Genomic DNA, 63,050 nt, shown 5'->3' on the forward strand with positions numbered 1-63,050 from the left:
TGTGAAAGCAACACAGCCAAAATCCTGGCAACACAGACCAGCAGCTTAGAGATAATCCTCAAGGACCCCATCTTTAAGAAAGGGGTTCATTTTTTCCTCTCAGTTGGTTCCTGCAGGTAGGAAATACGGGGAATTGCATATCAGTGACAGTCAACCATGTTGTAAGTATGAATCACGGCTCAACAGTGCCCAGGACATTTGCTATTTGAACAGGGAAAAGAGCAGGGAACTTCTCAGAACCCAGCTTGGCAGACTTGTTGAGGACCTGTCTCAGTGCAGCTGCCAGGGCCCTTCCTGCACGTTCAGAGCTGCTCCAAACAGAGGAGAGAGCTTCTGCGTGTGGTCCGAGGAAACCTCGGCAAGGAAGGTGCAACAAGTCTTTGAACTTCGTGGGAAAGATATGGACAAAAGCAATGAGGGACTGAGCAATGCCACGGCCATGAACCGAACTGCAGTGTGCAGGGAAGGAAGCAGCCAGCCTAAGCTGGCCATCCCCAGACGTGCTTTCCTACAGTTAACAACCAAACTCCTGCAGTCCTCAGAGGGAGCAGGTTTGGGTGTAATAACGCAGCCAACAGCGTTCAAAGTAAGATTTCAGGTGGGGTTTTTCCCACTGGGCCCAACAATCTAGAGCTGTTTGGGGTCTTTTTGTACGTTTTGGATCTTGCGGTCGGCTCTGCATTGCGAGATTCTGCTCCTGCTCCTGCTGTAATCTGGAGCTTGCCTGCTCTCGGGAGTGAAAATTATGCCCATTGTTCTACTTTTGTGGGTACTTGTGCTGCAGTTCACTGACTTGATCTGCAGCAAACCTGTTTTTAACAGCAGATCTCAAGTGGAAGATTGTTCAAAAGGAAAGGCGTGTCTCTCTGATTAGCTGAGTTGAAGTCACCTGACCCTGAACAAATAGTTCCTGACCTGAATTTTATGTTGACTTTATTTACTTAATATAGAAACGTTAAAACTGGGCTGCAGTGAACCGCGTGTCTTTAACCGTTTCTTTTCTTGGTACTGTTTGTAGGCTGATGGAGGATCGTGGTGCTGTGCCGGGGATGCGGCGATGTTGCTGCTGCATCAGTTTCCCTCCATGAATTCATCAGCTTTGCCAGGTGGAGGGTTTCAAGAAAGCAGGTACATGCAAAGCTGTTGCAACATGTAATGGAAGCCCGATGGGAGGGAGCCGCTTACTCATGGAGCCGTACCATGGGCTGATGATTCAGAAGCCTGCATGCCACCAGCTCTGCACAGCGAGAGGAGGAAGGTGCTGACTCTCCTGGTAGCACTGCTGGCACGAGGCGGTGGTGAAGTCAGGGCTCTATTTGCTCTGTCACGCGATGCAATTAGGAAAGATCTGCTCCTTCTGTGACTGCTGTCTGAACCGGCAAGCGCATATTGGAATGGAAACCGTCTCCGTGTGGGCAGAGATGTTGACAGTGCCACTTGGTTGCCCAGTAGGTTCCTGATTACACATTAAGCTGGTGCACAGGGAAAAGGAACACTGCTTGCTCTAATGAAAAGATACAGTGGGCAAGGAGAAGGAAACCAGATCAATGTTCAGAGTTTCTTTGCTGGATGTGACAGCTGGAGGAGCTTGGCTGCTGCTGCTAGCTCTTGATAGGCATGTATAGACAAATTGCATGTGAGCCATTCTTCCTCCTCGTGTGATCTTAGCTGAGTTTTCTCTCAGCCTCCCTGTACCTATAATACTTGATATAGTCTTTGAGGAAGTCAGCCCATCGCTCCAGTAGTAGCATGGGATTTGCAGCTGTTGCCTGCATTTAGACCACGGTACTGGGGTTTGTCCACATGCCCTCTTGCAGGCTCACCCAGCCCTGCCAGACTTGGCCTGTCCACTTGAGCAGCTCACAATCTCACTTGGTTCTAGAAATCCATATTTTCAGAGCAAAGGTCTGTGTGAAGAGGAAGAGGAGAGATGAGGGAGACAATGCAAACTGGAAGAGCACACAGAAGGGAGAACATTTGTCAGCGCTGCTTGCAGAGGCGCAGCCGTGGCCACCAGGCTCCATTTACCTGCCCAGTTGCTGGGCCTTCCTGAATGTACTAGAGATTAGCAGGGCAGGAAAACACCTGCTTCCACTTAACCGATCTGAGAGGAAACAAAAGGCAAGAAAAGCTATGGCCTGTACAACGCAGGACTGGATGAAAGGTAATATGCAGCTTCAGATTGGCAGTTGGCAGCCATAACCCTCAATTTAAAGCAGCTGAGAGTCCCAGCTCTTTAGATCTGAAATCTTGCTGCTATGAAGATGAAAGACTTTGTTTTCCCTCCTTTTTTTTTTTTTTTTTCCCTCCTCCCTTTTTTTTTCTTCTTCTTTTCATTCAACTGTGGCCAAATGATGAATAGGCAGATGGGAGTCCGGGCAAACCCAGGTGCCAGGCTGCTGCGCTGGATAATAGGCATCAAGGAGGGGCAGGTAACTGCCAGAAGGAAAGACAGAAGCATTCAGATGCTCATACACGAGCATAGGGACCCCTTCCGCTTTCCTCTGGGGGAAGATGAAGTTGGTTGGATGACCACAGAAAAGGCTTCAGCGTAGACACGGGGCTGACATTCTGGTGATAGAAAAGAAGGGAATTGAGTTTGGCGAGGGTTGGTTGCTGCTCAGCGCCTCCGCAAGCAAGGCTTTGAGGAAGGCTTTTAAGGTTTGATTCTCAAAATTCATGTGTTGAACTGACTATTCAGGAGGTGAGCAAACCGGGGCTTAGCATCGTTTGAAGTACACTGTCAGCAGGCTCTTGGTTTTCCTCCGTTTGCTTTGACTGGAGCCAGAAAGCTTCTCCTGGCTGTTAACAAACTGGTTACACCAGGGGTACCCACCACAACACCGCAGTCTGGGCCCCTTGAAATGATTAAAGGAAGAGCCCATGGGGCTCTCTTTGGTGCCAGGGTAAGGTTTTTATGCCTGTGCACAGGGCAGGGCAGGGAGGACGCCTTACCTTTCCCTCTTTCACCAGCTTGTGCCCCGCGGAAGCGTAATTTAAACCCAGGAGATCGGACGGTTGGCCTTAAGTTGGTGTGTTTACAAAGAGGGGGCAAACAGAAGGTAAGGACTGCAAGATTATAAAACTTTCTTTCCGTGTTCAAATAAACTCGTGTTAGCCCGACTCGCCTGCCCACAGCCTGTGTCATCTCTGGAGCAGTAAAGAAACTGTGCAACGTACCTGTGACCTTACGCACCACCACTGGCAAAACGTGTTTTAGCTGCAGCGTTTGGCTGCATGCAAGCTGTCCCTCCAGGTTATTGTACCGCTGCAAAGAGCAATGCACTTCTCCCCTCCTCCTTTGCTTGCTTAACTTGTTAAGACATGGAAGGTTCCTCCTGCTATGACTCCTATTCCTGACCTGACAGGTGGTGCCTTGAGCTGAACTTTGCTCTCGCAAACACGGCTCAGTTTCACATATCAGCCTCCCGAGGAGTGGGCTCGCCCATCTGCCCAGAATTTAGTGATTCCAGCAAGGTGTGCTGCAGCAACCGTCCCCAGTGCTGGGCCGAGCACAGGCACTCACTGCACAAGCAAACGAGGTGCAAGGATTCCGTGTGCTCAATCTCGTGCCTCTAACTCCATAGACTGTGCAACGAGCTGCTGAGCACAGGTACCGAGATGAAAGAGATGGAGGCCATGCAGGAAGTGATACTGCTGTCTACAGCCCTCAGATGAAAAGAGTGAACACCTGTATGGATCTGCCCCGGGGTGACCCCTTCCTGCAGAGCTGCGCGAGGAACAAAGAGCTGTAATATTGGATCAGAAGTCCAGTGTGCTTGGCAGCCTGTTTTCCACAAGTACATAATAGGGACTTATCGAGAAGAAAGAGGAATGGGCTGCTAAGAAGAATGGCTGTGAGATGGTTTGTTGACAGGAGATGTTTCTTCCCAAAGCAAGCAGTGCTCCAAGTTGAACTGTGTGGTGAGGAGCGTTTGCATCCTTTCATTAGCCGGTCCAAAGCCATTCCCCACAGCAGTGGTTTGTGTTTTCATGTGAGCATCTGCTTCCTACCAAACTTTTGGTGTCAGTGACATCCTGTGGTGTAGGGCTGTATGGATCTGGATCTGAGTTTGGGGTGATTTTCGGGGCAGGGTTCCTGTCTGCTTTAGCTTATCTGCATTTATCTGAGGAGGAATTATTCATGTGAGCATTTGGTGTGCTTGCTGCCCAGACAGAGCCCGTTTGTTCCAACAACCACAGAAACAAACGTTTCAGCAGTAGGTGTAACAAGCTGCACATTAATCTTTTTAAAGATGAAAAATATGCAATAAGGTCTTCTCTGCTGTGCTTCATGGAGGTTTATGAAGTGGGGAGCCAACACCTTCAGCAGGAGTACATCATTACAGCATGCCAGGAATCAAATCCCATGTCCTAGGTAGCTTATATTTCTGGAATTGTAATAAATGAATAAATAGATACAGAAGGCAGGCAAGGGTTTGTCCAGCCTGGTGGTGTCACCTCTTGTGTTGCAACTTGACTTTCTGAGGCCATACAGCTGTTGTGAAATCTCACTTCAGCATACATGGGAAACCATTTGTTTACTATTGCTGCATTAGAAAAGAATAGGAGAGGCTCAGCTGGCTGGATCATTATAAGGCACCGGTGGGTATTGAATAGCTTAGTCCTCTCCTTCATGTTCTTATGCTGTAAATCATTTATTGGGAAGTTGGGTACATCTGAGTCCAGCCAGTACATAACTATTTCTGATATAAATGGACTGTTTGGAGTGAAACAACTCCTGAAGAATAGAAGTGAAAACTGTTTTCAGTTTCACAGGCTTATATGGCAGTGTAATCCTCCGGCTGTAAGTATCTGTACTGATGGAAATAGGAAGGTATGAAAAATCAAAGCACTGGGCTGGAACGTAAAATCGCATGGATGTTCTGGTTCTGTATGATGTTAAGCAAGCCACTTCAGCTCTGTTAATCTCTCTGGTTTAATTCCTCCCATAGAGAACAGTGTGCTCATTCTTTACAGACATCTTCAAGCCAGCATCATGACTTTTGTGAGGTGTGCAGCCGATGGGCTGAATAACACCCCAGACACTGAGCTGAGACTCATCCCAAAGACAGATCAGAGGTTCGTGGCATTAACACACATGAGATTGTCAAGGGGGATCTTCAGGGATGTCAAAGAACAAAATCACCATCGGTTTCATTACAGTGCCAGATGAAAGTCTCCCTGGTGTGCAGCTTCTAGTGTGCAAAAGATGAGAGAATCACCAGCCTGAAGCAAGGTACAACAGCCACGCTCGGGTAGGACTGAGATGATAGAGGAGGGTTTAGGATTACCATCAAACAAGTATGTCACATGTAAATATTCTCTGTTTGCAAACAAATGGCTCTTGTGTACTAACCAAGGCCAGGGTGTAGATTGTTGCTGATAATAAGTTTTTTGGTGCTGTTGTTGTTGTGATAACAGAGAGGCTCGTTTGCAGGCGTTTCTGCAGAACGAAATGGTTGATTTATTCTGTCACAAAACTCAGTCTTCTGTGTTACCCCTAGAGGCCAGGTAGAAAGCAATAAATGAACAGAGGGCAGAAAAATGCAATCGTGGGGAAATGGGATTTGGGTGGCAGAGTGGCCAAGCATCCCAGTCTTTTGGGTTGTAACCCTGTGGAGTTTATTGACCGTTACTCAAACCTTGGAATGGCTTTGATAGGACCCTGAAAAAAAGAAAAAAAAGAGAATGGGAGTGTGTGGCAAAAGAGTGCTTTTCCAGGCTTTTAAACAGATAGGATGGAGATGGAAGGGGTGGCTTGTGTTGCACAGAGGGGGGAAAGATGTGAATTTGGCTTGGTTGGCCTGAGGGGGGGTGAGATCCAGGTTTGCATCACACCTGCTAACAGAGCTCAGCCATGCCCCAGGGGCTGCGTCCCACCTCCCAGTCACGGTGCATTTATCCCACTGGGGAACAGTGCTGAGGAGGTTGGTAGTTTCCTATAGATTATAGATGCTATCTATGCTAACTACCCCTGCCAACGAATCGGATGCTGAAATGCTGTATTTGGAAAGCTGTTTATTAACTTCGGCTTTTAAATTCTTCTTAGAGTGCACAAATGCAGGATCAGATACTGCAGGCATAAATTTCTCCTCCAGATGCTGTGGGCTAGATTTGTCCCAGCTGACAACGTGCGTCTGGAAGCTCCAGCTCCAGCAAGGGAGAGAAGAAAAGGAAAAAGGCAGCTCAGAAGCACAGCCAAGAGCATAATCAAACTGCAAACTGCAGAAACCCTTGCAGGATAAATCAGTCTTCTGCAACTAAAGGTTTCCAAGGTTTCTCTCGAGTTAGCCGTGAGGAGAAGTCATTTCTTAGGGGAATTCTTCTGCCAGTTGGGTTAATTAACATGATAATGTGCTGTTTCATTAGCTATATCTTTCATGGGAAATATGAGTGCTTCCTTCATAACAAGGAGAAAACATTTCCCTTGTTTTTCTTTTTTTCACAACAACGCTGCTGAGAATTCATGGAAAACTTCCTTGAAAGGAGCTAAAAATGCTACGTAGAAAGTCACTGTTTGGCTTTGTTGTAAGTGCTGTTAGCAGTCAGTCCTAATGCTCAGCCCTAATCATGTAAACCCTTTCTGCACATCCCACAGCACTTTCAAAACAAGGTTATGTCGTGGAAGAGGCTCCACTTGTCAGCATCCCCTGTGCAGGGAAGGGGAAGTAGGAATTTTTGTCAGCCTTGAGAATGGAATTTCTACCTGACTGATCTGGGAGTGAATACCAGCAGAGCTGATGTGTGCTGAGATCGTTGGGTTTTCAGTCACGGTACCCCTGAAAGGATGTAGGAATTCAAGGATAGGCTGGATGGGGCCCTGGGCAGCCTGAACTGGTGGTTGCATCCTTGGTTGGAGCCCCATGATCTTTAAGGTCCCTTCCAACTGAAGCCATTCTATGATTTTATGAATCCAGCTGTGGGCCTCTGCTATTACTAGCCTGCATAGCAGGGCAGTGGAGTTCTGGGCGGATTCTTTGTTAGTTTCTGGAATTATTCCTTGTGCCAAGACTAGACGATGGTGGGATCCACGCTGCTGTTTTCAAAGATAAAGATACAATCAGCTCTTGTGGATTCACCAGCGAAACCACGGCTGTGTCCTACAGAAAATCCCTGCATCTCTTTGTGCCTTAGGCTGCCCCTGAGTGCACGTCGCATCCTTCCCTCGGGAAAGCGATTGCCAGCCCACCCGATGTGCTGCTGCTGCAGGCGAGGCGACCCAGGTGGGTTTCGGTTAAATAATCAAATTTCTCATTCAACAGGTTGACAAACAGTCCTGCAGTATTTCTCAGCACCGAACCGGTAGCTCCACATCACGCCAACATTCGGGGCGCCGGGGAGGAGCACGAGGTGGAGCAGGAGCACCAGATCGGAGCCCACGCTCGGTAAATAATCGATTCTTTGTTCCAGACAGCAGCGGGGAGGCTGAGTGCCCCCAGAGAGGCCACCTCGGCACAGGGCTGAGGCCCGGCCGGCCGCTCCCCACGGAGGACACACCTGTTGGGGGCCAGCGGCCGCAGATTGGCTGGGCGCAAGGAATGCACCTGCGCAGGGAGGGGTGAAGGACTACATGTAAGACGAGCCCGTAGACACTCGCCGTCTCTTCTCAATTCCAGCTTAAACAAGCAGCAGAGCTCTGGGCTGCGAAGAAAGCCACGCGTGGTTTAATCCTTTTTTGCTTTCCTTTTTTTTTTTTTTTTTTTAAATTTGGTTAGGTTTCGGTAGGCTGATACCATTTTGAGTTGTGTTGGTTTTTTTTTTTGTTTTTTTGTTTTTTCAGGTTTAGTTCTATTTTATTATTACTATTTTTTTCCTCCGTTCGCTGCGAACGCCTCTCGCTTCGAGTTCGTCTCTTCCAGGACACGGGGAAGATCAGAAGATGATGAGAGCCCTGCCCTGCACCCGCGATGCTCACTGCGTCCCTTTGGTTGCCCTCTCGAAGGCTGGTGATCTTGGTTTGGGAAAAGGTGCTGTGCGTTCAGCACCGAAGTTGCATGAATGGTGTGTGTTCATGGTACTGGTAAGCCACGGTGTCCAGGTGCTGTGGTAGCAATGATCTGAGTAGCATGCGGCATGACTTCTGCAGTGCTTTTCGTACCTGTGTTCGTCCTCTCCACTTTTTCGCAGGGCTCTGTCCTCTTTTCTCTTCCTCCTTTTCTCCCCAGGTGGATTAAAGAGGGTTTTGTTGTCGGGATCAGGTTTTGTCTGCTCAGTTCTGGGGGAGGGGGAGCGGCGCATGAATCCAGCGTTCATTTTCCAACCAGCCAAACCAGTCAGGGCAGGCAGAGCAGAACCAAGAAACCAAATAGGAGGGAGCCATGGGGGAAAGCCAGTTTCACCCAGGTGTCCTGGAGAGCTTGGAAAAAAGACTCCATTTGAGAAGGCTTACGGGAACTGAAAAGTGATGGTGTAAAACTAGAGAGGTCCATCCAAGCAGACTCACTGCATTTCAACGAGGACCCAGCTTGGGCAGTGCTAATGGTGACCTTTGAAATGCAGCACGCTCTGGGCTCCTTTTCCTTTTCTTTGTGGCAATTGCCATTTTTCAATTTGATTCTAAACCATCTGCCATCTTAATGTCCTTTATTGCATTTACAAAACGCCCGACCCTCTTGTTTTAGCCGTATGTGTGTTGGTTCTTGGGAGCCAGAATTAATTCCTCAGCTTCTGCGCTGCAAGTGAAGGAAGGAGATTTGGAACTTTGCAGACCACCTCGTTGAGGTGGAAGGAAAGGGAAGGTCTGTCTCTGCCTCACCCATTGGTTTCCGCTCACGGCACGGAGGAGCCATTTTAGGTTCGTTTTGTTTATTCTTTTCTTACCCGAGGCTTTTTCGTGTGTGCGTGCACGACCAAACGAGCACCATTAGGGCTCCTTGCTCTTGCTGCAGAGGGCCTGGTGCCAGCCCAACCAGCCCCTGCTTGCACTGCCTGCTCGGACACCGGGGAGCAGGAGACAAAACAAAGCTCTTGGCTGCCTGGTGAGGCACGAGCTTGCTCGTGGGCTGCTCCCACAGACAGGAAGATGGAGGCACCCAAAAAGCTCCTTTTTGACTCGTCGTTGGGCTGGCAGCTGGCGGGCGACGCTGTTGACGTGGTAGATTTGGATGAGGAGAGAGAGGTGTGTTGTAAGCAAGCAGGCTCCGTGTGCAATGCAGCCGCCCGGTTCAGGAAGAGGCGCTGGGCTGGCTTTGCAGACACTTTGCAGTCAGCAGAAAATGTTTGCTCACGCGGTCCCTCCACCCCTCCAGTCGAACGGCCTTCGAGAAGGTTCTGTGAGGCACCGAGCTGGGCCAGCCAGTGCCAGGGGATGGGGCTTGACCGAGCCAGGGAGCTGAGCCCACTCTGATTGAATGCTGCCAGATTGGATTGGTTTCTAAAAGGTCTTTAATTTCTGAAAAATTTTGTCAAAATTGCAGGAAATGCTGCCTGGTAACTTACCCCTCTGTTTCACTGAGGCTAATTCTTGACTTTTATTTTTTCTTCTTGCCTATATCTTCTCCTTGTAATTGCAAATATTACCTAAATCATATTCCTTTCAAAGAAAAAGTTAGAGGGCTTTGCTTCGTTCTAGGCTGCTCTGACAGAAGATTAGTTTGTGCTTGCTGGAGTCTCAGGGAACAGCATTACGACTGAAAAAAATCATGCCATATTTATGCACAAATACCAAGCCAGATATGAGCTTTTATCCATTTCCTATTTACTTTTCAAATTCAGTACCAGTCTCAGTCCTTTTAATTGGTTTTGATCCCTTTTTTAATTTAGCTGGCACTGTGGCTGTGAGCTCAGCCCCCACGCGGAGATGGAGGTGGTACGTGCAAGCCTTCTGCAAGTACCTTCACTCGTGGGCGTCTTAAGGGCTCTCAAAATTAATTAATTTAATCACTGAATTATTAGAACTCATTACTGAATGAGAATCTGAGCTCTTAAAAGGCACCGTTTGACATATGAGCTACTAAATTGAAGCAACTAAAAGAAAAGCAAAGGAATGCCAGGATTTGGGAAAATATTAGCTATATATGAATTCTGTCACCTCCTCCCATCCTGCCCTACAAGCAGTGAGCCTGGTGAAGGCATAGTAAGTTCTCAGAATAATCATATTACTCGCCATTACGATCATGGCTGTATTAGTACATTTCAGGAATGCTAGCAGTCAGAACATACAAATCTGGCACCTGAGAGCTGGGGCTGGCCAGCAGCAAACTCCATCTGCCAGACAAAGTGATGCCATACAGTATTTCCAAAAGATCAGGGGCTCAGTGCTCCTCCTGCCCTTGTTAACACCAACTGCAATGCTGCTCTGTGCATGGAATGAGAGCTCAGAGGGCTCTGGGTCCCGCAGCTGGCCTGACCTGCTGACACAGATTCACCAACGCAGGCTGGTGTATAAAAATGGAGCTAAGCTTCATTTCAGTATGAAAAGAAAAATCCTCCCCAGAAGAATGCTTTTAATTTAAACAGGCCCAAAGTGAATGAAAGGGCACATTAAAATAAACTTATATGACCACATACCAGCTGATGGTAGCATTTTGAAGTTGCTTCCATGAGACAGCCGTAACACTGTAAGAACTCTCCTAGGCTTTCCCTTTTGTGTGGAGGTTTGCTCACGTAGGAAACAGGGTTTTCTTCCTGTCCTTAATCTGGGGGGAAAAAAAAAAATAATGTAGAAAGTGATAATTTTCTACATTTCTAACAGAATAAAGCATGTAATGGGATTTCAAATTGAAAATACAAAAAAAAAAAAAAGCAAAGTGGACGTAAAATATGAGCGCAATCAGATGTTAATTCGTTAGACGTTTTGTTTGCAAAACGAGTTAATTAGAATGTCCTTACCATATTTCGGGCAGGGGAAAGTGGCCTGAGGAAATCACATTTTACAATCGGGACGTGCAGTTTGCATTCATTAGTTTTTCTTTTAAAACTCTCTGTCGTTCAGAGTCTGATAAGTCAGCATTAGAGGCTTACTTTTGTATTTTAATCTGTGGTGGCGGCGGAAGGAATGGCGACCAATAAGCCAAGTGAGCTCCTGAAACAACTTGGATCGTGCTGATGCGTTTAAGCTCCCAGCTAAGCCTGGCTGTCCTTTCCAGCTCCAGGTACAGCTTTTATCTGATGGAGCTCGAGATATAAAGGCTTAAGTTTCACATGCTTTGTTCTTTTCATCGTCCGTGCCTATTGATTAAGGCTCACCCTGCAGGTTAACCAACAAGTAATTTTTCCCCCCACTGGAGCTGCATTCCTTTCCGGACCTGCAGCTGCTCGGGCAAAGCCGGGCACCTCCGTGTCCCCCCCTGGCATATCTGATACCCGATTAATGGATACCCCATTGTTTTAGGGCTGGGGGAACTTTGAGAAGCAAGTGGGGGAGGCGGTAGGAAGCAGAAAAGGGGAGGAGAAATAGAGGTAATGCAGGTACAAACCTAATTGCTCCTGATGTGTTAAAAAAAAAAAAGGGGGTGGGGTTCTCTTAAGTTTCTTGTTTGCCACTCCTCTTCAGTCATTCTTTCCTTTTTTTCTCAAGGCCTGAACATTGGTAATAGTGGTGATGATTAACTAAATGAAGTCGGTAACCTGGGCGACCATGAGGGTGGTTTTATATTTCATGGGTACCGCATAGCCGGAGGAAGCACTCTACCGAGGGCTCAGGAGAACGCGATGGGGCGTTTGGGGTTTTTTGGTGCTGGTTTGGATTTTTGTTTTGGGTTCCTCTTCGGATTGCGCTGCGTTGCTTTGCGTCTTGCGCCCGCCTGTTTCACAACGGTAAGGTCCAGCCGCCTTCCTCCGCGCTTCCCTTCCGCTCCCACCTTGCTCCTTCCTTCTCTTCACGACCTGTTGCTTCTGAAAGATCCTGCCTACGAGCAAAGCGCTCAGGCCCACCCGGAAAATACCATCCAGGAGAGAAGGAGGGAGGATTTATTTCTCAATAGATCAGATACGCGGTAGATTAATCGCCTTGGAGATAGATTTATTTCTGATGGTGCGTCTCAGACTGGTCCTGCCTCTGCTGTTACGAGTCAGTGCTATTCTCTCGGGACGAAGCATTTAATTTTGTGCTGCCACCACGTTGCCTCGAGTGCACTAAAGGCAGGCGTCGTCTTCTGCAGAACAAGAAGTTCTCCTAACTCTCAGGAATTGCTTGTTGCACCGGCAGTGGTAATGTAAGCAGCAAGCTGCTGTGATGGCTCACACCATTATTTGGTAAATGTAAATAATTTATGTGCTCTATAGGTACTAAGTAAGTTCTTGCTAAAAGCAGACAAGAAAAACGAGCTGAAAGTTATTAGTACCGTGCGGAAGAAGGAGGCTATCAGTTCCTAACAAACTGCTTCTATTTCGTGAACTAGACAGAAAAAAATGCGTGGGATTTTGCATTTTGAGCTGGTCACGAAATCCCTGATTCTTCTGAAATTTGGGCCGTGCCTTTTGGGGGCTCTGGCCCCATAGCTGCTCATTGCGAGCGCCGTGTTGGCTGGAGCAGATGGCTGTGGTGTGCATTCCAACCAGGGCCAACTGCTGGCAGCTCCTGTAGTAAAGAAGAAGAACTGTGAATGTTCTCTCTGTCCTGCAGACAGGTTGGCACATGCTGAAGTGAAGATCCAAATGCGTTTATCAAAATATCACACAAAACTGCACTGAATCATTTCAGCCTGTTTCTATAAAACCATTTTCCTAACTCGTATTTGTTGCTATTAAACTTCTGCAGTAGCAGCTACTCCAGGCGTTAAACCCACGATAAGGTGATAAGTTAATTTTTGGCTCTCAGATTTTTGATGATAAGAACTGTGTAACCTCTTTAGCTGTTTTGAATATCTTATGGATATACATACATTGCCTTGAGTTTGATGCTGATCCTTTGACTGCCACTGCAGCCACAAAATCCCCACATTTTTACAAAGTGTATATTTCCTTTGAACTTGTTCTCTACAATTCACTTTTGAAACTTGTTTTCTACATAAAGTTTCTCTAATGGTTCTAAGGAGGAAAAGAAATGTATGCAGTATTGGGTAGAAGGAAATACAAGGATTGCTTTGCATCCCATTAGTGGCAGCTCTTGGGCAAACCAAGCAGACTACTGTTATTTTAATGGTGGTCTCGGAGATTATTTCACGTTTTTTGTCTTGTACAGCGTTAGATTTTCTTTTTTTCCCCACAGCACCTCCCACCTCCATCACACAGTGCCTATGAGTAGGTCATAAACAATAGAAAGTTTTAACAAGAAAATTCACCAACCGTTGTTGGGTTGATCAATGATTAACACCAGATGAAGGCATGAGGATTGTGTATTAGAACCACATTATGCAGCTAAGAAAACTGTGCCTTTCTAGTAGTCATCCTGGCATTGCCCAGCTTGTTTGTGAACGCTACGCAGGGCAGCAGAATTTCGTCGGCTGGGTTTTTGTCTGTTTAAGCCCAGGTGTGTTGTGCTGGTTGGCTCAATCTGCAGGTGTTTGGCTGTGGTGGAAGTGACTGCTGAGGATGTCAGCGTAGCACGGGGTGATGCGTGGTGACTGCGGTGCCTGCTGCTCCATTGGAAGTGCCACGTTGACAGAGTGTGCCAACAACGCATTCTGTTGATACACTGAGCCCCAACACAGTCTGTGTTTTTAGTAGAAACTGAGCTGGAGGACATTACAAAGAACATACGTAATGCAAGGGCTTTCAGGATCCCAGCCTAAGGCATCACAGGACTTCTGAGAATAGACAATAGATATGAAAGAGGCGTGCAGGAAGGGCTGCATGGCTTCACACGTCTGCTCCAAGTTCTGGCTGCATAATATTGCCCCTTAGTAGTACTGGGAGTCGAATCCTGCTCGGGGCCGACATTCCTGATGTGGAATGAATAAATAGTAGAAGAGCTGGCATGTCAAGAAAAGGATTTTAATTAAAAATATTTTCCCATTCTTAAACGGAGAAGTAGGAAATCAAATAGTGAACTGGGGCCTCCACGGCAATCCAGACTGGTATCGTGTCTTTTACCTTGTGCAAAGGGAATTGGTTGATCCAGTTGTGTTTCTTTAAGGATAGGTAAATCACAGCAGCACTGCCCTCACAGGCTCCTTAACCTTTTGTTTGCAATTGCAAAAAGGAGGGTAAGAAATGAGGGAGCTTTGAATGAAGGGGGAAAGCCAGAGCTCTCCCCAGGTCCTTGGAGAAGTGCCCGAACACCTCACTGCTATCTCTGCTGTGCCATTGCCCGCCTCACACACCTTGCTCCTGTGGCCTTGAACACATCCAATGCACTCACCTTGCTTTACGGAAGAAACTTTGACCTTCTGAGCTGCATTAGTGAAAGGGCAGTTCTAGTGAGAGCTGGAGATAAGCTTAGAGCTAGTTTGGCCTCAAGGAGTTTTTTTTTTCCTTATTGGGAAACGTGTCCAAGTCAGGAGGGTGAAAAAGGCTTTAAAAGAAGTGGCCTTGAAAAAATTCCTCATTTCCTGTCCCCTCTGACTTTCCTCTTTGTTTACACTGTTGTGGAGAGAACCATCCCTCTTCATTCTGGATGTGCTCCATCTCTGGCAAGCAGGAGGGATGTGGGAGCTGACATAATGCCACTCCCCAGGTTCCATCGACACCAGTTTGTACATCTGGCTACTCAAAGAGGTGTCCTGTTGAATCTCTTGGTGAGATTTGGACTTCATACTTTTTGAGGAACTCATTCATGGCATTTATGTGCACATCTTCTGGCTTGAACACGTGTCTCACTCAGCGTAACGTCTCCAAGATTGTTGGAAGGTTTCAGCTGTAAGAAACAGGCTTGGGAGAGATCCACTGAGCCCAGGAGCACTGAGTTGTTAGCTCAGAATTTCTGGTATATCTCTTGTGCAGTTTTGCTGTTGGAATCACAATATGTTACCTCATGGCTGGGCCACAGATGAAAATCTTCTGGATCAGGTTAAAACATCCCTGGAACCTTCAGAAAATGACAGGATTGCACCAATGTCCTTTCCTGCTGGGTTGATTCCCATAAATGAAATGCTGACTGACTTGAGTTGTCCTAATGGCATCTCCAGATGGCATCAGAAATACAAAGCAGGGCTGATAAAGGCCACCGAGGCTGATGCAGAGTGAGAGGGGTGGATTGGGGCCTTTTCCAGCTGAGCGCAGACAATCTGCAAGGATCTCACCATTGTGTGTAAATTGCAATATGTGATTCCATCCTTCCCTCTGAAATGATAAGACACATCACATAACAGTGCATATTTGTGCTCACGAGCTTTGAGTCTGACGATCGATCCCTTTTCTTCTCTGAGCAGTTTATGAAATCAATGTCATTGAGTTTTTTTCCCCCCTAATTACAACCAAGCGTCAGTTCCCTAAACTGTGGTCATTCAAGAAAATTTTTGCTCTAATATCAAACAAGCACAGTTTTGATGCACAGCAACCAGATCTGTTAACACAGCCTAAGGTTTTGTTGTCTGGAAATCCTCCATTCTAACTATGACATCTAGGCTGCTTCAGACAAAGAGCTATTGTTCAGTTCCTCTTGTTGACTTTCTCCATACCGTGTTATTGAAGCAGAAAAGACACTTTCTTTTGTAATGGTTAAGAAGAGCACATCTGTTTGCTGGCTGCCTCAGGGAAGCTTTACCTTTCCTGACACCTAATAGTGCTGCCTTGTTAGAAATAACAGAAAAAAATAGGCACAAAATGAAAAAGCGATCCCAACCTTCCTCCATTCCCCCAAATTCTTCAGCAGCAATTTTTTAGCAATTCCTAGAAAGTCAAAATGGAAGAGGGAACCACAGATGTAATCATATTCAAATGCCAATACAGGGGCACGACCTACAGGACAAGACTCGAGAAGTTGTGCAGGGCAGTCTCAGGTTAAAGCTCTTGTAATGCAACTTGTTTGCATCAGGCTTCGACTTGACTTTCTCTTAAAAACACCCTGAGGAGATGTTAAAGGAGCTACAGTGCAGTGACCCACCTGTAATGTCAGCTGATATACAGAAAGACGTGACAGATGGACACATCTTAAACTGGTGGGATTCCAGTTGCCACAGTGGCTTCCTCGATCATTTCATCATGTTTTGGTCCAGCTGTTTTTCTCTTCATTTTCACCACCTTTCAGTTCTGATGTCCGGTGGTTGCGGTGCTGCTGCGAGGTTGGGAATGGCTCTCACCTTCCCGAGGCTTTGAGATCCCTGGCAGGTTTCAAAACGCAATGGAAAGTGGTTTGTCTTGGCTTTGCAAAGGCATTCCAACGCTGAGCCTCTTTGTGCTGAAGAAGCACGACAGTGGTGATGCATTTGGCTGCTGCAGAGATCTTTCTTGAGAACTCGGTGTGCTTTTTAACACTCGCCTGCGTTGTATTATCGCAATACTGTAAAACTCTACACCTGGAAAGACCTCGTGAGCAGGGAGAGGACGGAAGCTCTCTCAGTGTTTAAAGCAATATGGTTTCCTTGTAATAACTGTGCTCTGTAAGGTCTTTGGATTTCCTAAGAGAAACAAATTAAAACTGATTAAAAGATGACTGAAAGAATCAGCAAACGTTACTTGCGTAATAAAAACGTAGATAAAGCTTGCACAGTTGGAGGTACTGGAAAAAAGGTAAGAGTTACTTATGCCTAAGGTTGTAAGGTTGCGTTGCTTCCTGGATTTTGCTTTTCCCCACGTTTTTAATTTGCTGTAGCAGCGAGGGCTCTAACGGCCCAACCCTCAAATGCCACCTTGTGACAGTTGGCAGCTGATGGGCGCGTGCCATTAGGTGCAAATAGAAGTGAGGACTCTTCTTGGTAAGTGACAGCATTTGATAATTGAGAAGATCCCAAACGAAGGACAGCTGTAGGTTGTACTCTTTTTTTGTTGTTGTTTGCTTGTTTTCCCTTTCTCCTCTTTCTTCTCCAAACAGTGAGGCTTTCTAGCTTGTGCTATATCTGCTGCTTGCAGACCATGATCCTGAGATGCCATTACCATCTTACTGGGCAGCATTGGATGTTCTCTGTTTTTCTAATACTGCCTGGTAATGATGATTATGGTGTTTCGTGTACAACGTGGAAAAGTTCAACAGCGAATTTGGAAGCAGAGGTCAGTGGCCAATAGAGAAACCCAAGTGTGATTTACTGCCCACAGTTGGGGAGATCTGACAAATTTATGATGAAATGCTTCAGGTTATAGAAGAAGGGGTAAAAGCAAGTATAAGAAAGTCATCTTCCTGTAGAATCATGAATCTCAGAGTGAGCCTGGGAACAGAAAATCATGCAGAATACAGAGCATAGCACGTGTTTGATGTTGCAATGATAGAATACATTCACATGAAAATGCTGAGTACTGTAGCATTCGGAGAAGTGCAAGTGCTCTTCTCCAATTGTGTTCTATTTACTTCCAAGCCATGTTAGCTTTCCAGAGAACAAAAGCAAACACTTTATGAAAATTACCATTTGAGTTTTCTAGTTTATAATTTTCCCTCCAAACCAAAACGTTTTTCTAATCTAAATATAAGGCAATTTAAGGAACAGGCAGCTGGAATCAATAGCGGAGTTCAGTTTTTCAGCCTTGCTATTATCATTTGCTCTGTCCTTTTCACATCAGCTCCTCTAGACTTCTCTCCTCCAGTCGAATGCTCCAATAGCAAAACCGTTTGTTTTAAAGCCTTCAGCTTATAAGTAACGTTTTTTTATTTTTATACATTATATATATTTGTACATCATATATTTTTTTAATGCCAATTTCTAACTTCCTGGTGAAAAAGTGGGGCTGTTCTTAAGTACCATTCTCCCTAATTATTTTCATTATTTTGGTGGACTAACTTAACATCCTGTTTTAAGGCAGGGTGGACCTGACTCTTACTCTGCTATTTCTTTCCATAAATCGATGACACTGCTTAAAGTCATTTGGAAAGAACTAGCTCAGACTAAAAGAACTTACTGTGAGAATGCTGTCTTCAGTGGTTCACAGACGCTTTTTGTTTCTTCCTGAGAATTAAGGCAATACAGGAAGCTTTACTCCCCCAGTTATCAGATATTGGAGGCGCAGCATGAAAGCTATCGCCAAGGAAGGACATCACTGCTGATAGGTGCTTTTGTCGGACACGGGGTGCTGTGGGCAGGTGTGTCAGCGTCCCTGGCAGGTAGGAAGCACTCCAGAACACAGCAGCCCCACACACATCCCCAGGCTCCTTACAGCTCCTGGCGTGCTGTGGTGTTTAGTTCCTAGCACAGAAGGCTGCTTGGTTTGTGAACGCCCATCAGAGTGCAAAGCCATCCACAGACACACAGCCCGGGTGAGATGTGCTGTGTGACAGCTCAGATCTATGCAGAGCTTGCATGTACTGTGTGAAATGCTGCTACTGTGTGAAACGCTGTGCTAGGGCCACAAAGGCTTGCAGGTAGCTCAGGGCTATGATAAATATGCATGCAGCAGAGCAGCACGGCTCAAAGCAAAGCACTCCCTGCTAATGAACCACAGTGCCTGAGAGGTATAGCCAGCTCCAAGGGGACAGGGAAGGAGCAAACCCTGCTGCCCCTCCTGCATGGGGAGAGGGTCAGCAACAGCCAGAAACCCAGCATCCCTACCATGACACAGAGCTCTTAGGTGAGGGAACGCCTCATGGCTCAGAGCTGGGCCAGATTTCTGCTACAGCAAACTTCTGGAAGCAATAACATGAAGCAAAGCAGGCAGCTACCCTTCATCTTCATCATTAGCATTCATTGTGCTTAATTACACCACCAACAATTGCAAACCTAAGACTCCTGTCACTTTGATTTAAGATTCAAATTTGTCTGCATCCCTTCAAGTCACGCCGTACAATAAAGGATCATCAATGAACTGCATTGAACACTGGCCCATCTCTGACACGTTTTTGTGCCCTTCTTAGTGCTGATTTGTTTGTACACCAGATTTCAGTTTGTCATTTTAACTGATTGGAATGACTTGGAGTGCTGGTATTTCTGTGAATCAAAAGGGAGAAGGGAATGAGGAAACTGAGAAACCAAAGGAAGGAAATCTGCCTGCTCTTACACTGTAATGAAACAGGACCTAATCTTGTGTTTCTATTTTAGATTTTTAGTACATCAACTTTCTGCACCATCTTTGTCTCCTGAAATCCACCACGAACTTCAAATTATCTTTTAGTACCAAACATCTTCCTTCTGCCCATCTCCTACCTGGTAAATTATTGACAAGCCAGGTGATGTAAGGCAATCTTTCTCAAGCCACTTTCATTAGTTTTTACGGACCACTGACATCCTGAAGAATGTGGAATCATTAAAATAGATGCTCCATTTCTCCAGCTGCTGGACAGACAATGGTCCTCTGTGGGCATCTTACTAGACAGTGCTGGATTTCTTGGATCTATTCTAACACTGTCTGGTAACGATGTTTAAAGGGTGAACCAAACAACACCATGCATCAGGAGGAGTTCTCAAAGAAAGACACTGTGCCCCAATTTAGGTCAAATTGGAACATTTGGCCAAGAGGGTAAGGATGTTGGCTATCGTATTAATGAGTATTTTTAGACTTCTGAAATGGTTATGATCATAAATGCTTATGACAAAGAAGCTGCTGCAAACCACCCTGCTGGGTGCTCCTACTGCAGTAAAGGAGGTGAGAAGCACGCCAGCTCTAGCATCCAAATGCACACCTCCTCAGAGGCCCAGCACTGCACAATCCCTCCAAACAGTGGGGTTAGGGCTATAGGGTATTTGCACGGCCCAGCTCTTGTCCAGGGGACTGACGGATTTGCTAGTAGCCAGCCGTGCTTGGCTGTGAGAGGTGCTCAGGGCAGGACGCTGGTGGTAAAGGTCGTTCTTCCCAATTACAGTTCAATTACTTCCACGGCTGAATAGCCTGTGAACTTTCAACCTTCTAACCTGCCCCCATACAGGCAGCGCTGGCAGCATATGGAGCAGGTGGGTTAATCACTCTAATCATCCCATTAAGAAACAAAGCAATTTAACCCAGGCAAGGAACTGAATGCTTACCCTGCTCTACCTAACCAAGCAGAGGGACATGAACACATGTCACAGCAAATGTGAGTTAATGGCACTGCAAGAACACGTGCTGATGTGCAGCCTCGTATCTCTGCTTGGGTCCTGCCTTGACACCCTTAGTTGTACCAGTATGACTGGGGACACTCAAAAATGAAATTCAGTCTGCACTCAACACAGAGAGAAGGTGAGTCTAAAGTCTGGAGCTGCCCAGACTTCAGGATCATATCCCATATGATCCTTCCACATTTAAAGCACTGATTTCCTTTGGAAGAGGATTATCTAGAGCAATAGAGTTAACAAACCAGTAACTTTGATATAATTCAAATCTGGATGAAAATTGGAGCATGGTCGACCTTCAGAGAATAAGAATTCACATCGGGCCTCATTAACAGGGCACTCTGTGAGCCGACACTCACCTTTTCACAAGGATGGTTGGTGCCTCTCAAATGCTGGGGTTCCTGGGGACCTGCTCTGCTGTGGGACAGTGCACAGACCTCATGCTGGTTTTTCAGAATTGCACCCACTGGTTTTCAGCTCCCTCCTGTAAGAAACATAGGGCAACATCACACACAAGCTTGGACCGTGCTTCTCCCCCCAGTGCTTTACCTAGGCTCACAGGACTGCTCTATGCTGGAATCACAGCACTGAAACCTTTTCCTCATCCTCAGCTTAGTGCTAATCTCCTCCCTCCCTCCTGGATAAAACAGGTACAGCAGCCCAGAGGCACGCAAGTGAAAAACTCCCCAACCTTTCCTTTCCGTGCCTTTCCAACCCTGTCCAGTGCAATGCCATACAAAAACTGCCATGTAATACAGGAACAGCAGAAAAACAAACCAAAGGCAGCTCCCACAGAGCTGCTCTTGCCTTTGCACGTTGCAGTTCTCAGGAAAACGAGAGCAGGAGGGAGCAGAGGAGCATTCTTTGGTGATTAGCCTCTGTGTGACTTATTAACTGGCTCACAAGGGATTGAGGAAATGGTGTGAAATTTGAGTGGTTCTGCAAATTAGCTTTTAACAAGCATTTAAATAAGATGAATTGGAACACGCACCCAACTCCCATCCATCTTCTCTTCTTAAAACTCAATATGGATGCTAACCTTGGATGGATTAAAAAAAAAAGATTATAACAATAATTGGGCATCCCTGGCATGCACAGGGATGTCACCTTAAGTTAATAAAAAAGGAATGGAACCAAGGAAATTCCCTTGCCCTCCCCCAGGCTGATTTATGCTTAGGAAAGCGTCCGCTCAGCCTTATCTAGGCAAGAACAGTGAGTCATGGGAGTCAGGAGCAACCCAGCGAAATCCCCTCGGCCTCAATATCTTCCCCTCCCTCCCCATCTCCCACCAACATTCAGTTTGCTTAGCTCAGTTCCACAGCAGGGCGATTCCATGGGCAGCACTGATGCTCACTGTAGTGGAAGAGCTAAGACCCGGCCTGCATTAGGCTGAACTCCGTCTGGGGGTTTAATATCGATGAGAGCACAGCTGTGGGGTGCAGCTGAACCACATCTGCATCCCTGCTGGGTGACAGAGCTGCAGGACACGGGGATGGTGAGCGCCTCACAGCAACTGGATGCGGAGGATGCAGCCGGCGGTAAGTTCAGCAAGTACTGTACAGTATTTTTTAGTTCTCATGCCAGAGAACTGCAAACAGTTGTGTTCTCACGATTGTACTGCCTGTACTTCAAGTTAAATATTTACTGGTTACTGATGTGTCTACGGGAGAGGCCCTCAGCCTTTCCCCGCCCCATCACTTTAGCCCTGGAGCTGGAAGAAGTGCTCTCACGTTGGTTTCCTTTAGCTTGAGCGCCTGCTGATTGCTGTCTTACCAGGCAAAGTTAGATCTAGCTATTTCTGTCTAATACTGTCTGGTAATGCCGTCAATCGCATCGGCAAAAGTCTTCGCCTTGAGAGAAACACGGAGAGAAAAGCTTGCTTTGGTCAGAAGAACCAAGGAGGTTTGGTGCCTGGGCTGGAGGCTCACCCACACGCACTGCTTCTGCTCACAGCCGAGGTGAGCTGTAACAACGTGCAGGGAGAGGAGGAAAGTCAAAGAGCATGCAGTCAGCACGCAGGCAGGGCGGGCAGGCAGGCAGGGCAGGCTCCTGTACAGCTAACTGTACGTTGGTGACTTTTGGACCCGTTATCAGGTCTCTCTGAAAGGCGATGGGCAGAGCTGCACCAACCCTGGAGCACTGAGAAAAGCCGTTCTCCAGGAAGGACAACCTGTGAGAGCATTGCTTGAGGACACAGTGAGCACAGCTGGGCTGAGCGCTCCCAGACTCAGCACAGAAAACACCAGGAGGTGCTTCAGACATTTCTCTGGGTGACTTCAGGCCGTTTTGCCATTTGACTTCACTCTCTGTTTAAGCGGCTGCTTCTGTTAGGAAATCATTTGTTAAATGAGCAAAACTCCATGACAGATCAGTCCATCGTGCTACTTCAGATAAGGGTTACTTAATTTTTATGCCGATAGAAAAGTGCTTCCTAAAAGTGCCGTTAAAAAAGGGGTCTGCAAAGCCCTCAGTTCAGCACATCTTCTGTTTGGGATGCAGTTAAGCTATAAGGTGAGCTTCCTGAAGGGTGCTCTGGTTCTCCTCCAGCCAAAATTCGCTCTGCCCCCAGTGAGAGCAGCCATAAGCCATGCCAGCAGCAGCATTTCAGAGCAGCACAGCAGGATGCACTCCCAGCCTCACCTGAGCAGCACTCTGAGGCACGACAACGAGGATGGCACAGCTCTCTCAGTCAGCCCAGTCTCACTCAATGGTCAGGAATTTGCCATTAGGAAATCTCCTTACCCCAAACTGCTCAGACAGTGCAGATGGTATCTCTGTCCTGCTTACCGTGACTCATGCTGGCAAGTCTCATTTTGCAGGGTACGAGTGATAGCCCTCTCCACAGCACAGCTCTTTCACAGGAACTTGTTGCTTCCTTTGATATATCGCAGCGTCTCCTCAAGACAATTTTATACACTTGCAGTGCTATTCCTGATCTGCAGCTGCTGGACTCTTTGTTTTCCTTTCCTCTGCGTGCACTCCTCATCCAACACCTCTACATTTCAGAGGAGTTGGAGTTTCTTATCGAGGATCCCATTTCTGTTTCTCTCTGGTGCTCAAGCATCCTTTTGGAGTTCAGGCATTTTCCTTGAAATGAAACAAGCCCAATTTCAGCAGCACTGCCCTTGGCTGGGTATCTTTAAAAGAACTGAAAACAAGAACTACCTCCCTCTTCACAAAATGGGTTCTTGGTAAGTTGGCAATAACAAAAACCAAACAACACAATGTCCTGGTTAGGTGGTTTCAAAGGGTGACTATGGACAACACGTTCTCAAAGAGAACGAAGACACAGCTACAGTCCTTAATGCTCTGTTCACATAGTTATGTTACTAATTACTGTAACCACAATGATGAGTTTTTTATCATTAGAATCCACACGTGTGGATAAACACTCCAAGATTTTCTGCACAGAAGTAGGAATAAAAGTTTCACTGGCTGCTATCACATAAATGCAGGCGCATATCCTACGTGCTACTGAACTTGCTCTTTCAATGCCTTAGAAGTTACGTTGTGTTTTTAAACTCTACGTTTAATAAAAGGCTTATTTGGAAACAATACTGAATTGTGCTTCCCTCCCACCAATGCATATGCATTGGTGATGCTTCCTCGTGCTGCTCATCACCGTGAAGAAGGGCTCAAGAGCAGGCTGTGCTTGCTGTCACAAGGCCATACAGAATGCCCTTCATCTCACCAGGCCAACACACTGCACACATTGCAATCAAACTGCCGAGTATTACCTGCATGCTACATCGGGAAAACTCAGACACACACAGCAAATAACTTGTTCAGACAACGGCAGGAGGAAAGAACCAAGAGACTTTGTTGTAGACTCCAAGTATTCAGGCGTCTCATTTGGCTTTAACTTACCAACATTAATGTTTAACGTACTGCCATGGCAATGCGTGTGCTTAAAAGAAAGTTCTGCATCTCCTTTCCCCTCCTTGTAATTAAGGATTTTAAAAGCAAGTGAAAGTAAAACAGGGATTTCTAAAAGGCAGCTGAGAAAAGGCAAAGAAAAAGCGTTAATTACCCCAACATTTTGCGTGAATCAAAACATTTAACTGGAAAAACAGCTTGAACTCTGCTAAATACTCGGTGACTCATCATGGAGCAATAAAAAAAAAGTTCAGTTCGTTAAAAACAGCTCCTAGCAACCATCAGCACGGGGAAAGCCCAACCAACACCAAGCACTGCTCTCGGTAGGGCACACGGGCATTTCAGAAGCCAGGAGCAGCCCCAGGCTCCCTGCAGGATGCTGTTTGGATGCCCGGTGCCATTAATGCTCCATGCCCCCTTCAGGAGCTCTGCTGGGAGAAGCACTTTTCTTTTCCCTTTGTCAGTTTATTTCAGGTGGGTGGGGTGAGCTGCCAGGGCTGTAAATTTAACGAGCACCTCTTGGCACAACGGCTGCAATCCAAACTGATTCGGGAGCAAAGTTCAGGACTTTTACACTACAGAAACTCCAAGTGCATGATATGATTGTTTCGCTCAACTCAAGTAGATTCAAGCACAAGTTCCTTAAGAAATAACGCACTTCTACCAAACTGTTTGCCTTTTTCAAGACAACGGTGTTTTTTTTCCCCAAACCAGGTAGCACACAGGATCAAAACTACTCCTAAATTCAGGTTACTGTGCCCCCGGGGCCAGCAGGGCACACAGGGTGGGTCTGGAGGGACCAAAGGGTCTGATATGGAGAAAGGTTCCCCTTTAATCTCGGTGTCTGAAGGCAAATCACTTAATGGGCTGTGTTAAACCATTACCTGGATCCCTGCAATTGGAAGCCAACACTGGGGAGAGGCTGAGCAAACACTCTGGGGAGAGAAGCAGCCTCATTTGGATTGCTAATTTTATTTGCATACCAAACACCACTTTAAACAAACCCGTTTGGATTTCTGTGTGCGAGCCTAACTCATTATTCACTATCTGCTATTTGATGACTGTGAGTCTACCCTTTCAATAAACACTTGCAGCATGCGAGAAAAAGCTCTGGCTATAGGGAGCCATGAACAAAAGTGGGACACAAAGTTAAAAACACAGCACTCAGCTCGCTGCCTCCTCCTTGGCCTTTATCTCCTTAAAGCAGGGCTTGGAATCAGGGCTCTAGAACTGCTGGAAACAAAGGCACTGCCTGTAAATACAGACAACAGGCAGAAGACAAGAGGAAGCTTGAGCTGACTGCAGTAGAACGCTCAACAAAAGGAGCCAGCACGTGTTTAACTCTTACCTAACAGCAACCGAGAAGTTGGGAGCTCCTGGGTTGGTGGAAATAGATGCTGAAAGTCATTTTTCTCCCAGCTCAGAGGTGAACAGCTACTCATGAAACCCACAGCCATTCCACATGGAGGCTATCAGCTCCCTTTGGCCTTTTATTGCTGTTTAGTGACCAGTTGAGCCCACCGTGCCCATCAACATGTCCATGAGCTGATGGGGGCTAACTGAGCATCTTATTAAGATGCATAACAAGGGGATCTTCCTCATCTGAAGCTGCAAGAGGCAGGGTGAGCAGTTCCAAATGACCAGCTAAGCCGAATAAATGCTCTCCGTGGTAAGAAAATATAAATCGCTCTCAGCACGGCCCGTGGGATGGTCCTTGTGGTTTGTGCAAGTGGTGATTGACAACATGCATGAAAATTTGGCCCTGTCTGATGGTGTGAAGCAACTACTTTTGTAGCCCGCTTTGCAAGGAACTCACAGCAACAGATGGGGCCCTGTCAGGGCTTGAAGAGCTCACAAGGCAGAGAGAGAAATAACCAGGCTGACACGGAGCCAACAGCAATCAGGTTGCCCCAACACTCCGCTTTAAGGGCTTTTTTTCCATCTTGAAATGCTGTCCATCTTGAATTCTGTAGGAATTCTGGAAGTCATCTCTCCTGGCAGGAAACCAGCACTGTGCTCCTGTGATGGGTTCCTCCAGCTCCCACTGGTTTCTGTGAGTTACTGCCTGCTGCTGTTTCCTGGTTTTTCTTCTGGCACAATGTAAGGCAGGCAGGGTGAACAGGTGGCAGGTAAAAGGCTGATGGATACTGGGCTTTGTTGTGTGGCACAGAACAAAGGCTGTGCTCACAAAGGCTCCTATCCCTGGCACATAGCAGTGTCACCGAGCCTCAGGCTTTCAGTGGTTCTGTGGCCTTTCTGGGAGGTAGGAAGAAGTGCTGGAGGCTGGCCCTGGAACGAGGTCAACGCTGTGTTTCTGTATCACTGGGATAAAACGTTGGTTCGAGGCAGCAACACTGTCAGCAGTGGTGCAGAGCAGAAAGTAGGTGTGTTAGCAGAGTGCAGCGGGCAGAAAAGCGAAGAGCTGTTCCTCCTGCCTGCACCACTCCTGCTTTTGTTCAAGCAGAACATTCACAGGGCTTACATGCAGCCTGGTGTCACTTTTGCCCCATGGCCACCAAACGCAGAGGGTCTGCAGCGTTACCAGCTGGTTCCACTGAGCTGCAGAGCGAACATCCTGCCCTCAGCAAAGCACACTTCTCCTTCATTGCAAGCAGCCCTCTGCTTTGTTCTTCACAAAGCCATCTGCTACACAGAGAGAGCTCCAACACAAGTGGATTTTGTGTGCCACTTGCAGCCAAGCACCTGCAGCAGCAAAGAGCATCCACAGCACGGCCAACTGGAAAAAAAAATGCAGTGGGCTCCCTGCGGTCTTCCCACAAAGGATCTGGCAGGTCTTCTGCAAGCCTGGGGACCAGGGTAGGTTGCAGGACCTACCTCGGATGCTGTGCTCAGAAAAGGTCATGCCAGTAAATGGGAAAAGCCAGGGAAACAGGAAAGGAATTCGTGTTTATCTGGGTGGGAGCTGGAGGGAAATGGCTGGAAGGTGCTCAGGTGGAACCCTCAGTCTATTTGTGGAAAAGGTGAGCAGACTGTGCGCTGTCTTCCTTGACGCCTACCAGCAAGTAATTGGCCAAAGTCACACACAAGAGCTGTTTGCTTTCCTTCTTTCCCACCTTTCTTTCTGCCGCTGCCACACCTCAGGGGCTGGATTTGGCTGGAGCCACCTGTCCCTTCTTAAATCACAGCTCTGAGTCAGAACAAGAGCACGATGTCAGGAATGGGTCAGCACAAACACAAAGCAATAGCAATAAAGCAGAAGAGAAAGGTACATTTCCTAGGAAGTATTCCCAGTTTTCTCAGAACACCAACACAAAGCCAGCTGAAACCCAGGGAAGGTTCCCTAGGCTTTGAGCCAACCTCCTTTCCCCACAGTTGTAGAATCTGTCCCCTTCTGAACCACTGAGCTCGCGCCTTTGCTGCTGCTCTCAAGCAAGACTGCAGGTGCCCAGCAGTCATGGAATCATAGATGTTGGAAAATGTTGGAAAAAAACACTAAGGTCATCCAACTCTCAGTTCCGAAAGGTAGCCCTGCTATGGAACTATAGAACCATTTAGACTGGAAAAAAAAAACAAACCTTAAGGTTATTAATTCCAACCATCAACCTAATGCTGTGATAAATCTGGAAGCGCTGTGCAGAGAATTCACCTACACAAAATGAGTTCTCATTCAGCACGAGAGCTTGGATTGTCTTCTTCTACCTCCACAGCTCTGCTAAGAATTCAGTCTGGGGTTAATCATTAATTCCCCCAAGTCTGCAGCCCACATGCCTGCTGTGCTGGGAGCTGGGAGCAAGGCAGGGCAGAGCCTCACCTGTGCTTTGGTTTGGGGTGGGTGGCACAAGGATGCATTATTTAATAAACACGTCACAGTAGTTCACAATTATTCATTATTGTGAAAGTCTGCAATACAGAAATACCTTTTCATCATACAGGTGAGAAGACCAAAGCTTGGAAGAGTTGTATGCATTTCTTACACCTCACGTTGGCTTCTCCTTTCCTGATGGTTCTGTAGCTCCATGGCAAAGCACCGCTACTGCTTGAAAATAGCAGTGAAACATTAGGAGGAAAAAAAAAAACCCAACAATAAAAACCATACAGATCAACCACATCTTGGCTCTATGGATACTCTGGGAATTGTTTTGTGTGCAAGAGCTTGGGGGGGCAGCAGCCTCCCAAACGTTGTTTGCTATTCTGACCATCAGCATGCAGTGGAAAAGGACGCTCAGTGCACACAGCAGTGCAAGAGTCACTCCGCAGGCAGCTCCAAAGGCAGGAGATCGCCCCAATGGAGCCTGATCCCACGGCTCAGCACCTTCCCAGCAAGACAGCATCAGGCCTGCACACCACAACCAGGAGCCAGGGGTGCTCCAAGCCTTCCCTCCTCAACTAGCTGTAGCTTTCTGCCCTCAGGTTGCATCCATTTATAGCAAGAAAAGCCCACAGCAGAGGGTTGGAACTGAATGATCTGCAAGATCCCTTCCAATCCATGCCAATCTATGGGTCTATGACAAGTGTGATGTTACTGTAGTAATACTCACTGCCAAGTTTGTGCATCGTGCACTCCAGCAGATGCAGCCATTGGGTGGTAACAGAGGAAGATGCAAAACCTCCAAGCTCTGCACTTGCCAGGATCGGTTCCCTGTCCTTCATGTGGTGCCCATGGGGTTTCCAGAAACCTGATTCCCAAAACTGAGGACTCAAATGCTGTTTATGTAGCAAATCACAGCAGAGAAACTCCTTTGGCAGAAGAACTGCCTTGAATTGAACATGTGCAGTCTTAGCATAGCTATAACCGTACCTGTGCCAGCGACACACGTTCTTTTCTATTGCACATTAATTTTTGAGAGTGGTTTTCCACCATCACAGAGGATTATGCAGTCACTTTGGCTGTCATTTCTGGCGTTTAAACCGATTGGGCAAGTTGTGCAAAACTCAGCAGATTTTGGAGGCATTGCATTCCTGCAGGCTGAGCGACAGCAGGGCTGAATGCCTCCAGCTTGCCCAAAGCAGCAGCCACAACTCCCCCTGCACTATGGTTAGCACTCTGGTCCAAACAGCAAAGAGCAGGAAAACAGGCCTCCAAAGTGCATTTAAAATCATCTGCGTTAGTCTCACGAAATACAGAGCATAAATACAGAGCATAAATAAATCCTCCAGGTTCCTCTGGTTATAACCTCTCAGTTCAGCGCCTCCTTCATTGCAGCCTCTCCCTTCCAACAGTGAGGCAACATTTCCTAGAGGGTGTAACGATGGTTGGAAGCATTGCAACACGTCCACCCTCCTGCTGCACATTGCTCCCTGGGTGACTGAGCTGGGTTGGATGCCAGAAGGAATACAGGAAGGTGGAAGAGACAGCCAGGACAGGACCCTGCCCTGCTCTGCGGGAGCTCCAGAGGCATTGTGTGCATGAGCAGGAAAATACAGAGAACGTTCCCGAAGGTCGCAGTGACACCAGGACGAGTGCCAGTGCATTCACACTGCCTGGAGAGGGGCTGACACTGAGCCAAACCCCACCTGCCACCCTTTTTATTCACCCCTTTCTTACAAGGAGGCAAGGAGAGGTATCCTTACATGGAAATACTTTTTTTTTCCTTGCCTCTCTCTTGGTTTTTTGCTTTTTGTGGCACTGCTGTTCCATGGGAGCCCAAGAGCAGAGCTGTTGTCTGCATTCAGTGCAGACCTCGCGTGGTTCTCTCTGCTGGTGCCAACCCTACTCTAGCTGAGGTCACAACAAGCAGTCATTCTTTGCTCCTACATCTGAAGGACAGAGAGGAGTTCAAGGCTACTTAAATTGGCCTTTCTGTCTTGATGCTGTTAGCTGGGGCTCTGAGAGTGCCAAATGCTGTTATTATTGCTGGTTTGGTGGCACACAGCAGCTGCCCCCCCCAAAAAAAATAATCAAGGGCCCCATTGTGTCAGCCACTTTTCACTGCACTCAGACAATTCACAATTTAATAAAAACAAAAACGTAAGGGAGGAGACACTCCTGTGCTAACAGGGATTTGCCAAAGTCACAAAAACAGGTCATTTCACCATAAAACTGGCAACTGTGTTTGGTTAGGACTCGGAGAAGAAGCCAAAACCACGGAATGGTTGCTTTTCTTTACTTATCCCAGCATTCCCAGACTCCTCGAAGAGTTTTGGGATGATGTGGGACTTCAGGACTCCTCTCTTCCTGCCTTTCTCTCCTCCTCCTTCCCTTTGCATCCCATTAATCCCCACTTACTGGAGGCTGCAGCTGGGTGACAGAGTACAACTTCCACAGGGAATCAGTGACCAATTCTTGGCAGTCCCTGGGGAGAAATGTCAGCTCTTTAGAAGTTTGCTCTTTAGAAGTTTGCAGAAGGATTTGCCTCCGTTCGCTACGGAAGCGAAAGGCCTTAGGAGGATTTAGAGCACTGATTTTGCCCTGCTGGCAGCTTTGATAATTTGATTTAAGTCCTGACAAATTAAACAGCACATGCTGCTCCGCGTATTTGTAGAACCCTCCAGGCATTCCAGCAGCAGAACCCCTCACCAGGCAGCTGTTGCTAGGAGCTGGGCTGTGTTTGTAGCACCGAAGGCTGCGGGATGGCGGAGCAGCGTGGGTGTCTGAGCTGCCCATGGGGCCCCACCACCCCTCCATCAATGCCAACAGGCCACCTGCGCTCCACTCCAGAACCTGTTCCATCCCAGGACTCTTTTGTGCTTCCCAAGCTGCTTACGACCTGTCCAGAAGTCAAGTGCACGTCCTCCAAGCTGAAGAAAGGACAGGGAGCAATTAAAGCTCTCCTAAAATACTTAGAAACCGCTGAGCGCAGGTTAGAATTTCCATTATTTTTGGTAGCACAGGGTGTGGGTTTGGCCCCTGTGGGAAGGGGCTGAAAGGCAGCAAGGTGGGGCTGTGCAGAATGGCTCCCTGATCCCCGTGCAGCACTTTTTACACCTGTCCTTGTGTCAAACAGTTGCCAACCCTGCATCCAACAGCTTTCCTGGGTTGTGGCTTCTGTCTCCACAAGGAACAACTCGTTTGCTGCTTTCACATCAATTGCAAAGACCAAAAAATGGGTTTTCAAGCTTCAAAGCTTCCTGTCATTTATCCCAAAGCTGAACACTGAGCCCTAGAGCTGCAAGTTGCACCCGCAGCCTGAACCTGCAGCTCAAAGCCACCCAAAAGCTGTAGGCAGAAGCTGGAGACATTCCCAATTAACATCAATAACAAAATAAGGGGAAAAAAAATCTGCCACACATGGGGAGATGGATCAACAGAGCAAAGACAAGGACCCCTCACACACTTCCCAAGTGCAGACCAGGATCTTTCCTCTTGCAGCCCGCGCTCTGCAATGGCCTCTGTGCCACCCAAGAGGAAGAGGAAGACCAGAGCCACGCGACAGGGCCGTCACCAACAGCAGGCATCATCCTTATCCGCCGACAGAGGTAAATCTTGTGCCCTCATTTTTAACCATTAGGTGTTCTAAGTCTTATAGGTCTGAGTTGATACCGTGATCAAGAAGGTTATGTTTTCTATACCTGACCAAAGTGCTGGCCACCAACTTACAGCATTCTGGCACGCAGTTTATACCTTTTTCAGGTAAACCCCTTGAAAATATTTCTCCTACCTCTGAAGTGAAGCTTGACAAAGCCAGGCCTCATGAGAACAGAACGAGTGGTAAGGCAAACCCTCAAGAAAAGCAGCCAGAAGAACTGATACGACAAGTTCCAATGGCATCAGGACCATATTTTTATGTCAGTGGATCTAATGGAGCAGGACTGTAAGTAGGTCCTCAGCAATATATGACCATACATGAAATTGCACTGCATCATCCATCAGCATAGAAACATTTCCTTTTGACTTCATGTATTGTCAGAATGACACATTCCAAGAATAGTTTAAGAACAATTCCAATGGAAAGTGCTTAATGGAAGACCAACTATAGTAAAGTAGCTAACTGTTACCTTTAAGCAAGAAACTGAACACTCCTACTTATTTAATGGGAGTTCTCCAGGTTCCACGTAGCAAATCTGCCAGCATCATCGCAAGCTCTAGGCATCACTGCAGTCGATCAACCGTTCGTTGCCCTAAATGCACTACCAGCAAAAATAAGAAGACATTTATGCCCAAGAAAAATAGTCAGATCAGCAGTTCCATCTTTCACTTCCCAACTTCTTTCCAGTATATTGACATTCTTCTCTAGATGTTGCCACCAGCAAGCACCACAGAATCTCTGTTGTTAGCAGCACATTCCTTGCTACTTTTCCAAGCTTTGCCCACAAGCTTTTCCTATTGCTATCTGTCATCTCTTCCTGCACTCAGCAGAGAGGCTCCTTAATGACACTGGACCATAATGCACAACATTCCTATTCTGCGGGTACCATTTGCATCCTAACTGAAACAACCCTGCTGAGAAGGTACAAGTTCTCATTAGCACTGCAGAATTACAGCATCCTGAGCACCCTCGGTCGTGAGTTCAGAGCAGCAGGTCCACTTGCAGCCACTCTAATTAATGTTTCCCCCCTTATTCCCCACCCAGGGGTTCTCGGGGGCGTTAGGTCAAACTCCCAGGGAAAGTGTTGGGAGTTCAGGGGATGTGATCTAACTTCATTGCTGGAAAGGAGGCTATTTTGCTATTTTGTTTTCCATACGCAGTGTGAGCATCTATTGCCAGAGCAGAGGCTGGCAGCGTATCTATGACAACAGAAGACAGGATTACGCACTGAAATGGTGTGAGATCAAGTGCCGAGAGACCTATTACCATTTCAAAGAAGGTAGAGGTGCCAGTGGGCCTCGAGTGGGAGAGGGCAGTGGGAAAAAGGAGAGAATGCTGGACTTGTGGCTCCCAGGGCAGAGGTCACCTGCGGGGTAGGAGAAACAGGTAACCTCAACTTCTTGGCAGACCTCAGTGGGGATATTGGAGCTGGATTGCCATGGTGATTAAAGAAAGGGTTTTAGACAAGAGAATGGCCTGGGGAGAAAAGATACCATTGAAATGAACTGCGCACAAAGCATCCTAATCACTTTTGAAATGCAGCCCTCCCTCTGTGGGTTGGAGCTCGCAGGCAGCAATAGGGCTGACACTGTTCTGCTGCACAGCAGCAGCTGGCACCTCACCGGCCTGGTCAGGATTTTGCATACATACAGAGAGTGCCCCACGTACACAGGCACCCCCTGCTACTGCCTTCAAGTAAATTGGTGAGAGTCAGCAGCGCCCAGATCAGCATCATCCTCCAGGTTCTGCTGCGTGAGACAACGAGGGCAAGCTTTCTTTTCTCCTCGTACAGGCGAGCAGCTGCTCTACCAGATTCCCAACAACAGTGTCCTCACCAGCAAGACTGGGCTTTTGTCCTGCCTGCGAGAGCAAGAGCGAGTGATGAAGAAGATCAACAGGAGCTCTAATCCCAAGTAAGAACTCTCACCTCATTGCACCTTGAGCAGAAGCACATGCCAAGCAAAAGAGAGAGCGCTTAAAAAAAGAGGGCACAAAGGATAGGGGATTTTTCCTTATTGTCTAGAAAAATCATTTCCCCAGAGGAATGAATGTGCCAGACAGGGTTTTCAGCCTGTATCTGATTCTTTTGTAGGTTACTGAAGATGGAAGAATTCTTTCCAGAATCTTTTCGCCTGGACTTAAAAGAAGAGAGAAATGCCTTTTTTGAGCTTTGCAAAGGTGAGTTGACTTAATCAAGGTAGCAACCAGCTTAAATAGCTGTCTGTCCCTCGAGTCCATGAATATATACGGAGTGATACTCCTTGATACGAGCTGTGTCTATCGATGATGTACACACAAAGCCCACTGACTGGAGCGTTTCACACCCCACGCCTCGCTGTAACAGACTCATTCTCTCTGCAGAAGAGGAGATTTGGATCTGCAAACCGAGTTGCTCTAACCAAGGGCGAGGAATTTTCCTGCTGAAGAATCCCGGTGCTGTCACCACCCTGCAAGCCAAGCTCTGCAGCTCTGAGAGAGACCTCCCCAGTAAGAGGGTGCCCTGTGGGGCTCCCCAGACAAGAATAGTGCAAAGGTAGACATTGAAGCCTGGCAAATGGATGAGTAGCGTGCTTAATTAAGCCATTAAGCCTCCGTTTATTATATTGTTCCATCGGTATTTCATGTGTTTACACCACATCATCAACCTATAAGATTTTGTTTAGTGGGAGACCTACTTCTCTGGTTAGTCTGTCTTGTATCCACACTTCAGTCATTTCAGGGTGGATCTTTGCCATCGGAAAGATTTGTTTACCTTTGTCTGGAAATTTAAGGGTGACTTCAAAAGGCCAGGTGCTACTGTTCCGTGCATGACAAAAGCCTCGTGCAAAGTTATTTAAACTAGGTACTATCCCACCTTCTTAGACAAAGCAGGCATTTTACAAACCGTGCAGCTGTTCAATCCATTCCGCACAATTTAATCAAACCTCTCAAAGATCTTCCAAAATCTGCCCCATTGCTATGGAAGCCTCGACCTCCATCAGTGGCTAGCAGTCAATAGAACCCTGGGTTTGGATTGTTTGCTTTTGCGTTCCTTGAAGGAATGAAAGAACCATCCAGGTTCTTCTTTGTAGAGCATGACATCGCTGTGGCCGTAAAAGCAGCAGTGCCACGTGAAGGGCTCTTTGTGCTCTGACATAAACTATGTTTACTCCCCAGCAAATATTAGTAAACCTTTACTTACCTTCCACTCCAAAGACTCAGCACTGTGCCTCTAGTCCATTCCCAGATGTTCTGGCTGCTCCTCTGGGCTCCATCTGCACCTGAAAGAAGGACAAACAGCTTTGTTCTACGGTGCAAAACCAACTGGCTGCAGGGTTTTGTGTGAGCTTTGAGCTGCTATGTCTTACAGTTACGTGTTGGTGACATGTCTCGACACCCTCACAGGTACATTGGCCAACCTCTGCTCCTGGAAGGGAAGAAGTTTGACGTCCGTTCCTACCTCCTCATTGCCTGCACAGCACCGTATGTGTTGTTTTTTGCCCAGGGCTACGTCCGGCTGACCTGTAGCAATTACGACGCCACATCTGATGATCTGACTGTTCATCTCACCAACCAGGTAAACTCAGTGCATTTAGTTCAGAAGAAGAGCGGAGGAGTTGACAAGGAAGGGATGCAAAAGAGACTTTTGAAAGGCTGAAAATGTGCTTCGTGTAGGCAAAATCCACGCACCCAAGAAATGGAGGTGGGCTTACAGTCAGGCATGGCACCATGGCAACTCCCTACTGGAGGGGGTTCACTCTCTGCAATGGACCAATTCTTTCTTTATGCTGACCATTTCTGTCCCTGGACCATTTTTCCTCCAATATTCTCTCATAGACTATGAGTCCCTTAGGAGAAGCCTTTGCCTGTGGCCTACCTAGAACAAACCAACCGTAGTCTTGGCTGAAGATTTGGATGTTCCTCTTGTGCTAAATGTGATAATAATCATAATGTTGTAAGGTGCAGATGCATTCTTCAGGAGCCATCGTTCTTAAATCTCTGCCTTGGCTTCCCTTCCTTCTCAGATGAGGTCTATGCAACAAAACTGTTCTGGCTTATATTCCCATCCTACTTCTTAGGAAGCCTTTCTTATTTAAATCTACCTGAGTTTTTTGCCTTCCTGTGAGGCTCTCCAGTATTTAGAGAATCAGACAGAAAAATGGTTTGCTCTTAAAGCCCCTCTCCCACTATAATGCTGTGTTTGGGAACTGGCAAAATACATCTAAGGGCAAGATATGCTTCAGACAAGCCCACTTCAATTCTTGTTGGAGTTTTATGGTTCCTGTACAAGTACAGTTCAGCACGGCAGATTATAGTTGCTTCCTGCAATATATGCTATTATCAGTATGCTGCTTGTTTTCCTGGAATAGTTTGTTTGCTCAGGTAGAGAGCTATCCACATGGGAATTCAGGTGCTCGGGTAGGATCCCATGGCACAAGCCCTATTAAACAAAGGACAGGTGTTTATCAGCAGAACATGAATTATCTGGGAGGAGGGAAACAAAATCTACAGGAGCAGTTGGTAAAAGGCCAGGCTTCAAGTCACAGTTGATTCTGCCCCCATTCCCTTCCTAACCCAGCAGTGATAAGTTCCATCTGACCTGGGGGTTAATGAGACAGAGGAACAGGCACCTGCTCAGGGTTAGGTCTGCTGCTGCTTCCCTCCACGTCAGTAACGTGATCCTGGCTCTCCCCAGCTCCATCCCTGGAACAAGGCAGGGTAGAGGGACGTCTGCCATCCATGTTTCCTGTTACTCTTTAATCCTCCCCTCGCTCTGTTCCCCACCTTGCAGTACGTGCAGAAGAAGAACTCCCTCTATGGCCAGCTGAAGGATGAGACAGTTTGGCAGATGGAGCATTTCAACAGCTACGTTAATGAGAAGTTTGGGAAAACCAATGGCCTCCCACAGGACTGGGTTTTCACTGTGTTTACTGTGAGTGCAAGCAAGTTCGTGGTGTGCTAGTCTGCCTAGCCTAATTAGGGTGATGGGAATAGGGACAAAAACCTCCAGTTCAAGGGAGTCCCCAAGGAAACGTATGTACCAAGTGAGAAGGCATCGATGGTCCCATGGTAACTATTTGCCTGCAGATGATAAACAGAAGTCAAGACAGAGTTTAATTTCAATGGTTAACAAAATGGGTAAAGTGCTGATAAAGGGAGGGGGCTTCCTTCAACTCAAAGTGGATAGACATACAGTTTCCAAAATACAGCCTCCATCCAAGTCTAGAGAGGAAGAAACAGTGTCCCTAAGCCAAGAGGAGACGAATGACTTGCAGTGACTCCTGTGCCCTTGGCATTGGCAATGATTAGTTATCCCTGATCCCTATCTTTCAGAAAAGGATGCAGCAAATCATGTTGCAGTGCTTCCTGGCAGCCAAGCACAAACTGGATCGTAAACTGGGCTACTTTGATCTCATTGGCTGTGACTTTTTGATTGATGAAAACTTTAAGGTATGAATAAAATATTGCCAAATACTAAGTATGATATTGGCCAGATGTCTAATGCCAGCAATGTAGGATGGTTGACATTGACTCTGGCACTAGAAATTAAACAGAGCATTCACTCAGCCGGCCATGAAGGGCGGGATTCATTTCTTTCTCCAGTTGCATTGTCCAACATCCAGATATGGCACCTATGCAGCCTGTACATGTATTGCACAAAGAAACCCTGGCATTAGCAGCTCAAGAGGGGAAGAAAAATCTTTAACTGCAGCAGAAATTGCTCTGTGCAGAATTTTCACAGGAAAATGGAGCAGTGAGAAATACAGGAATCTTAATATCTACTCAGTTCACAGAGAAAGTAAGGGAATTTTAATGCCATTCAATATTTTTCACTCTTAGAAACCAAACATGACAGATAATCAGCCAGCATAAATCAGTTTGTAATGCCTGTAACGCCACACGAAGAATGCTGATTTACACAAGCTGAGGATCCAAGAATGAATTTGCCATCACCACCCTGCAGAATCAGTCATTATCGATTCAGGTGTCAGCATCAGCACCTCCACATTCACTGCAGGTTTACCATTTAGCAGTAGGTTAGCCCGTCAAGGCTATAAAACCTGCTACGGAATTACAGCTCACACTCGTGAAGAGTGAACGAAACGCAGAGAAGGAAAGCCAGAAGAAAGGGAAATGTTCAGTGCAGTGATTGGACTGCTCTCAGTGCAGGCAGTCCTTCACAAGCACCTGGTCTAAACATAACAGAAAGCCATCTGGCAGATTTTGCTGTTGCTAAAGCAGAAAAGAACTCAAACTTATTCCAGCAAAGTGCAGTGGGAACAGCAAACCCAATGAAAGAATGGAATTAATGTATGCAGCACTGGGCAAGGCACGCAGACAATGGCCTCCTTTGTATGGGGAAGTCAATGGCAATGGGGAGCAAATGGGAAAGACACAGAAACTGGTGCTTCTCAAATTTCAGAAGCAATTGTCTTTTGCAATGTTGGCATGCAAAGCACTGGCTGTGCAAACTTGAAGCAGAACGGAAGATCCAATATCACTCTATTGTGGCAATCCCTACCTGCCCAGTTAAAAACTTCAGTAATTAAAGACCATTACATCCCCATGCATTTTACATATGGAGAGAAAAACAAAATGTGTCTCTCGACAAGTATTTTGTAAAAACATGATGAGGATTTCAGGACACCTAGTGGTGATGTGGTCAGTTGGGACTGCCATCCTATTTGATGACACGTGTAGAATTTGCTTTGCATTGATTTTGCACGGCCTTGTGTTTGGTTCTATGCCTCATCATGCTATTCCCTCTTCTTTACTTTCCTGAGATAAAAGTGCCCCCTAGTATCACTCCTGATAATTTCTGCAGGCCCTGCAGCATTGCAATCTAGTTCTTGAAGGTGTTTTCCTGCCTCTCAGTTCTTAGGAGCATGGACCACGAAAGCAGAGCCTGCAGAGAAACCACAGCTTACAGCAGAGCTTTGCAAACTTCATGTGCAGGATGAGAAGAGGAGGAAAGAGAACATGAATGATGGATGTGGTTTTACTGTTACTTTTTTTTAACACCCCCCCTTTCTGGTTTCTGGGGCTTTCCTGTGCTGTACTGTAAATGCCAAAGTTAATGCACAGCTTAGGACGCAGCCATTTAAGTGCCCAAGGAACCTGCCTTCAGAAAGCATTGCGTCAGCTGTGCCAAAGGGCTCTGCAAAGGAATGCTGGGAAGATAGATGCCTAAATTTTTTATCAGCCATAAAGGGATTCGGCTATCTATCACCAGACTGAACACAGATAAGCCATTGGCCAATTTGTGACAGGTGCCTATAAAATAAGAGTTGTTAAAGTAGGGATGGTCCCTTTGATTGGAATGACGCAGCTTTTCCCTCGCCCCAGCACTATCAGACACCACATGGATGCTGCAGAGCTGGGAGTGCCTCTGCAGGTCATCAGCATGAGAAATCTGACAAAAAACAGAGAAAACAGAACCCCATTGGCTACCAATGGCTTACCAGATGCAGGGAGGAGGCTCAGGTGCTCAAATTCTACATGAAATCCCCATGAATGACACGATATGCTGGATCTTGACTTTATTCTCTGTGTTCTTCCTGAAACAGAACAAAAGAGGTTAAGAGCATTTAAACAACTGTGACACACTGTGGTACAATAATAGGGAGTGTAGGAGACAGACAGCATAATAGATGTGAACACCTCCTCCTGTTTGTTTTGAAGGAGAAGAAACCAAAACCTAGTCAAGACAATTACAAAGGTTCACTGAGTTTGTCTGTCAGCAGAAAACCTCCGCACTTTTAATAGGAAAAAGGAAATTTGCTCAGAAATAAGGGAGTTTGCCAAGAAAAATAAATGTGACTTAGGTGCCCTCTGTTGGCATCTGCAGAGCAGGTTATTTCTCAGCAGTTTCTCTCTGGAAAGAAAAAAGGAAAACCCACAGACATTTCAGCACCCTCACTCACAAACCTTCTCTGAAATACGGTGCTGAAACAAATGTGAAAATTCTTGTTGCATTTTATTCTCAGCAAAATGAAGTGCAAAAGTGAAAGCTGTCCTGTTGCCAAAACCTACCACCCACATTTCTCAGTTACTTGCAGGCAAACTCCCTGCTGCTTCAGGAAAAGAAAAACAACAAAAAAAGCACGACCGCAGTGTATGTGTTTTTAAACATCAATTAAAAGGGAGTAAAATTCGCTTGGGGCTGTTGAATGATTAAACATCCTTCCTGAAATAAACATCAAATAGTTCCTATACGTCGTCTTTGCAAGATGCAGCACCATATGGCAAAGGCAGGAAGCAAACAGATGAGTTTCATGGCAGGAAAAAGAAATAGTAAACAGAATTGCATTGAATTCAACCGTTTGCTTTCACACAGACCTGCAACTGGGCCATCACGTGCCACAGCTCAGAGCTGCAGACTTCAGCGTGTCAAAGTAGAGCTGAAATGGGTGTTGGTGTGCAAATATCTTGTATGGCTTCTACCTAAAACCAAAGCTTACCCAGGAAATCAAGGCCAGGGGTTAATTGAGAGCTTGGTGCTGTGTTTGCTTGGTCTTGACCCCATGTCCACCCCGAATCAAAGACATGACTACTAGATTCCTTGTAACTTCCTTTCATGCTATTCAAAAAACTTGAAACCGCTATAGAAATTGGCACGATAAGAGACAGAGCAGTGCCTTAACACACCCACAGAGCAGGAGCCTAACCTGAAACATAAAATAATATGTGGCGTTACTCTAAAGTAATGAAATGTAATGATTCCTCCAGTCCTTGTGAAAATGCTGCCTCACCTGCACTCCATGCTAGAGGATCGTGTTGGGATTTATAAGTACTCCTGCACTTCCAGCTGCTCACTAAGTCAATAAAACGGCATCACTGCAGCTCTGAGGAGATCCAGCCTGATTTCCTGGTTGCCATTCGCCTTTTCTAGGTCTGGCTTCTGGAGATGAATGCAAACCCTGCATTGCACACCAACTGCAAAGTCTTGAGAGACATCATCCCCAGCATCATCCACGAGAGTCTCGGTAAGCAAAGAAGTCACAGAGCGGTCAGTAATGAGCAATCACATCACAACACTGCTTGGCACAGGAAAGGCTCCTGTTGATACCATTTGTAGCTCCAGAATACAGAATAAAGAGATCTTGCTGCCAAGTTTGTTGCTGATAGAAAAGGCAGTGAAAATTCTACCCAACGCAGACACTATGCTGTGGTCTCATTAGAGATAAGTGGCTCCTTCTTTAAAAAAATATTATTTTTAGGAATAGTAAGGTGAGTTTGGGTGCATGTTGCCATCAGTCCACTTTGTAACTGCAGGTCTCTTCCAGATCTGGTTCTCGAGATCTTCACCAAGTGCCTCAAGGGACAGAAGGTGCTGCCTTTGAAGACACTCTGCCACTTTGTGCTTCTCTACAATGAGGATGCTGCAGACCTGGGCCAGAAGCAACCTCGGAAGCTCAGCACCAGGTCGTTCACAGGAAGGTACCTGAGGCCACACACAGACAGCACCAGGCACTTCAGGTACAGCCCTGCCAAAACTGCAGGCCTGTCCCCAGCAGCTCAGCTGCTTCAGAAGAAAGAGTGCCTTGCTGCCTACAAAGGGCTGTCGGCGAGCTGTCCTAACCATGCTGCACGTGCAACAGTTTGGTCTCCACAGATAACCACACTGAGTCACTGAGCAAGAGGGTTTTCACAACTTCAGAGAGACAGGAAGAAAATAAAAGTTAAGCTCTATGTGCTATGCATGTTACGCTCTATGTGCTGTGCTGTTATGCTCTATGTGCTATGCATGTTATGCTCTATGTGCTATGCTGTTATGCTCTATGTGCTATGCATGCTATGCTCTTTTTCACCTGGTAGAAACAGACTGGTATCAACCTCAGCTAAGAAAACCAGTAACTGTGAGTGCCAATAGTTCTGTAGAAAGCAACGCTTCCATCAGTCAGCCAACAGAGAAGTTACAGAAAACGAGACACGCCAAACCCCATCCTTCCAAAAGCAATGCTGATCTGACACTGCAACCCAGAACACTCAATCAAGTCCTTTTATAAAGAGGCAAGGAGAGCTGCTGAAAGACCAAATCCAAGGCTTAGCGCAGAACCCCCTCAGCTGGTCCTGCAGCTGCCCATAGCTCGTCTCCAGCTGCACAGCCAGCTCCTCCCTCACCAGATGTTCCTCGCACATTTAACCTCATTTCACTAAGAACTCTTTCGGTTTTCGTTTGGCTGAGCTGACAGCTACACAGCAGCACACGCTTATCGCATCAGGCCATCAGCTCTGAAGGAAGCAGCGGCGCCTGGGGGACCTAGGAGACAAGAAGGGGGGAGAGAGCTTTAAAAGCCACAGGAAACGCTTTCACATCCCGGGTGCTGCCACTTCTAAGCTAAGAAGATGTAAATGAACAGCAAGGTGCATGCGTGCTTCCTTCCTGTGCTCACCCTGCCTGCCATTCATGCCATCCCTGCGCTGCAGCAGCGCTCTGAAGACAGCGCCGGAGGACGAGGCGGCTGCTGAGCCAGCATGGGATGCTGCAGCCTGAGAGCCAGGCATGCTGGTTCTGCAGGAGAAAGCCAGGATGAGGTGGAGCTGTTGAAGACAGGCAGGACCAGGTAGGGAGCAGTGCTTCGAGGGGCGAGAAACACTGACGGTCTTTGTGCAAACAGAAGGGCATCTATTGCTGGCAACTGTGACCCAGTGGCTGTTTTTGCTTGCTAAATATGACTCGCTTGAGAGCTTTCTCTTCTTCCCCTTTTCTAGCCAGAATTTACAGTAAAGCTAAATGTCAGATACTTCTTCTCAACAGAGCCTGCTTCCTTCTCCTTAACAGGCCCCGTTAGGTGACACAGCCTCATCTCCTCCTGCCATGGAGGCAACCCTTCTATTGGGGCAATCACCACCACCCCCAGAGCTCGTGCTCTGTTGGAAGCAGATGGTTTGGGGCCCCATCACACAGCAGGGTCAGCCTGCAGGCCTGGCAGGAGGCTCAGAGCCATCGGCAGCCTCAGCCCTTCCCACATCTTGCTTGGCAGATGCCCTCAACCTCCAGTCACAAAGGTTCAGCAACATCCCAAATAAGCCACGGTTTCTCCCCCTTAGCTAGCCCCCAATGCAGATGAGGCCGTTGTCTGTACCTCCTTACCTACCACAAAGAGAAATAAAACACATTTCCCCTCCTCTTTCTTGTGGTCTCTTATATCTACGCTGAGCTGCATTTTGTTCCATAATTTCACCAGGAACTGCTATTAAGGCAGGTGCACAGAGTGCCCTCAGCATCTCTGCAAGCCCTTCCCACACAATGCCAGGGGAAAACCGGGAGTCTAAATGCTCTGATGAATTTTAGGCCATGATTCTTGCTTAAAGTAAAGGGACCTTTGACAGTATTTTCATTATAACTTCAGCTTTGCTATCCTTGACATGCCTGTTTTCCGATTCTGCATCTGCTGCATTTTTTTCCCCCTAGATTTCACTGAGCTGCACCCAGCCAGCATTCCAGCTTAAAATAGAATACTCTATAATACACAAAATTCACGCCAGAAATCCAGAAGTGTGTCTGCTGACTGAGCATGAATTATTCTCTCTCTTTCAAACCACACACGTAAATGCTTTCCTATGCCTTTCCACAATCTCTTCCATTACAGAAAATGGTCCATTTCAGACGGCCAGAGTGAGGGACCCCTCCAACCTAAGGACCTTGCAATTCCCACAAAGACAGAAGGGGTGAGTACGATACACAGGCAAAGATTCATATGTAGTACACCAGGGAAGAAATCAGTTTGTCTCAGTTTTTGCTCAACAAATCCACGTGCAAGAAAGTCCATCACCATATTTCCTAGGACCGTGCTTTATCCCACTGCTGAGAGCATGCACTGAGAGAGGAAATGTTCTATAAAGGCACATATATATGTCAACATCCAAACCTCCTGTGGTCTGGACTGCAAAATTACCCGTTCTCTCTTTTACCTTATTTATATATCAGCATCGCTTGACTCTAGATTCCATTTTTTCTCTTCTGATTATCTCTACAGCATGATTCCCAGCACGATTTCAGGAAGAAATACTCACTATTTTGTCTTTCTTTTTTTTCCAGGCAGAAGCACTGTGGGGAAAAACACAGGAAGAACTGCTGGACTTGCTGATCGCTCAGCCCATCGCTGGCTGGGAAGGCAGGAAAATCCTTTCTCCTGGGGAGATTGTTTGGTCCTCCTGGGTTTTTCTGAGAAGTTATCACATGGAGGTAATCATCATCACAATATGACCATGGTAATATGCAGGGGATTTTTCACTTGGGAGACAAAACATGAGCTACATTTGAATTTCAAGTATCCTATCCAAATTACTGTCAAACCAGTGCTTGACCAAAGCCACAATTTGCCCTGACTTCCCCCTGCTCCCCCCAAGAGTTAACGCTATTACATTCAACTTTCATTCCACCAGTGCCAGCAAGAGCTGAAAGGATCTCATAGCCACTTGCCTGAGCAGCACGACTTTTTGTTCATTCACTCTGATAAAAATGTCCTTTTTGTCAGAAGGCTTTTTTTATTCTTTTCCCCTACGAGACAACATTGTGATGGTTGCAAATTTGTACGTGTGACGCTCAAGCCCCCTCCACAGGAACTGGAGCTGAGTGGTGACAGCACTGAGGTGTGACAGCCATTACAGTGGTGTTGAAACCAGAAGAGGGAACTGAGACCTGTCCTGACTTTGCCATGGACTCACGCCTCTTTTAAGCACATGCTCATTTATCTGGGAAGACAAAATAAAATTACAAAGAAGAGTCATAGAATCATTTGAGCTGGAAGGGACCTTTGAAGGTCATGTGGTCCCACTCCCCTGCAGTGAACAGGGAAACCCACAGCTAACTCGGGTGCTCCGAGCCTGGTCCAGCTCAATCTTAAATGCTTTCAGCCAAGCTGTGATGTAGTAGTGCAGGCCAACCCAGCAGTTTGACACTGCAGAGCTCCCCATCAACCTGCAGACAGCTGTCAATCAATCAGCACTGCATGTGGTGATGTACCAATATTGCATGAGGAGAGAGGAAGGGAAAGTGGAGAGCTTTGAAGAAATGCAATTTCCTTTTCCTTTAAAAAAAAAAAATTGAAATGTTATGGAGGAAAGATGTGACTGGTCTTATTCCAACAGGAGATGTCTGAACGCTACCTTGTGCTGACCTCCTTCCACTTGCTGATTCTTTCTGTGGATCACACAAAGAAGGCATTTGTTTATGAGGTAAAGCACAAGAATCCTTCTGTGTCTTGCAGTCACGCTCACTGTCAAGATTTCCCAAATATCTCTTTGCTCACAGCTCTAGCATATGCATGGCAAAAGGAAAGCTTCCTTCTCGGTGCTGTGCCAAGAGCAAGGCTCAGGATGGAGCTCACATGTCCTGGCCCCATCAACTAAGGCAGGCACTTCACTGGTTTCAGTGGAGTTTTGGCATATTTTCTAGGACAGTAGCTCAAAATCCTCTTTTTCAGCTTATTTTGAATAGTGAAGAGCGTCTGCTCCAGAGATTGAAGAGGAAGTGCCAGTTTCTATTTATATTATATTCTGTAATTTTAGCTGGCCTCTTATCACATCCATTTTGCTTCCCCAAGGAGAGGGAGTGCAGCTCCCTACCAGAGAGCTAAGCATCAACCAGAAGGCGTCAAGAGAAGGTGATAAGAACAGGAGGCGACAGGAGAAGGAGAGTTAGGAAAGGTACAGGAGTGGGCAGGCACAGGGTAGCAAAGAGATGCATCCAGGAGAGCAGCCCTCAGCACTGCAGTGCCTCCCAATGGCGTTGGTACATGTCTGTGGATCCTAAATGTGAGGGAAAAAGACAAATTAAGAGACTTCCAGCTGCAGGAACTGAGCTGTATAACACTGGAGATGATAAAGTTCCACGTCCAGCTGAGTGGAGCAAGAGAATGGCACAGAAAAGTGATCATGTAATGAAATAAAAGACAAAATGAGGACAAGGTTGCTTTGTCCTTAATATGAACATCTTCTTTTCTGGCATGGCTGGGGAGCATGGGGGAGGAATTAAAGAGGCCGCAAGGCAGATGAAATCGGATGTATTTCACACACAGTGCTTTCCTACATCATTCTTGGTTATCCTTACCAATTGACTTTTAACACCTTTCCCATCACTCCAGGGTCTCGTTCCTCTTGCTGGGATGCACCTGAGGGAGGTTGTGACTGCCATCAGCTGCACGTTTGAAATTTCTGGTAAGCCTGCTGGACAGCTTCTGTAAGGGCTGCAACAGTCACAGAATTCACCCACTGGGTTCAAATGCCATCCTTCTTCAGAGGCAGGGCACGTTGTGTCTTTGCACAGGGCCCATGATGGAGTCCCGGCTCATTTGCTGCCAAAACTCAGCCGACTTTGACAAATGGATTCAACACCTCCAGAACCAAATCAAGATGGCAAATGCCAACTACTCAGCCAGTCCCACCAATAATATCTCTTTCCTGGTAAGTCGGTGGGGAGTAGATGTAAAGAGAAGGGGATGAAAACAGGAAACGGTGGCAGCTCTGGAAATGGATTTTCAGAGATCTTTAGAATACGGGCTGAAACTGAACAGTAACTTTATTCAAGAATGCTGTAGATTCTATCTGGGCTAAAATAAACTTGCTACCCACAACGCTTTTTCACCAAACACTTGCAAATGCTGCTCTAAGTTCAGGAGAGGTTTTTGACACGCTGCTGATTGTTTTTCTTCATGAGATGTAGCTGCTACACTGCTAATATACATATATATAAATGTTCCTCTTAGTTACAGCCAAAAAACACAAAAAAAAACAAAGACACTCTTCAATACATGCTGTCACACAGACATAAATACATACAAAACACACTGCAACATCCACAAGAGTCACAAGATGGCAGGATTACGCTGCTAGCACCGCGTGGATGCAGCTAAGGGTGTTCAATGCCCTCCCCAAAGCTTTCCTCGACGTCGTTCTAAGCTCAGGTTCCTAAAGTGAACGAATTAATTGGAAAGCCAACTTGCCTTTCTCCCTCTTCCTCGTGCTATGTATTAACAGTGCAATTGAGGTTTCCCTCTTTAAATATCTGCTCAGCTGCCCTTGATGTCTAGCATGGCACGGTCTATGGGGCAGCACTGTACTTCAGCCATACCTATCTTCTGTTTTGGATAACCTAAATATTTTTACCGCCCTGTAATCCCGATAAACATCATACTTTGTCTTTTATCACCCTTTGCTTCATCTTTAAAAAAAATCATAATAATAATTGATGAAGGTGCCGTGTGATGAGCAGTGGAAGAAAAGAGCGCTGATGAGACATCTCTTGTGCAACACCATTCTGAAATGGGAAGGAAAACCAATTCAACACCTGGGAAGGATTCAGCATCTGACCATGGTGCAGATGGCTACTGGCTGCACAGAGGTAACATTGTGCTCTGATATTGGGTGGCTTTGGCCAGGTTCAAACCACTTGAGGTTTCACTAAGGGTTCACGTGGGACTGGTGCAAATAAATAAAAGCTATAAAGCGTAGTTCCCCAAAAAATGTTTTGCAGCATTATGACTGTTGTTCCTGGTGTTGCTATGCCTTTGGCAGGCTACAGAAAAGGTAGCATAAGGTTAATTATGCTGAAAGTCCCGCGGCATTAAACAGACAAAAGGAAATGCAGAAGGGTGTTTTTCGGAGAGCCACTTCTGAGAACTCTGTCCAGGCAGTTGCACTCAACTTCCAAAGAAACTGGGAGGGGGAGTCCATCCCCTTCCCATTACACAGGAAGGACAGAGTTTTCCAAACATTCTATTATGGGAATGTATTTCTGAAAAATATAAACAACACAGCTCATCCTGTGAGATCTTACCCAAGCTGACTGATACAAAGAACAGTGTCTGGCTGGCACAGTAGCTAAGGTGCTGCAGGCAGCTCCACATTTTGAAGTGTTGTCATGATGTCTCTAGTCACCCCTTTTCCACAGGATCCTAAGGAAAGGCTGCTGATCCTGTTCCCAGAAGACCTGCTTTTTCTCTCTGTGGATGAGGAGAGAACTACAGTCACGTATGAGGTAACAGGCAACAGTAGAAATGGTCAAATAAGTACAGAACTGAGATCTGGTGAGCAGCTCTGGGTGATGAAAATAAACAGCAGGGGAAAAAAAAGGAAGAAAGCATAGAAAAGCAGTGTTTTCTTTTCATTTCTGAAGGGAAAACTCCCCTTGATGGGAATCCAGGGAAAGGAGAAATCCACTGTGCTGGGGAGGTTACAGCTTGAAATTACAGGTAAGTCCAGTAGCATTTTCTGGAAGGAAAGACTGCTTTTATAAGAAACAAAAAGCCTTCCAGTGCCCACAGATTCAGCACAGAATCCTCCTCACAGATGTGACATTTGGATCTACCACAGGAGACAGTATCCAGTCAAAGTCAGATTCCGCTTCTAGCTGCAACCAGACAGATGCTCTTTACGGGCTTCTTAGGTTTCTGGCTGCTAAGCTGTAATAGCTCTCCACATTTCCCTCCAAGACCTCCATCTTTTCTATCATGGGGAATCTCAGCCTTCTTGTGGTTAAAAGCCAAATCGACTTGGCAGTAGGATGCTGGCTGTAGGGAGGGGATCTAACCTTGTGTGGGAACAGCCCTTGTGACTTCCCTTGCCATAGGCGTTTGCATCCAGCTCCTAACTGCTCCCTGCTGATGTCTTGCAGGAAGCCTGACAGAACCAATCCTTATCAATTGTTCCACAGCAGAAGATTATGAAAAATTACTCTTCCACCTACAGAAGGTATTTTTTTCAGACCAGTTTGTGTCTCTCTAGTGTACAAATATTTGGCAGATAACAGTCACGTTACAAACAGTATATTCACATGACCAAAACATGTTCTGGCTATCTGTTCCAGCCAGAGAAAAACCTTGATACTGTGACACTTCAGCCACCACCAATCATCCCTAAGAAATCCTGGCATCATCATCAGGACGTCGGCATGCAGTGACAGGAAGAAGGTACCTGAATACAATCCCAATAGAAAGTGAAGAAGCTGCAGAATGAATAGGAGGCGATTAGAAATTGGAAACCAAGCTTCTTTCAGACTGAGAGGTGAATAAGGACCTGCAGATGAATGATTCTTCACTGGCTGCTGCTTTGAATGAGCCACTGCAATTGATGCCTTGTGATTCTGACCTCAGCTGTACATATGCCTCAATGAGAAACCCTTCTCAATTTGCTTGCTATATTTATTGCCTGATCCTTTTCAGGAAAAAAAAAAAAGAACATTGTAAAATACTCTGTAAGTAATACAAATAAAACCATTAACCTGTGCTTAAACCATGCATAGAAAGCAGCATTCACACTTAACAACTTTCCAGCCTCATTCAAGTAGGCATTGCTTTGAAAAACCATGGCTTTTCTTCGGATGGCAGCACAGAGCAGTACTCTGTGGTGAATAATCTCTTGCCAATTGCTTTTCTTGCTTGCCCTAACCAAGGACATGTCCCCACATTCTCCTTATTGCCTTCTGCCCTCCAAGACAAACAACCCAAACACTTCAAGTGGGGCCAGGTCAAATTGCATCTATTCATTTTAATCCTTTCACAGAACTTCATTCAGATTTTGAACACCTTCAGAATCATCTTTACACTCTGCATCATTTTCCTGGCAAGGAAAATGAAGCATTGCTGCAAACCAGAATAATTAAGCATTTCATTTCATACACGTGTTCTCAGTTAGCTGCAGGCTGATCACCCAGGGGATGTCTGCAAAGTCACCTGAAAAAGATTTGCATGGTCCCATGGTCCCTCTTTTATCCCAGCTTTCCATCTATGCAGCCTACGCTGGCCTCTTGTAAATCAAGAAAATGGAAAGCTGGCTATACTGTAAAACCAGATGCATCGACAGATGTGGGAAAAACAAAGAAAAGTATGTCCACAAGCAAAATAAATTATGCCTCTTTCTCATAAGCTCTCCCAACTTCTGCCATGTTGGACTGAACCCTGGGGAAAAAAGAAAATCAAAAGTTATTCAGAAAAACAGGTGTAATTTCCCTTTCTTTGAGAAGAAAACAAAAAGAAAGAAAGAAAAAGAGGAAGGAAGCCCTGTGAAAATACTTTCTTTTACCTTCTCCAGTTTCAAAATCCTAATAATTTGCAGAAAACACGAGCAGACAAGTCAGCATAACAAAACACTGCATGCACAAATCTTTAGTGACTTTCTGTTTGAGCAAAACCTGTGCTATGAGAATACATTTCTGTACCTCAGGCAATTCTCTTATCCTGTTACTCTTTCACTCTTGTTTTTTTTATTGCAGCTAAAATATTTAGAAATCCCCAGGGCTCAGTGGGGCCCCAACCACCTCTGATCATCTCTTATCATCAAATCTTTTTGAGCCTGTATGTGTAATGCACACAGCAGTTTGAGATTAAGCAAATGACTGCAGTAAGGGGTATTACCTTGTTCTCCCAACTGCCACCCTGCGTCTCCTAAAACTGTGTGGGAAGGTCTTCAAGCCACTTCTAAGTATCAAACTTCGTCATAGTCAAAGTTTAAAAGCTTTTTGTTTTAACAGGGTGAAGTTTGTTACACATTTACACTCCTTCAGGGCTTTCTCTGAGTAGATTCAAGCAAAAAATCTAGCTGTAGACATTCTGTGGATGCGAATGATTTGAGGGAAAAGCATCTCTTCAGCAAAGCCCACGTCAGTGATCAAGCTGAAGCTCAACTGAGAGCTTGAGAAACTATAAACACTGGGATTGAGCTGAAAATTAGGCTACAGTTCAACCCAAATGTTACCAAAATGCTACAAGTGAGCACTGATAAAATGAACCTATGGCTCTTTCTGAATGGAAACTGAAACAGTGATTTCTCACAAGCTCACTCTTCTGAACTGATAGCTTTCATTTTCTTTGATGCAAAGTACAGCTCCTTTACTGGAATGCTCCAAGGCTTAAATGATTCACGCTTTGGGTTTTTCCCTTTTAATTTGAGCTCTAAGAAGTCAGGAAATCGGTTGCTTTTTCCATCAATTACCAGCCATGAAGGCAGGTGGTTAGGTAAGTATGAAGTAGAACTGCTCTTCAAGGTAGGCATATAGAAATCAGAGAGGCCACTGTGCAAATTTCCCATGTATATTATGGCTCTGTTCATCATGTTTCAGTATTAACTGGCAGTAATTGTTGGCTGTTCAACACCCACAGCCCAGGAAGTCTTCCACTCCTCACCAGAATTTGCCCAATATGTTGCCATAGGCAGGGACTTCATCTAGATGCTTGAGTCTTTCTTCCTCCAGACAGTATCTTCTGTCATTTGTTTAGCCCATAATGTTGCTGTTTCTCTGCCACTGTCAGCAACAGAAAAAGTGGCCAGCAGAGTTTCCTGTTACTTTGGTTGCTGGTAGCTGAAATTCCGGCTTAGCCACCAGTCAGGAAATGTTATTGATAAAAAGGAGAAAACTCACAAGTTCAACCATCAGAAATATGACAGAGGAGTTTGGGGGCACGCTACTGCAATAGCCAAAGTTCTGCAAGACAGAAGTGAGATGGCAAAGTAAAACTGTATTGCTCTCAGGAACTATGAAATGACCTAAAGATGAAAATCTTTTCTTTCCAGTTTGCTTAATTATATCAAATACACATTTAATTCAATTGTTGAGTTTATTTTACCTTCACAAAGGGTCATCACCCAAAATCTGATTGAAAAACATGCTATATTAAAAAATGAAGGGTCCATACAGAGCAGAGAGTAAACATGGCCAGCACAGAAACAGTAAGAAGAGCCTTGACCAGGAGTTCAGACTTCAGAAGTATATTAAATCCCATGGAGCACCTGCCTAAAAGGCAGAGCCAATCTTATGCTTCAAACTAAGTGTAAAACTCACACATCAAACTAAGTCCTGTCTCATCCAGTCCAATGCTTGGCACCTTTCATGAATCTCCAGTTCACCTCAGTTAAAAATCTGCATATTTCTCAATGCAATGGAAGAAAACACTTTTGAAATGAATTTTACATGGCAATACCTACAGGAAAAATTATCAGCAATGCACAAATTAACAGCAGAAGGATCAAAGAAGGCAAAAATACACTGAAAGTACTAATTAAGTTTCACAATATGCTTTTAAGAACTATCACTCTTCCCATTTTATATGATAGGAAAGGTAAGGTAAAAGGACATCAGCTGTCCTACATGGAATAACAGGGAAGACAGAAGATTAAAACTGGAGCTATGAAGGAATGCATTTCCCCCTACAACTTCATTTCCCCCTACAACTATTTCACCCAGTTGTAAGATTTCATAGTGCACAAGGACAAAAAGTAACAGCAACAAGATAACTCCTCTTGATACAATCGCTGAGGAAATGTTCAGCAACAAAAGAATGTCCATAAATCATGAAATCAATCCTTTAGGTCTATTCAAGCTTGCCAAGAAGCTCGTCCTTTGAAGAAGGCTTCAAGAAAGACCAAATGGAAATAAACAGCCTTGGAGCAGATTACATGATTACATGATTAGGTCAGGAAGGAAATATTCCACTGTTCAGGACCCTCTTTTCAAGAGATCATGCAACCCTCACCATGGAGACAATACCTTGTAAGGGCTGCAATGTGAGATATTTATAAACTTTTACTTGAAGGTGATTCAGACTCTCCTTTTTGTCCAGAATTGGTTTAGCCACCAGCCTACTCCAAGCAGCTTTCTCCAGAGTACATTAAGTCTTGTCTTTCTCTAAACAGCATGATTCTCAATGGAGTCTACCAGAAGCCTCTTTTATTTAATTCATTATTCCAGGTACCAAAGGTTGGCTGAGCTACAGGGGAGAACAGGGATAAAATTTACTTCTGTTGCAACTGGAGAGTGGTCCATGGATTAAAATTAATGGTCCTTTGCTGCCTAACAAGGAGGGGCCTATGGGTGATACTATATTTCCTGTAGCCCTGGAGGGACTGATGGTGGAACATCGGTCTTTTATGAACCTGTCAGTTCGTGGGAGCACCACACAAGAGTGTGCAGAAGATGCAAAGTGGAATAATAATGACAATGACCTGGTCATTTAATGATGATGTATAATTTAATAATTTAAATAATGACCTGGTCCCAAGCAACATTAAAAAGAGCATCAACAACAACAACACCAAAATTAAAAACAAACAAACAACAAAACCCACAGCTCAGATAAACTTTGCAAAGCAATGCAGCTGAACAGAATGTCAGCCTGACTTAGCAGGTTCTTTGCTTCTAAATGCTAGGTTTGTTAAGGAGAATCAAAGCAAAACATGGTCCCACACCACATCCTTATCTCTAAATTGGAGAGAGACAGATGTGAAGGGTAGACTATACACTGGATAAGGAATTGGTTGGATGGTCACAGCCAGAAGGTTGTGGTCAGTGGCTTCATGTCCAAGTGAAGGCTGGCAATGAGTGGTGTCCCCCAGGGGTCTATCCTGGGACCAGTGATCTTCAGCATCTTCATCAGCGGGATCGAGCTCACTCTCATCAAGTTTGAAGACAACACCAAGCTGAGTGGTGCAGTTGATACGGCAGAAGGAAAGAATGCCATCCAGAGGGACCTGGACAGGTTTGACAAGTGAGCCCATGAGAACTTAATGAGGTTCAACAAGGCCAAGTGCAAAGTGTTGGACTTGGGTCGGGGCAATCCCAGCTACGTGTACAGACTGAGAGAAGAACTCAATGAGAACAGTCCTCTGCAGAGAAGGACTTGAGGGGTCTAGTGGGTGAAAAGCTGGATATGAATCAGCAGTGTGTGCTTGCAGCATGGAAGGCCCCATCCCTAGAAGTGTTCCAGGCTAGGCTGGATGGGGCTTTGGGCAGCCTGACCCACTGCCTGATTTAGTGGTTGGCAACCCTGCCCACTGTAGGGGAGCTGGACTAGATGATCTCTCGGGTCCCTTCCAACCCAAGCCATTCTAGGATCCTTTGAAAACTTACCCCAAACCCATTCCTTATTTCTATGTACATAATGATGCTTATGCACCCAGTCCCTCCCTCCTGTTTGGTTTATAGCTGAGCTCAGCTCCTCATTCTCACAGCACGTTGCAGTTTGTCTGTTCTCAGTGGAGACTTGGAGGTTGGAAGTAGTAAGGTTTCTCTTCCAGTATTTTGTCTCCATGTTCTTCTTCTGGAAACTGGCAGCTGTAAGTCTCTTCTCTGTGGTGGGATGGTTGTGAAGCCAACGGCAGCCTAGAGATGTTACGTTCCACATCTGCAGTGAGAATAAGCAAAAACACTGCACATGCAAGAGGCCTTCATACAGCTCATTCGCCCCATTACCTTTTCCACCACAGACCCACTCTGAGGAGGGGGGCAAAGATACAGCTGAGGCACTGCATCATAGCGAAACCAAGCAACTAGTCCAAAAATCATACAGCAAATCAGAATCTACTCTATTTATTCAACTTACTCTCTTCTAAATCTGGAGCACGCACTGTTCTCCAGTGAAAAACCACAAGGAGGCCCACAAAGCACACTTACTGTCAGCTGTGGGGTGTTTTTCTTTCTTCAGCGACCAGATGCAGAGATGCAAGAAGAAGGTCAGCAAGATGAGAACAAATAGACCCACTGCTGTCAGGATGGCCAGCATAGTGGTGTACCGAGAATCATTTGTAACATTGTCTGCAATTCAATATACAACACAGAATAAGAAAACGCGTGCCCAGACAAATGCCAAAGGAAAGGCTGTGCTTCCAAGGAAATTTCATCATTAACTTCCTCTTTCTGTGGAAATTTATTTGCCTGGGGTAAAAGCAGTGCAGTTGTTTGCAATAGAACTCAGGTGCTCCCAGGCAAAGGTGCAGTGGATCGCTATCTGTGGTAAAAGGCATTCATGAAAAAAGCAGCACTGTCACTTGCTCTATCTACTCTGTTTTGATTTTTGCTCTTTAGGGGGATTCACCTTCAATGTTTTCTTGAAAAGCAGTACAGTAAGCCAAATTTTCACACTTCTGACAGCCTCACAGAAATTAAAAGTAGCACCTTTCAGCAGTTTCTCTCAGCAGCACTAATAGCTTCTCTAAATGAAGGGCCCAGGGATCTGAAAGGTACCTCTAGGGATAAGGGAAAGGTAGAGACAGAAGCTTTCTCTGATATTCAGTACCTGCAAAGCTTGCAAACAGTCATTCCTGGGCAGTTTGATCCACGAAGAGACACACAGTTTCAGTTCTGAGTGTTGTGGACTGAACAAATACTTGTAAAGGAAGTGAATGACCCACTCAACTATTGTCTTCTGAGAAAAATCTAGCTAAGCAGCAGAGTTTCAGTGGAAAACTGAAAGTTTCCTAGCTGTGCTCTCAGGACAATTGCTGGTTGCCTGGGTCAACAACTCTAACCTGTGTTATACTGGCATAAACACAACTGTCATTTTCAAAGCAAGCTAGCATGATAGCAAGCTCTGGGTAGCACTTATGCAGGAGGGCAGCAACTGCAGACACAGAAAGAAAGAGGAGGCTCAAAGAAACAAAGCATTGTGAGCTGATACCTCGGTCCAAATATTTAACCAGGTAGCCACATAATGAATTGTGTGTGCTGTTGCCTTGCTTGATTGTTAGGAGGCCAGAACTTTCACAACTAGAAGAAGAAAGAGTCATATTTAGAATGCTGCTGCCCTTTCTTTCATTCCTCCCCAGCCTTTTTCCTTGGCTTCTTATCTTCCTTCCCAGTGCTCTTTCCATAGCTCATTTCCTTTGTTTCTTTTTCATAGCATTGCAGGTAAAATTAAAGCTGCCCCATAAGAAGATAATACCAGATCAAAATTGTCTCCATGCATATTTATTTCAATTTTTGGTGCAATTGATGCCCATATTTGGCATAATTTTGCATCAGTTTGTGCTGGACTTAAAAGCAGGCTTAATACATAGCAGCTTACTTTAAGGTTTGCTTTGAGATTGGCTAAAAAGGCAGAAGATAAATTTGTACTGGTGAATTTAAAAAGCCCAATCATTTAATCTCACTGGTGATCTCGTCTCCGATTCAATTTCCCCATCTGACATATTTGTCATGCATGTCATCATGGAACAAAAATATCAATACTTACTCAGTCCAGCTTTGGCACCAGCTGTTCTTACCATTAGAATAGGTTCCTGTCTCACATGGTTTACATGAATACGTATAGTGAATGATACCTAGGAGAAAAGAGAGCATGAACTGTTAGTGGTCAGTGCCTTTAACGAAAGACACCGAGGTACAACAGCTTAGAGCTCTTTCTGCTTTATGAATCACACTCCTGGAGAGATGTGCAAGCAGCTGTTGCCAGTTTTGCATCTTTGGACACATAGGGGTTTTAGTCACTGAAGCCATGATATAGACACCATGTCTCTCCTCTATTATCACAAGTATTCCCAAAAGTGGATTGAAATAAGTGAATGGAACTGTGGCTCAGCAAGCTACTTATATTAAGCTTTGCCTTTTAGAGACATTTGTGTTTCTTTAGTTACCCAGCCTAATCAGCTCCTTGCCCTCTGGACATTCAGTTTTCGTGCAGGAGGAACAGGACCTATCAGTACAACTGAATCCCTGAGGACACTTGCAGTCTGCATCCTTTGCTTCTTCACATGGGCTGTTGTCCCCTGCGATGAAGAAAGAGAGAATTTAGAGTTGCCTTTTAACTGAAATGCATTTCACCATTAATCTGACTGGCTGATACACACGAAACACATTAATAACCCATCCAGTCAGCTCTCAGAATGCTGCCAGAGCTCTTCTCAGCCAAGCTCAACATCATCAAAGCAGAGATGCTCAAAAGACCATTGGCCAATGAAGACCAAGTTCCCTTTCCATGCCTTTCCCAACAGCAGCTGTGACTTCCTACACTCTGCTGGAAGAAGGGAGTCTAAATCTGAGCCATAAAACCAACATGCTTCCTATTCTCTGTTTCCAGAGGAATTCTACTGTGAACTTTGCTTGCTCCCCACAGATGTCATCTCTAATTGTGAGGCTCCTGGGTTCACGAAAGCAAAGGAGTAATTGCATCTACTTGATCCCATCAGCAAACAGTTCTATCAAGCAGTTCTTTCAACAGTGGGAGACCAGTTCAAGGAAAATACTATTCAACTCAAAGGTTTTGTGACCCTAAAGAAAAAAATAAATAAATGAGGGAAACGTTTGAAAACCCACAGCAAGTTGTGAAGATTATTTCCTGAGATTGGTGATGGAATGTACGGGTCTACCAGGAACTGCCCACAGTTTCCTCTGCTCACCTCTGGCCTCCTCTTATTGGTTTTGGTAACGTAACGAAGGCAGATAAAAAAAGAAATAGCTTCAGGATGCTTCTCTCTGTGTATTACTAGTGGGGGATTCTGGAGCAGATCCAACCAAGCAATGACTCTCCTACTGCACCCTATATCACTTGCTGTCAATTGGAGTAGAAACACCCTGGGGTCCTGATAGCACCTCTGGCAAGTGCTGTGTGAGAGGGAACAGCCTTTCTGTCCACATGGAACAAGAATTCTCCAGCTACTGAGCAGAGGCAGCCCATAAAGCAGAAGGGATCCTCTCCTTCACTACATTCACACTAATTTTCTCCATCCCTTTGCTGACCTGAAGGAGCCTCAGTAAGGAACTGAATGACATTGTTTCTAAAAGCTCATTCAGCCACTATCTCCTGCATGGTCACCACCAGGTCCAGTGTCCTCCTTGCCACTGTGACAATGAACACACTGCCTCCTCCAGTCCCTTTCCTACTACAGAGCAAGAAGCACAGGCACATAAACCTTCAACACACGTCCACTCTGCAGCTAAAGGACACTTTGAATTTAGTGGGGCAGAAAGGAAATCCTCGCGGTTTTGTTTTGAATACACAATTACTCAAAGCACACACACACACCTGAAAGAAGACAAACGTATTCCCTTACCTGTGCTGGAGAGGCATTTGGGGCAGCATTTCTTTACATCCTTAGCAATGGCTCTCAGCTCACCATCAGGGCACGATATTGCCAGAGTCTGTTGTGCCCAGTGCCACAGGTACATTGCCAGCAGCAAGCGAGCTCGAGTATTGAGGAGACAGACTTCTCTTCTCCGTCCAGTCATGTCTCAAGCTCTACAGCCCCAAAGCAAGCAAGGGTGGGCTTCTATCAGGACTTCCCCTGCTAAAATTCTCCTCCACCTGAGACTATGGGAAGGTACTGCGCTTTTTGTAGTGGTGCCTGTGGTTGCTCTTCCTGGTTCTTTGAGGGGCGGGGAAACGCTTCTGCTTTGCACCATCAGATGCTTAGAGGGCTAAGCAATCTTGTGCCAGTGACTTGAATGAGGAGAGGAGTAAGATGCAGAAAGACATAATTCGATTTTCAGTGGGTTTTGCGAGTTGATATACAATTGATAATTAATGCAAATTAAAGCACAGCATGAACTTCAGACTATTTAATTCTGGCTTATAGCTCCTAGAGAATTCAGAAACACTCAAGGATTTAGCTATGGGATATGCAATGTACATTAAGGCCATACATCCATATATTTTCTTGATTCTGTTCACTGTTTTCAAGTCCTTCACACTGGTTCAGCAGACTCTTATTTTCATAGCTGATGTAACTCCATACAGACACCACGAAACCAAGAGGAAATAATACTGCTCCAAGATCAGCCCTGATGCCATAATTGAGAGTAGTTGCAGGGACTCGTGCAGATCCTCTGTCCTCACTTTCCTGGGATGCAAGTAGCAGAAAACAGCTCCTCAACAAAATTATACTGAAATTACACATAGGTACAGACATATCACCTGTAATCATGTCTTGCTGCTGGATTTAAATTTCACGCAGTCTTGTTTTACACAAACACAGACACACGCTTCCAACACTGCTTTATGTTTAGATAGCTTGCTTTTTTGTGGTTACATTTATGTGCATAGCAAAGACAAGCTTTAAAATCCAATCTTGTTCTCAACTGAACTGGTGAATTCAGACACAAAGAGCTTGGAATGGATTCTTTTCCACACTGCATATGATGACACATAGGTCAAGGCAAAGGAGAATGAGACTTGAGAAATGAGTTCCAGTGGAAAATACCATACCTTGGCATTTGACTTGCTCTTCATAGGGCTTGCTATATTGTTTCTTTAGTTTAATACAAGCCAGTGATGCCTAAATAAGTTTCCCACACAGATCCTATCGTTGTTCCTTTGCTGTGCTCTGTGCTTTCTTCCTGAATATTCATCCATATTGCTCACAGAGTGGTCAAGCAGCAGGTGCTTCACTTGGTCCTTGATCTATTCATCTATCTACCTGTGCTCCTGTCACGAGCTGGAAGCAATCAGATAAATTTGGCATGCAATAGATCCTTCTAGGTGGAACCTTTCTGCCAAAAGCCTGCATCCCATCTAGCTGCTGCCAGGCTAAAGGTCAAGAACCAGTGGTTTGATTTGGCTTTTTTTTTTTTTCCCCAGAAAACCCCCTCAGAAGGCCAACTGTTGTTCTTCTGAAACTGCAAGCCTGCTAGTTTGTATGCCAGCCACGCAGGAGATCCCCTCCTCTTCCCTCACTGCCCTGCTCCTCATAATACTGACAGCCTGTGCCACTCATGCTACACAGAAACCCAGAGACACTCAGCCTGCTGCTGCCCAGCTGGCTACCAAGTGCTGGTACCCTGTGTTAGGGTTCCTGCCACCAGTGCATTCAAACAGAATCATGAGTGTTGGGCAACGCACGGAAATTACAGGTAGTGACCAGAGGGCTTCTCTTGGCTAGAAAACAAGGTGCAGTCAGCAGCACACAGACCTCTACCTCATCCTCTGAAGACAGTGAGGGACACAGGAGTCTACAGTCTTACAGTCAAGTCAAATTATTAGGCAACAGCACTGAGTGCTGCAACATGTTCTACAGGCTTATCAATTATGACCACTTCTGAAATGCACACCAGCCCTGACCACCTCTGCAGATATTTACATTATCCTTAGCTTGTGTCAGAACAGGATGGGAATACAGAGAATTTCTTTATGGTTAAAGAATTTCTTCATGGTCAAATTCCTGACCACGGTTACGTTAAGATTCGTCCCAGGCCATTCTAACAGCAATACTGCTGGTCTGTATCACAATAGGAATCAATTGCTTGTTTTCCTCCAATTTTTGGAATATGGGTGCTTTATGAATTGGTCTTCACATGTCCTCACTCTTGCTGAACTACTACAGTTGGGTGCAAGCACTGGCAGATGATGGAACATTACAGTCAGAAAACTGACAAACACAGCAAGACTAAACCACTAGTGTCAGCAGTGACCTTTTAGAGGCAGCTCAATTGTCTGTCTTCAGAATCTTCGGGGTTTTTCTGAAGCTAATCTTACCTGTCTCTGAGGTACTGACATTTCATCTGCTGACTCCTTTCTTGCTCAGTCCCATGTGTGACACACGTTGATGCTGCCAGGCCTCATGCTGGTACCTGAGCCAGATCTGCACCTGTTGACAGAACAAATGACCACGTCACTAATCAAATCAGCACTAGTTCCTTATCTCCTCACCTTCAGTTTGGTGGTTTTATTAAGAAGCTAGAGGATTAACTGGACAACATTTGACTAAAACTAGACATTTTGGCTACCAGTAATCCTCACAGTCTGCAGTTTCCTAGGCAAGCAGAGGCCTGCAGTTTCTGTCAACCTATATGACCTGTGTTCAAAATTACAAGGTCATAAGAAGCAACGTGGTCTTCACGGTTGCCTGAGCACATTTCATGCCATGCTTTCTCTTTTGCATGAAGTAAAAAGGCATAGCTGGCACAAAACTGTCAAGAACAGGTAAAGAGATGAATCTGTCAGCTGAGATGCTCAGAAATACCTTGGGGTTCAGAGTTTGCTGCTGCCATGGTCCCTTCAAAGAGACACTCTGCAAGGAACCATACTGGAATTCAAGCTGAATGGTCTCTAATGCTCTGATTCCTCAGCCTTGAATGAAGGGGTCAGCATTTTAGGACTGTCTTCAATAAAAGAGCCTTGATTCTGAGCATGGAGCCACAATGCATTAAGAGTCCTGGGAAAGATGGATTTCTTCTTTGGAGCCAATGGATCTACCAATCTGCTGGTGGGGGGTTGGGAGGAACAACAAAAAAACAAAGTAACCACTTCTCAAATGTAATTATTTCTTGAAAGTTCAGTAGCTCTACTGATGCTGCTTTTACCAGTGTTATCAATGATAAGACAGGTTTCCTGACATTGACCAAAACAGCAATTTATGTAATTCTTCAAGTAAGAGGTTATCCACATGAAATCTATGTAATTTCTTGAATGACTAACGATAGATCAAGGTAGATGTTGCCTTGCTAGCTCTCTCTTATCAGCTCCTTTTATCCCATGGTAGATAACTCCATCATAAGCTAGAGGATTCACACTTTTGTTACAGAATTTGGCTATAACTATCTGCCAGTCTTTATTATAGAGCCCTCTACTATACCATGACAGCTACAGGAGGGTTATCTCACATGTGGTTGCGTGACTTGCTGTGCCAGGGAGCCCGAGCAGAGCAGCAGCTCTGGAGGGCTGCAGGACACGTGAAGAAGCAGATGGGGCACATGGTAAGCCCAGTGTCACAAGGACATTCATCTGTTGAGTCCCTTCTTGCTCAGCAGGATATCATATGACATAGAACAACATCCACAGACCAGGGAAGAAAAAGCTTACAGAACAGTAACTCAGCTGCAGATGGAAACTAGAAGACAAAACCTCACATGCTCCTTTCAGTTCTGCTGGACTAACTTCAACCCAGACTCAAGACTTTGGACTAAGCAGAGCTTGCACTACTGGCAGCTCCCAGAGCCTGGGATACTTGCAGTGTGCCTGTTCAGTGCCCGCCCTCTTTTGGCCCATGGGGAGCATTACCGTCCTGCAGACCTGCTACAATAAGGCTGGGGCTGTGGCAATGCAAATGGCTCACATGGAGCCACGTGTGGGTTTCTAGGCAAGTTGAATTCTCCTCACCTGGAAAAAGTTATCCAGACTCCTGGATCCTACCTTTGAGCAGCGCTAAGGAGCCTGGTGCACACACAGCAGAGCCCTGCTTTAGCCTACGAAATGAGTCACCTCTCTGGGTTGCCTGCAGCCTGGCCACCAAAAGCAGCGACTCCTGGAAAAGGTAGGAGCAGAGGCTGTAATCTAACAGTGACATTTCATAGATGGAAACTTTATGAAACCAGACAGAGGCAGAAAACTCACACTCCTTGAGGTTACCAAGCTGTGCCTTTGATCCCCAACTCATCACTGGGCACGGTACGTTATCAGAAAATGTGATCTTTCTGAAGTCTCTCATGGAAAACTTGAGTCATTTTGATACGCTTCCAGGTCAAAGGTAATGTGATAACAACAAGAAAGTGCATGATAGAAGAGATCAGCAGTAGCCACAACAGTGGGCAGTTGTCATATATTTTAGGAGGAAAAGATAGAGCAGACAAAAACCCAAGATTCTTTTCCTCCTGTTTTCTGCAGCAGTCTCATGACTGAATTTCTATCTCTGCAGGGGAGGAATTTCAAACAAAAAAATGTAATATGCTGGCCCCAAGGCCTGTAAATCATGGTTAGTGCAGCCAAATAGTGTGCAGTTGAATTATTAGTGGAAAAACTAGCTTTATCTTCACTTCAAAATACAAAATTATAGGCATTTTAGTCTGTCTTGTAGGTGGTTCTTAGGACAATCAACTGGGGAAATTTTAGTGACAATATTCATGCAGAAAGTTTTGCAGGTGCTTAAATGTCTTCTCAAATCAGGGCTCTGTTCCAACTAAAATGCATTTACCTTACAAATCCAGTAACTTTACCAACTGCTCTGCCAAACAGTTCACATTAAAAGCGTGGTTTGCAGAATTGAAGAAGCTAACTGGCATCCTAGCAATTAGAAAGAGAGGTCTGTAGGAAAGAACTGCGTTATATTGGGGAAAAAAAGTAGTATAGCCTTATTATCAGCATAGAGGAGTAGCACAACTCCACCTGTATTTCTGAAAAAAGGGGAAGTCTGACAGTTGAAAAACAGGAACTCACTTTGTGACAGCAGGCTCCTATCTTTGAGAAGGGAAAGTTCCACTTCTGGCACGTAAGGTGACACAAATGTGGGCAGAAAGCAGCACCAAGGTGTTCAGGATTCAATACATATATATTAACTGGGGGTTTTACAGTTTGCTTGTTCCACAGTTTTCATTGTGGAATGAGAAACCCATTCAGAATTTTGACAAAGAGCAACAAGACCTAACGTGCTATTTTACAAATATTATTATGCTGGATACAGAAGTCCTACAGCAGTACAGCCAGAACAGGTGGGCTCATATAGTATTAGCATAAAAGCCTTCAGACACCTGGCATGCTGGATTTCCTCTTCAGTTTTCCTCACTGATGAGCAACTGCAGGTTGTGCTCAGCTGCCCTAGCTTGGCTGTGCACTTCCAGGGCCATCAGAATCACACAGAATGGCCAGGGTTGGAAGGGACTTCAAGGATGATGAATCTCCAGCCCCCTGCCACACGCAGGGCCACCAACCTCCACATTTCACAGCAGCCCAGGCTGCCCAGGGCCCCATCCAACCCGGCCTTGAACACCTCCAGGGATGGACGGGGCATCACAGCCTCTCTGGGCAGCTGTTCCAGCACCTCACCACTCTCATAGCAAAGAACTTCCCCTGACATCCAACCTCAATCTTCCCACCCTCAACTTAAAACCATTTCTCCTTGTCCTGATGTCATCTACGCTTTCAAAGAGTTGACTCCCCTCCTGTTTACAGGCTCCCTTTAGGTACTGAAAGGCTGCAAGCCCTTCTCCAGACAAAACAATTCACCTATGCCCTGGTTTCCAAGAAATCTGATCAAGGGTTTACAGGAGGGCACAAGAAACTAGTGCACTTGAGCACGTTCCCATGCAGCTCAGCCAGAGGGCAGAAAATAAGTAAAATTCACCAAACCAGCTGCAAAT

At 45.8% G+C, this 63,050-nt stretch overlaps 3 protein-coding genes and 1 long non-coding RNA gene across 5 annotated transcripts; 2 read left to right on the forward strand and 2 right to left on the reverse strand.

Moving 5' to 3' along the window:
* Positions 1-13,952: 13,952 nt before the first annotated feature.
* Positions 13,953-20,471, reverse strand: LOC122186534. The gene is made up of 3 exons (XR_006181145.1): positions 20,351-20,471; positions 15,929-16,442; positions 13,953-15,165 (listed from the first exon to the last, which is right to left on the reverse strand). It is a non-coding gene; the product is annotated as an uncharacterized LOC122186534 (long non-coding RNA).
* Positions 20,472-20,831: 360 nt separating this feature from the next.
* On the forward strand, positions 20,832-40,855 carry TTLL10 (tubulin tyrosine ligase like 10). The gene is given in 14 exon segments (XM_042883296.1): positions 20,832-21,508; positions 25,565-25,586; positions 31,138-31,244; positions 31,399-31,579; positions 32,455-32,573; positions 33,087-33,207; positions 33,387-33,472; positions 33,656-33,827; positions 34,679-34,850; positions 36,066-36,206; positions 36,608-36,724; positions 40,167-40,260; positions 40,561-40,779; positions 40,782-40,855. Coding segments are annotated over 14 exon segments (1,923 nt in total). The 5' UTR covers positions 20,832-21,210.
* An 828-nt stretch (positions 40,856-41,683) lies between these two features.
* LOC122186533 (probable pleckstrin homology domain-containing family N member 1) lies at positions 41,684-48,497 on the forward strand. Its single transcript, XM_042883297.1, has 11 exons — positions 41,684-41,841; positions 42,871-42,949; positions 43,320-43,466; positions 44,372-44,458; positions 45,367-45,439; positions 45,549-45,685; positions 46,476-46,622; positions 47,172-47,258; positions 47,397-47,472; positions 47,895-47,971; positions 48,087-48,497. The coding sequence occupies exons 1-11, from the start codon at positions 41,753-41,755 to the stop codon at positions 48,177-48,179; spliced, it is 1,092 nt and encodes a 363-aa protein (XP_042739231.1). The 5' UTR covers positions 41,684-41,752; the 3' UTR covers positions 48,180-48,497.
* Positions 48,498-52,308: 3,811 nt separating this feature from the next.
* On the reverse strand, positions 52,309-57,462 carry TNFRSF18 (TNF receptor superfamily member 18). 2 transcript variants are annotated; one of them, XR_006181144.1, is made up of 7 exons: positions 57,038-57,462; positions 55,622-55,753; positions 55,222-55,309; positions 54,667-54,755; positions 53,664-53,804; positions 53,167-53,394; positions 52,309-52,741 (listed from the first exon to the last, which is right to left on the reverse strand). XR_006181144.1 is itself a non-coding variant. In XM_042883287.1 (6 exons), exons 1-6 carry the CDS (start codon positions 57,210-57,212, stop codon positions 53,243-53,245), a joined length of 777 nt encoding a protein of 258 aa, XP_042739221.1. In that variant the 5' UTR covers positions 57,213-57,462; the 3' UTR covers positions 53,094-53,242. The 2 variants fall into 2 exon arrangements, 1 of the variants encoding a protein (XP_042739221.1); XM_042883287.1 differs by lacking the exon at positions 52,309-52,741 and having other exon boundaries at positions 53,094-53,394.
* Between the last annotated feature and the right edge of the window lie 5,588 nt (positions 57,463-63,050).

The sequence above is a fragment of the Lagopus leucura genome, unplaced genomic scaffold, assembly GCF_019238085.1.
Source record: "Lagopus leucura isolate 7727_CA_CO unplaced genomic scaffold, USGS_WTPT01 Super-Scaffold_100037, whole genome shotgun sequence".
Taxonomy (NCBI): Eukaryota; Metazoa; Chordata; class Aves; order Galliformes; family Phasianidae; genus Lagopus; species Lagopus leucura.

What these genes read in the sequence shown, in the direction of transcription:
- LOC122186533 (XM_042883297.1), top strand. Translation starts at nt 41,753, where the DNA reads ATGGGATGCTGCAGCCTGAGAGCCAGGCATGCTGGTTCTGCAGGAGAA. An exon ending in TGAGAAGTTATCACATGGAG is followed by an intron (nt 43,467 to 44,371) that starts GTAATCATCATC and finishes TTATTCCAACAG; the next exon opens with GAGATGTCTGAACGCTACCT. An exon ending in CTGCACGTTTGAAATTTCTG is followed by an intron (nt 45,440 to 45,548) that starts GTAAGCCTGCTG and finishes GTCTTTGCACAG; the next exon opens with GGCCCATGATGGAGTCCCGG.
- TNFRSF18 (XM_042883287.1), bottom strand. Translation starts at nt 57,212, where the DNA reads ATGACTGGACGGAGAAGAGAAGTCTGTCTCCTCAATACTCGAGCTCGC. An exon ending in CAAGGAGCTGATTAGGCTGG is followed by an intron (nt 55,310 to 55,621) that starts GTAACTAAAGAA and finishes CTTTTCTCCTAG; the next exon opens with GTATCATTCACTATACGTAT. An exon ending in GGTTAAATATTTGGACCGAG is followed by an intron (nt 53,805 to 54,666) that starts GTATCAGCTCAC and finishes ATTGAATTGCAG; the next exon opens with ACAATGTTACAAATGATTCT.